Source organism: Haemaphysalis longicornis, unplaced genomic scaffold, assembly GCF_048455015.1.
Source record: "Haemaphysalis longicornis isolate Haplotype H1 unplaced genomic scaffold, Haemaphysalis longicornis Haplotype H1 scaffold_7, whole genome shotgun sequence".
In the NCBI taxonomy this organism is placed as follows: domain Eukaryota; kingdom Metazoa; phylum Arthropoda; class Arachnida; order Ixodida; family Ixodidae; genus Haemaphysalis; species Haemaphysalis longicornis.
In genome coordinates, this window is record NW_027526422.1 from 29,476,458 (window position 1) to 29,545,013 (window position 68,556).

General features: G+C 50.2%; 2 protein-coding genes across 2 annotated transcripts in view; both read right to left on the bottom strand.

Annotated features, from left to right (window-relative positions):
• The window catches only part of LOC144146216 (uncharacterized), a 25,708-nt gene extending 4,945 nt beyond the window's left edge, over positions 1-20,763 (bottom strand). The window contains exons 1-11 of the mRNA XM_077678180.1: positions 20,662-20,763; positions 20,292-20,547; positions 19,973-20,212; positions 9,880-9,970; positions 7,943-8,148; positions 6,208-6,231; positions 5,297-5,353; positions 5,105-5,191; positions 4,408-4,488; positions 2,206-2,367; positions 589-830 (exon numbers count right to left, since the gene is read on the bottom strand). Of these exons, the coding sequence (XP_077534306.1) occupies positions 589-830; positions 2,206-2,367; positions 4,408-4,488; positions 5,105-5,191; positions 5,297-5,353; positions 6,208-6,231; positions 7,943-8,148; positions 9,880-9,970; positions 19,973-20,212; positions 20,292-20,547; positions 20,662-20,763 (1,548 nt within the window). The remainder of the gene's footprint in view (positions 1-588; positions 831-2,205; positions 2,368-4,407; positions 4,489-5,104; positions 5,192-5,296; positions 5,354-6,207; positions 6,232-7,942; positions 8,149-9,879; positions 9,971-19,972; positions 20,213-20,291; positions 20,548-20,661) is intronic.
• Positions 20,764-33,297: 12,534 nt separating this feature from the next.
• Positions 33,298-58,748, bottom strand: LOC144146217 (uncharacterized). The gene is made up of 14 exons (XM_077678181.1): positions 58,641-58,748; positions 56,409-56,558; positions 54,360-54,845; positions 52,367-53,218; positions 49,824-50,211; positions 46,797-46,842; positions 45,712-45,831; positions 44,357-44,473; positions 39,641-39,721; positions 39,474-39,545; positions 39,145-39,322; positions 37,935-38,102; positions 35,709-35,843; positions 33,298-33,930 (listed from the first exon to the last, which is right to left on the bottom strand). Exons 1-14 carry the CDS (start codon positions 58,677-58,679, stop codon positions 33,781-33,783), a joined length of 2,982 nt encoding a protein of 993 aa, XP_077534307.1. The 5' UTR covers positions 58,680-58,748; the 3' UTR covers positions 33,298-33,780.
• Positions 58,749-68,556: the final 9,808 nt, after the last annotated feature.

The window sequence follows — 68,556 nt, forward strand, 5'->3', positions numbered from 1 at the left end:
TTGCCCAGCCCTCTATCAAGCAGCTTTCAGCGGCTCAGCTTCTTATTTTAAATGCAGAGCATTTCAGTAACTCACGATGTCACCCGCGTTGGCGTCCGTAGTCCGCACCGCACCCCTCCCTACTATATAAAAGAAGAATACTATCCGGCGCCACGTTTCGATCCCTCGACCCTACGGGCGGAACGCGAGGTACATGGTACTCTACCGACTGCGCCACAAAGCCGACACAGAATGCGACGCTACGGACGCGCCTTATATCGTTGACTCATTCAAATTACTGCTGACGAGCGCTTTCTTGTCAGCAGTTGCCACAAGTGCAACAACATTAACGTAAGGCAAACTACTTAACGTCGTGCGCCCCCGGAAATGCTCTGCATTTGATCGTGCCCCTCGCGAGGGGGATGTTTCTGTTGCAGACTGCTCGCAGCGGCCCAGGTGGCTCAGCTGTGTCGTAAACTTGTAACCTATAATAACGGCGTCGCATGTAAAAGAAGCTATCGTTGATTTGTTGTGCAGATATTCCGATTGATGCAAACAGCATCAAATAGATCTGGATTTGTCGAACAGGCGTTGAGCTGGTCCTTTCACCTTGAAGATGCTGAGGAAGTCCGGCCCGCTATCCGCGGAGACGGCCAGGTTGAGGAGCGCGAGTCCGTCGAGGCCCGTTCGCTGCAGCCAGCCGAGCGCGAGCGTGGCGGCCCGGGTCCCTCGCGACCAATCCGTGAAGAGGTCGCGGTACGTGTCGGTCACCCTGGCCTCCCACAGGGACACCAAGAAGCGGCTACCGCCATCTTCCAGCTCCCGACGCTGGTTGATGAACCGCTGGAGCACTGCGCGGCGCCCACGCACCAACAGTATCTAATTGCGCTCCATTAACAATGTCCGCAGTAAGGGTCGAAGAATGGAGCTATATTCCTGGAATTATCTGAAGTGGGAAAAAAAAATGTGCGTATTGCACGTCGAAGCTACACCTGCAATAGGAGGCGCACCATAGTCGAAAACTCCAAATTACTTCCGGCCCCGTGGAGTTTTTTAACGTGTGCTGAAATCTTTACACTGACTCTCTAGTCGAACTTTTTCGCGCTGCTATATCTTGTTTAGCCGAGTACTACCTTGCCATACAACGTATTCTTTTGCAACAGGCGATAGTTCTTTTACATTACATTTTCCTTTCTGGCTGTCCTCCAAACGACAATTTGATCGTCTTTTAGCCCCTATACGGCCTTGCAGTTTACTTTCTGTGTGCTAACTTTAAACCATAAGGCTTAGGCAGGGGACATATCTCCCTCATTGTGATGGATGCAGTCACAACAAAACGCGCCAAATCTCTTGTTTCATTTACGCTGATCACTGAAGTCCTACCATTTTTTATACAGGCTGTATTCACTGGCAAAGCATGCATGCAGGCAACCATGTGAGTGCGCCGTCACTGGTTACGTCGGACTCCGTGGGGTGGCGGTAGTTGTCCGTACTAAGCACATGATGTTTGTTGGACGTTCCAAGCTCTACCCCACCGAACGCAATTAATGCCTCGACTCCAATGTGAGTGCGACCAGTAACATCTCTGTTGACACTACCGTTGAGAATCGGGTTGAAACGGAGCAGATGACGCACGCCGGTGTTTTTTTTTTCTGCGGCGTGCAGGAGCAGGGGCACAAGCCGCGCCATGTCCGTGGCTATTCGGCCATGTCCGTGACTGTTTCCAGTGTTGCCAAGCGAAAAAAACTGGCGGCTAAACTTTTTAGCGAATACCACCTATATTTCCTAGCACAGGTATTCGTAAGCAAAAATAGCGCCATAAGTAAAAAACACTACATAGTAAATTGCTGCATGAATTTTTCTTTTTGGTAAGAAATTTCTCTTCCACGCACATCTCTAAAGACGTTTCCGATTTAAATTATTCCTCCCTTTATTCGTATCTCTCTGCTTTGCCTCTTGGTATTTTGACCGCATTTCCTCCTACCCTGTTCTCGGCATATTTCTTCGCTAGCGCTCCAGTCTTGTTTCGCCATGGTGCGTCCACGCTTTTCATAGAGTATACCTAGACAGTTTAGCTGTCAACTTACGTGCACCCACAGTTTCAAACATGTTGTCAATACATATGTTACTCTGAGCTTTACAAATTAAAGTTAATAGACAAAATGATTGCATCTTTCAGAGAGAGAGAGAGAGAGAGAGAGAGATTATGAGCGGGCGTGTGCTCACCAGCGCGCCCCTGCTCGGCTGAGTTCGGTCGGATGAGCTGCGCCTGCAGGTCGATTACGGCATTCATAAAAACCAGGTGGGTGCACAGCTGTGCGGGGAAGTCTCCCTCGAAGGAGTCAGCGAAGAGGCACATCAGGACACGGCCGCTGGTGTTGCGTCCCGCTGAGAAGGGGCACAAAACGAGTGAGTGAGTGAGTGAGTGAGTGAGTGAGTGAGTGAGTGAGTGAGTGAGTGAGTGAGTGAGTGAGTGAGTGAGTGAGTGAGTGAGTGAGTGAGTGAGTGAGTGAGTGAGTGAGTGAGTGAGTGAGTGAGTGAGTGAGTGAGTGAGTGAGTGAGTGAGTGTGTGAGTGAGTGAGTGAGTGAGTGAGTGAGTGAGTGACATGATGCCCCTTTATTTCGTGTAACCCTTCCGCGCTACTCGTAATAATGTCGACATTATAGGCGCTTCGCATGTGACTGCTAGCATGCACATTAACCCTGTCAGCCGTACTAACGTCAATTTAGAACTCTTGTTTCAAATAGATAAACCATAAATTTGTTAGCGCAAAAATTCAGAAGAAACATGGTTAACAGCACTCTTTTTTAAAATTGGGGTCAACTATTCGCAGCAAAATATAAAGACGATGGTGGGCACACAGCTCTCCAAATTGGACCAGCGGTTTAGAAGGAGCGTTCAAGGTGGATTAAGGGGGATGTCAAATCCAAGTGGGTGTCCAATTTTTGTTTACAGCCTTCAAAAAAATGTAAATATACCTCTTAATGCCAACTGCACTCAAAATTTCAACCTCCGGAAAACGTTGTTTCCGTATAGTCTGCCACATATACAGCGAGATACTAAAGCTATATCGGACCTCAATGGAGTCTGAAGAATCGACATCGTCGGCGGTCGCCACCTTGGCAGTAGCGAAAGGTGGCCACCCCCGTATACACACGTACAGCGCCAAACCTCGGAAACATTACTCGCAGCGCAAAACCACATGAAGCAGTCAGCACACTAAACTTTTTTACACCTTTTTAGCCAATAAGGGTGTAGCGTAAGTGGAAAATGGTGTTGGGAGGCCTTTAAACCCCTTTTCGTGAATCTCAACCCCTTTTTTTGTGTGAAAAAAAGGTGTTTATCAACTTGAACACCCTCGGCTTTTCTTAGGGTGTTGAAAGGTTGTGGAAAGGTGTTGAGCTGTTCATTGAATAAGGCCATGCTTGGATGCATAATAGCACTGTAAAGAACAAGACATCCCCTCATTTACTTCTCTACTCGCAAGAAATTTTCAAACGCAAAAAAAAAAATTCCTCCTATGCAATGATCGCTCGTTTCCATATGTGGTGCACCTCATGCCCCAAGTTTAGATTGAGCACGTGAAACCCCAATTTGAACCTTCAAAATTAAAAAGACTATAGTCGTGTGGCGAAAAGGGTGTTTACCCATTGCAACACGCTTGGCTTTCTGTAGGGGGTTGAAACGGCGTGAAATAGGTGTTCAGTTGCAAAAAAAGAACAGCGGAGCTGGGGGTGGACCTAGTTTCTCCCGGTTTTTTCTCCCGCCTTCCCGCCTTGTATTAACAGCCTCTAAAGTAAAGCGTACGCAGAAACCTTCCCCAAACGTACGCACAAACATTCTCCAAAACTGGTCGTTTACTCTCGTCCTCTGTGTATCCTGAGCAGCTACCCCACTCTCCATTGGAGCATACAGCTACCGCAGTGAATAGCGTGCCCCACCCCTCCAGGCGTTTCCTAGCAACGCTTTTATTGCTCGTGCGGCATTCTTTCTCTCTGTGAAGTTGACTGACAGACTTCCCACTCCGACGAAACGGCATACGTGAGTTTACGAGGTAGGGCACCTAGCGTTGTCGCGCTACTAACCATGTAAACATCACCATATCGATGAGCTCTGGCATGAGAGCGTGCTTTCCGTCCCCTTGCGGCCAATCGTGAACGCTGCACCTCCAATGCACTTGTTAACGAGATGTAGCTGAAATCCGTTGACACACAAATCACTCGGAGGAACAACACGCGCTGTGGTTGGGAGGAATTCATTGTCTGGAAGTCTTGCGTACTTATGTAAGTTTAAGTAATGTCAGGCGCGCTTTGCTATGGCCCCATTTTGGTCGGCTGGGGTGAAACAAGTTATCCGTAGCCTTTTTTTTTTTTTTGCGACTGTACAGAAAGCTTCATTCCAAATGAAGACTCTTTATGAGGTCGTACCTGATGAGGGTGAATGCGCAGTTTGGGAAGCGTCTCCCGCTCTGTTCACGGTGTCAGCGTCAGCTCCGAGGTCGGGGGTAGCTGCGGATATGACCACTGAGATCAAAGACGAATACGCTTGACAAGCTGCATCAATACGAATTTAAAAGAAGATACCGTGATATCAAAGACGGATTTCGTGAATTTGGTTTTATTGGATGTGTGCGCAGAGGCGGGTCAAAGCCGAGCGCTTAGAGCGGGCGTGTTATCGCCCCCTCAAACCCACCTTCAACTAGCAGTGTTGACATAAGCCCTCTGTAACGTGAGAAACCACAGTTTCCGGCCAATGCGTTAAGAAATCTGTCCCTCCATTCCACCCCAGCGCCCAGAAGGTGGCGGTTTGAATGGTGCCTTGTGTGGGAATATTCAGAAATTCGCATACGAATTCAACATAAAATTTTAGGTAGAGCGTCTCATATCTGCCAAAATAACTTGATATCCCGTGTTTTCAAACGCTGTAATCGATTACAGCTGAAAAATCAAGCTCGTTTTGCGAGACGAAAACTCTGAAGGCTCGTTATTCCTTCAAGAAGATTTAGTAACCGAGTCTTATGAGCGTTGTTGCCTGTAAGCATACCTTAACACGCCTACGCATTACGCAGAGCTCATGTCCGACCAGTGAATGGGCTTTAACTTGATTGAACAAATGGCCGCATACCCAAGGCCAGAGCGGAACCGCCACTTGCCATCGCCCTTCCCTGCATCCGTTCAAGCGCGCCAGGCCCGTCGTCGTAGTCCTCGGCCCCTGAAAGTCGGCGCCATATGTTCAGACCATGCCAACGTACAAGCCCGCCACTTTCGGGGTTGTAGTACATTACAACCTTAGATGAAGAGGAGTTATAGCACTCACCACTCCTCTCCGGTTGTTGTATGTCGGGCTTGTCGTAATACTTAACTTGTTCCAGGTCTGGAAGGGGAGTAACAAGTTAGAGAGAAGGCAAAAATATATGAGGAGTGTAGTAGCATATAATGTGTGAGGTAAAAAATACGGGAAGGGAAAACTTTTGTATGTGGCCACCTAGAGTAGGAAGAAAAAACCTGGAAACGCACATATTTTTCATTTGGGAGGAGGGGGGAGACTGTTATCGTGTGGGTCCTACTGCGGACACGTTGCACTGGTCCGTCCGTCCATCCGTCCGTCCGTCCGTCCGTCCGTCTGTCCGTCTGTCTGTCTGTCTGTCTGTCTGTCTGTCTGTCTGTCTGTCTGTCTGTCTGTCTGTCTGTCTGTCTGTCTGTCTGTCCGTCCGTCCGTCCGTCCGTCCGTCCGTCCGTCCGTCCGTCCGTCTGTCTGTCTGTCTGTCTGTCTGTCTGTCTGTCTGTCTGTCTGTCTGTCTGTCCGTCCGTCCGTCCGTCCGTCCGTGCGTCTGTCCGTCTGTCTGTCTGTCTGTCTGTCTGTCTGTCTGTCTGTCTGTCCGTCCGTCCGTCCGTCCGTGCGTCCGTCCGTCCGCCTGTCTGTCTGTCTGCCTGTCTGTGCGTGCGTGCGTGCGTGCGCGTTCGTGCACGTTTGCGTGGGTAGCGTAAGTTTCCTACATTTTCTGGCCTTAGCAATTCGTCGGCTGTAAGAACCTTCTGGGGAATTTAACTTAACTTTTTTTCAGGTAGCAAATTTCTTAGAACCACTGTTATTTGGTCATGAGTAATTTTATTAAGAACACTAGCACGTTATTAGCAACCGCGCCCTAATCTGCGTTTAGAAATTTATTGCGATAAATGCTTGGTGCCCTTGCTGTTATTTTTATCAGTTGTGCAGCCTGCACTTACCGTTATTATCACCTGAGGAGGAACCTGAAAAAAAAAAAAAAAGCAACACCATTGCCTCACTGATTGCGCGATGGCGGACGCGTAACAGGTTGGCATCACTCAGTGCTTGCTGTGGAGAACGAGATATGTTGACCGATATCAGGTGCCCGCTTTCAGCTCCAAAGGCAGAGAAATGTCAGATTAATGACCAACGTAGAACGTTGACGAGTTGGTAATATTTGGTAACTAAAGAAGTGCGGCCCAGATTGAGACAAACACGAAAAATGAACACCAAAGGCTCTGTGATTACTCTTTGACAAGTTTTCCTTACAGCACGCTTTAGTCTGCCAATTGTACACACACCCGATTTCTCACAATGGCCAATGGCAGGGTCGCGCATGAAGCTTTGATTTAAATCAGAGACATCTGCCCTAGTTTCATTTGACAGACCTACAATTTTCAAACAGTGTGCCAGATTCTTTTTCTCAATGATTTACTACAGAGTGTAGCCCCTTCAAGGAAGCCCGATTAACACACAAATCTCACATATACGAAGAGGGATTTACGAATGTAATGGCACAAACGGAGAATCCCCTTGCAACCTGAAACTTAGTCAACATGGTGGACATAGATAAACTAACAAGATGCAGAGGTCACAGCGTGGCACACGCATCCTGTAACTTGTGTGCTGCCCGGGCATATTATATAGAATTGGACAATAAAATAGGCCCACCGACAAGATGAAGAGACCTTACCCAGAATGATACTGAAGCTTCCACCCCCCCCCCTTACACACACACACACACACATACACGCACACTTTTCGTGTCCCTTGCCCAGAACGAGGCGTACGTCCTCTTATTTCATAATAAACCCATTACAGCATTTACCTACCCATAAAATTTGTTCGGTGTGGAGTGGAACTTCTTTTAAGATCCCTCTTCCACCCTGCCTTCTTTAAATGCTAACGTGATCAGATGCCGATGACCGTCCACCACTGAGCCGAATCACGTGTGTTGGGGAAAGCTGTTCCAATTACCAGTCTCGTGTTGCAATAAATCAAGCGCAATGCATGCCAACCTTTCTCGTTTGCTGTCTTCGCTCTCACGCGCTTATCCTGGCGTTCTGAAAGATGGAGTTTGAGCACGCGCGCACCCTATTAAACCCCGGGTTCTGGTAGGTGGTAACGCCTCGCAACGCAGAGCGGGAGAAGCGATGCGTCACAGGTGCGTACACGAGATGCATGTGTACGCAGACAGCAAAGTGAAAAGGCCACCTTAAACCATCACCCTGTAAAATTCCGTGTTCACCCTTTTCTAGAATATAAAAAAAAGGAAAAAAGAAAAATAATTTGGGAACATAACTCGCTACAGAAAAGCTATATCAGGTCTGAGGCCAACGGAATATAAACAAACGGGGCTAAAAGCCAAAACACTTTCGAAGAAAAGCCCATTTGAATAATATTAATAAAAAAACTCGCGTGCTGAAGAGCAGTAGAGAAAAATACACTAATACAAATATGTGTAGCATAACTGAGCAGGAAATGAACTAAAGAATTAAGCATCTAAGAGTCAGTTGGACGCAGAAGTTCGCCCTAAAGGAGCAGTTACACATCAGGAAATGTCTAAAAAAATTAGAAAAAAAAATATATAATTAACACTATCCACAGTTTAGTGTTGTAGTGTGCACATAATTTTTGTTTTAGTGAGAAGGTCAGCGAAGAGAGAAGCTCGTCGCCGTGAAACTGCTGGCGTACCGTCGAAGAGGCCGTACTTGTTGATGGCCGTGAGCGTGATGAGTATGAGCATTCCCTGGAAGACGGCCGCCGCGGCCACCACGGCCTGGGTGCTGCTGCACGGCCACGAGACGCGCCGCGCCCGCTGGACACCGACCACGCCCGGGTCACCTCTTTCCTCCGAGCTGGCCGACTGCAGCGTCGTCATCTGCACGCTCTCCGAGGCCCTGTTCGCCAAAGAGGCAACCGCGCCACCGTAGAACAGTTCATCGAATCGAATCACTTGGCTTCAGTATTCGCCGTGAAAATGGCCGCGTATCTGCTCGCTTCGATGCCAATGTCGCCGAAAGACGCTAGTCTTTGCCGCCCCTGTAACGAAAATGCTTCTCTTCTATTTCCCGTTTACCTCTCACGCTCTTTCCATCTTGTTTTGCTCCTCCAGTGATAAATACGGTGGAGGTTTCCTCGAGTCAATTGAATTTTGCCGCGTTCCACTGCTAGGGTCATGTACTGAAACCTGTTGTTCCTTTTCAACTTGAAAAACTGCAATCATGGGGCACGGTGAGCACTTTTTGTATTTTGAGGTCAAAATATTTTTTTCAGTCTGTAGTTTTTACTTGCCATAAAAAAGCAGCCACGTATTTTTACTTAAAAGCACAATGCAAATATTGCTTATGTATTGATGTATTGCCTTAAATATGCCCACAGTTTTTTTTGCTCAACAATGTTGACAAGTATGAACATTGCCACCCCATTGAGTAGTTCAGAAATAATTTGCCCTTCATAAACATCTGGTTCGAGAATTCTCTGAAATTTTGGCCGGGTGGCTGGGTCGAAAGACATACAGACAGTCAGACATAGATATCAAAACTCCCACGTTTAAGTTGCCAAAAAAAGACAATCGTCCTTAAATTTCAGGGGCCACAAAAACAAAATAGAAGTTTGTTTCATTCGATGCATTAGGTGTTTTATAGTGCCCCCTGAGCTTGTCCGGCAGCAAACGATGTTTTCTTCGCAAACAAAGTAAACATTTTGAGCCAAAATTTTAATTCTCCTGCTAAATCATATGTTTCGTGACGTCAGCGATGACGTATTCAGGAAAGATGCCTAAAACGCACGTTAATTATGTTGACTAAGGCTGCTGCGGACGGCGAAACGACGGCGAAACATCTTTTCGTCTGGTTTACCGTCTCCTTTCATAGATGGCGCAACAATGCCGCTTCCACCAGATTTGCGCCTGGCTCATCTTCGTTCCGATTGCTAGTAATCATTCGTGGAAATTGGAGTATTCTCTACAAGCAGGGTCACGTAAGACAATAGAGAGTTTTAGCTAACCATTTCCGACGGTCCACTCCGGTATCGGCGGCCCGCTCAGCGCAACCGGAGCCAATCCTGTACGCGGCCAAGAGCGCCACGCATGCGCAATGGGTCTCCCGCTTGCTATCACAGCGGAGCGGACCGTGAAAAACGGTCAGCTAAAACTCGCTAATGTCGCTCATTGGCCAGTGTCGTGTCAGCGAAACGCGCCCGATGGTTGTGAGCACCATCCGGCAGAGTGCGCGCTGTACGCATTAGGACGTGTATGTTTGCGTTTTTGTTCGTAACTTTCCTTCATTGTCACATCATTCTTACTGCTATAAGAAGAATATCACTAAGTTTAAACGCAAAAAGCTCGTTCTGAAAGCTTACAATCCCTGTTTATTTGCGTTGGATTTTGTCTTCCTCAGCCAATCGCAACGAGCTGCCCATAATGCGTCACGAGTTCATTGCAGAAAGGTGCCGCACGCCTATTCTTTGTTTTACTGATTATGTAGCTTGTTTTAGTGAAGTTTAAACCTTGTGTCAGTGTTATTCTTACGAGGCAATCATTCGAAAACAGCAAATTAGTTGACGCCCTTGGAGTGATGTCAAAAGACAAGAAGGAGCGAGGGTACGATACAAAACGGCACATCTCTCACAAGTTGCGGTCGCTGTCATCCAAGCCCAGGCTTATGATGCTGCTGGCTCCGTCGAAGACCCCAAATTCGGACGTGTTCTCTTCGGGCTCTCCTGTCGGCAGCAAGGACAGAAAGTGCGCGAGAACGTTGCTCGATGTCTTGTTTTTCATCACTTACGAAGTATTCCCCAGATATGACGGGGTTCGTATTAAGAAATCGAGAGCTGAACTTAGAAGACGTGCTCGTTACTCCAAAGTTCAAGAGATTCAAGCAAAGTAGAGATTCGCAAGAATTACAGCCAGCGGGAGCCAAAGAAAAATCATCGTATTTAGCGCACAATCCGATAACCGTCGCATGATTGACTAGACAAATAAGACGGGTAATTAAAGTCGTGCATGCCAGTAATATACACGGTGAGTTGCTTGGAGCTCATGTGCCCCCAGTTACTCGTTGCTTATCCTTCTATTCTTCGGAGACGCATTCTGGCCACCAATCTCATCTCTAGTGAGGGAATGCGACAGGAAGCGTATTCGCATCTTGTTCAAGACAGGAGCAAAAGTGAACGGACCGTGTACACTGCCTTGACTACCTGTGAAACAGACGGTTGCACAGGCGTGCCTTCTGTGTTGTGGCCACATTTCATGCCTACTGCAGTTGGCTCTTCACAGAGTATATGTCAGTGAACCATTATCATCATACTCATGTGTCATAGCACCGCTTCGCAAGGCGAAAATGCTTCTCCCAGACACTAACCTTCCTGTATCCCCTTAAGCATGTCGTCAAGCCGAGGAAAGGGTAATTTCCCTTGGTTAATGCGTGTGACGATAACCTACAGGGTACTGCAACAATAAATGAGCCTTTCGAAGACATTTTATACTGCAATGCTATTTCTTTTGCTCTCAAAATTTGTACTAAGATCGCATTTTTTTGTCTATTCTGGTTAACACCCAGCTCGGCTACGACGCTTCATTTTATTTCCTCCTTAGCCTTTTGCAGCCAAAAGTGGCAGATTCCAAATAAAGTATGGTGGCTTCTTCAAAGTACTAGCATTACGGTACTTGGATGGGGGTGGTACTGGACTGGAATGTCAGTACTCAACGATACAATGCCCACGTAGCATGCACACACAAAGGGAGAGATAGACGTGACACACCAAAGCATTGCTATGTTTCTCATATGATCGCGCAAGGTCTTGTCCATGTTATGCTCTTGCTCCAGCTGCGCTAGTTCTGTATCAGTTATAAACACGCTTATACGCCATCTTGGTATTCACTATGTTCTATTTCAATATGCCACACCCGTGCAGATTTCGCTAGGCTAAGTACAATTTAAATGCCTGTAATCACCGTTTTGAAAGCAACGCTTGTTTTCTGCCGTTTAACCAGTTAAGTAAGTTGAAGTCACTAGGATTCCAGAGCACGCTTGCGGAAAAGGCGATCACACCATGCGGGAAGGGCGTTTCACGGGGCCCATGCAAGTAGACGTATGGCGAGAACAAGGAGCCCAAATTTGAGCGTTATGCCTCACCGGTGCTTTCATCCGTTGTACTCGGGGACAAAGTCCGCTTCGGCATTTTACCGCGGTGCAACGACGACTCCAGAAGCGCGCTGCAATAAACCGAGCTTCGAAGCAGGGGCCGCTTCCTCTTCTTTGAGGGGCGATGGCGTTGCTGGTGATGATGATGATGATTGCGATGGCCCGTGCAGAATGGGGCATGCCCATGCACCCAGAGAGCTTTTGTTTGTTGATCGACTGTGCTTGAGGTTACAAGGGAGACACTTTTTAGCGAAGACAAACGAATGAAGCGGACAGCACGAGCGCAGTCTTCTTTAAAAAGTGTGTTCCTTGTAACCTAAAGCGCAGTCAATCAACATGAAAAACAACTAGCCCAATTTCTTACCTTACTGAAACTAAGAGGATCGGCCAAGATGGCTTTGGCTCAGAAGAGGCTGCGCCCTTCGCCTTTCCGAAATATTTCGATCAACGGGCGGGGGAGGGGGGGGGGGAGGGGAAACGAACGAGGCCACTAACTTTGCCTATTATCGAATAATGGCTGCTGATAATTAATTTTGTGGCGCGAGATACGCGCCAACCATATGCGGCTTCGATATATGCTATCACTATGACGATCAGCCATATTGGAATATCGCTTGGGAAATATAAATAGACAAAATAATCAGAGATTTATGTAGAGTGAGGCATCATCTCTATGTTTGTTGTTTTTTATTTGAACAAATTCGGCCTTTTTGCTTTTTTGTTTTATCTTACTTGCGTAACTTACTATCCCAAGCTACAAACATCCCACCTCCTACTCCCGCTTTCCCCTCTTAGCCTAACGTCTTCCTGATGCAATAAAGGCTATCTCTCTCCCTCTCGGTTTGTCCTTCGCCTTTTCTGCACATGTATTCTTTGCGTGGTACATGCCCAAATAAGGCGATTGTCCCAGTATAGACGCAGCAGTACTGCGGATTTTTAAATCTTTGTCTCTTTACGAAGGTGCCACTTCTAAAAATCTACTCTTCTAATATTTGATTACGGGGTAGGGGTTAATTGCTGTTTGCAATCAGTGGAAATAGAGCACTCAGAGAAGTTCGACAGCCTCAACTCGTACAACGAGCTTACAAATTACTACAAACACAGCAGGTGCGAATTCCCAGCCGCCCACCGCACACTCAACGCTGCACACGCCAAGGCATGGAGGCAACTTCAAACAAATACCTAATCGAACCCGTTGACCTATATTCACTTCCATCCAGAAATCTTCTCGGATAAGTGCAAACACTGCGGCCACCGCGCAGACGTCACGCACATTATGTGTAAATGCCAAAGAAAACCACGGAACAAACCCCCCCTACCCCCCATAGACATCAAACAGCTAGAGCACTGGGAAACCCTGCTGTGCAGCTCCGATCCCCTAGCGCAGCTACGCCTTGTCCAGATGGCCGAAGAAGCCGTCAGGGACCAAGATCTCTTGGCTGACTAACGCGGCAAAGAGAGCCCAAGCTCTCTACTTCTGGGGTAATAAAGTTCTTTCTCTCATTAGGACTCTGGTGCGAGCTAGTTAGTTCATGTTCATAAAAAAACCCAACAGCGCGAACGAAACAGGACCGAGGAGTAGAAAAACGTAGAACACAAACGGGCGCTGTCTACCAACTGTTTATGTTTTGAGCGTACAAGCAAATTTACACAAAAAACAGACTCCGTTATTAAGATACTGAGATAGTGGATAGCAAAAGAAAACACGCTCAACAAGTTTTTAATTACAAGAACCCGTCTAAGAATTGGATCTCTTTATCAAACATGTGACAACGATGGTGTGCTTATGCATTTGTCATTCGATTTTTTGATGTAATAGCCTTCTATTATCTCCCTCTCGGTTTTATCTGAAGCTCGCTTAGGGAACCTTGTTTCTTCGAATAGCGCCTGAAATCCGCATCTTTTACAATGGTCGCTCATGTGACAGCCTGAATTGCTGCGTACTACAAGTCTGTGTTCTCTTGCACGCTCATTAAAGCATCTGCACGTCTGTCCGATATAGACATGGCCGCAGTTCAGTGGTACCTCGTAAACCACGTTACTTATGCACACACTAAACTTTTTTACACCCTTTTAGCCAAAAAGGGCGTAGCATAGGTGGAAAAAGGGTGTTGGGAGGCCTTTACACCCTTTTTCTTGAGTCTCAACACCCTTTTTCTAGCTCTACGCCCTTTTTGTTTGAAAATAAGGGTGTTGATCAACTTCAACACCCTTGGTTTTTCTTGGGGTGTTGAAAGGGTGTGGAAAAGGTGTTCAGCTGTTCATTGAATAAGGCCATGTTCGGATGCATAATAGCACTGCAAAAAAGAAGACATCCCCTCATATACTCCTCTACTCGCAAGAAATTTCCCAACGCAACAAAAAAAATAATTGCTCTTATGCAATCATCGCTCGTTTCCTTATTGGGCGCACCTCATGCCCCAAGTTTAGCTTTGGCACGTGAAACACCAATTTGAATCTTCAAAATTAAGAAGACTGTAGTCGTGTGGCGAAAAGGATGTTTACGAACTGCAACACGCTTGGCTTTCTGCAGGTTGTTGAAACGGTGTGAAATAGGTGTTCAGTTGCAAAAAAAGAACAGCGGAGCTGGGGGTCGACCTAGTTTCTTCCGGTGTTGCTAGGTTTTGTTATGTTTGCTAAGGTTTACAATGTTCTTGCTAAGCCAGGATGACCACTCAGGGATGAGGCCAAATTTAACCAGATTTTACAAGACTGTTCCAGTGTGCCCGCCTCCCCCCCTCCCCATTTCCTGGAGATCCAAGAGGGAAACAAGGTAGGTCGGCCCCCAGCGTTGCTGTTTCTCCAGTCTTGCACCACTATTGCAAGCTGCCCGAATTTTTTTACCTTTTAGAATCCAAAAAAGACTAGTACCTTTGAAATGGTACAGTAAGAGGTGCGGATACGCATACATACGCCCCTTGTGCTCACACTCTAACAAGCTCGAAAGCCGACTTCACTGTCATAATACCCTATCTGCGGTGGTGCACCCTTTACAGGCGCCCCAGTTTTTTCTTTGTATGTTTTTGCTAATGTTGCCGAAACTACCTCCTGAAGCTTAAAGAGCTTCACTGGTAATAAATTATGCCAATTCATATTGCTGTAAACATCGTGAGGCACAACCCCCCCCCGCCCGCTTGTAGAGAATGTTCAGTCCACCCGTGTAAACAGGTACAAAATGCCTCCAAAATTGGAGGTCTCTCCACCTTTTTCTTCGTTGGCGGTCTTTTCTCACACCCTTTTTTTCTTTACGCCCTGTTTCTTAGTTTCGAACACCCTAATTTGTAGCTTTACACCCTTCTTGGAAAAAGGGTGTTGAAATAATGAACACCCTTTTTGAAGGGTGTTGAGGTGGCAGGGAAGATTTGTATGATATTTAATAAAATTCTTTAGGTTACGGATCAGAAAAACTACCGCGTAATTAAAACGTTTTTGCAAATCCACGTGTTGATTTGTATATTCTCGTAGTAAAATCCATACTTCCAAAATTAGCGCTAAAATGTCAGTTTTTTGCGACAAGACCACCGACTCCATCTGGGGGCTTTCCTCTGCTGGGTATAAAAGCAAGAACAGCACATGTATTGCTAAGTAAGTATGCACTCCCTGTACCGCTTGCATCCCGTGTTCCAACTGTACCTTGTACGTATTGGCTGTTTGTGTTGAATGCTGCGCGCTCCGCCGTTTGACATTGCCTCTGCGCATGCCATCACCTCAAAAAAAGGGTGTGAGACTCCACACCCTTTTTTAGGGTGTTGAGCATCCTCAACACCCTTTTTTAAAGGTGTTGAGCTCATCACCCTTTTTTCATCCATACACCCTTTTTTTGCCAAAACACCTTTTAAGGGTGTTAGCCATGGGACAAGATTTTTACACGCTTTTCGGCCCAAAAGGGTGTAAAAAAGTTTAGTGTGCAATCGGCGAAACAGGTTGGGTGGTTGGTTGGAGCCATAAAACAAATGTTTCTTTTTGCATTGTCCCCTGGCTTCTTTCTTTTCAAACATAGGGCTTATTTTTGACGACTTGCACGGGGCAGAAAACGGGACGTTCATCTCGTGGCCTGTTGCAACCTTCTCTCGCTCTCTCTTTTTTAATATTTGACACTTCTAATATTTCGCTAATAGTGTTTGCTTTTCTATTCGACTTGGAGTGCAGTTGTACCGTTCGAAGTATTCGAATGTTCAAAATTTACGAGCACTAGAGTCATAAAAGTTGGCTCTGCCGTATGACATAAAAGGCTGTTTCTAGAGCGCCATCTGACGGTACTATAGGCACTCCTCTATATCAAAGTCCGCCAACGTTTTGTAAAAAGAATGTCACGTCTGGCACTACATCTCTCTACGTAACGTAAAGCATGGTAACCTAATCTAGACTAACAAAAAACGACCTAACGAACAGAAAGCAGTCATTTAAAACACCAAAAAATAACTAAGCTATAAAAATTATAGCTTAATTAAAATGTGAAAAACAAAAGTAGCAAAAGCTGGTCTCGAACCACCTTCCTGCTGTTACGAATCAGCCCGCCGATGGGCTTTGTGCAACACTCCTCGGCTGTGTGGCGAGGGCTCCTACGCGCGCCTTTCAAGCAGGCCTCCCTGTCGGTGACTCAAGCTTGCAGCCGACAGAATCAAACGCGTCGCTACATGTCCGGATCGCGGGCGCCTCGCTATCGGCGTGGTTCAAACTTCGGTGGCGCCGACGCAACAGGCAGAGACTTGGCCGAAGGACGCGGAAGCTGGTGCGGAGACCTCCTCTCTCCCCTCTCTCGGACCGAGCGTGAGCCGCTACTACCGACCGCTCACGAACTCTGGAAAGAGTGTTGTGTGTGTCCGTGCGCTTCTTTGACTGTTAGCGCTTTGGGTATAAATAAGACCCCCCCCCCCCAAGCGATGTAGTTCATTCCTGCTTGAGCACTGAATCAATGCTGAATGAATGAATTTATTGTCAAGAAAAAGGAAAGGAAAGACCACCAGCAGGCGTAAATTCTCACAGCTAGGGGTGGACACCGGAACGCCTGCTGGTGTGGGGGTTGGGGCAGAGGATGACAGATTCATAGAGAGGAGAGACAGATGATAGAGGTGACATATTTACAGAACACAGGGGAGAGAGGGGCATATTTACAAGTTAACACACACTCACACACCCACACAAAGTCTGGAGCAGGGACAAAAAAAAAAACTCGTAAAAGTTCACACAGTCACTGTGCCGGAGAGTCAAGTGCCAGGCGGAGCCCTGAGGCATCCAGGTAGCCGCCCAGTGCCTCGTGGACGCTGTCCCTCTCCCTGGTGTTGCCCGGCGGCCATAGTAGCTCGTCTAGCGGCCGAGCCCTTCCTCCCAGGGCGGCCAGCAGTTCCGGCCTCCCTGCCGCATACTCGGGGCACTCGAAGAGCAGGTGCGGCAGGGACTGGACAGGTGCGCGGCAGTGCCGGCAGGCAGGGCTGTCGGCCAGCCCCAGGCGGTGCTTTCGCTCCGCCGTCCACACCGCCCCCACGCGGAGGCGCAGGATTGCCGAACGCTGCTGTCGGGGCAGCCGTGCAGCCCGCACCGGTGGTGGGGCCTCTCCAGCAGCCAGCCGTGGGTCCGGGTGCTGGGCCCGCACGTGCCGCTGTATAAGCAGGCGGGAGTCGTCCGCCGCTGCCTGGTCTCCGTGGCCGCGGGCGTCAGCTCGTGGGCCTCGGCGGCCAGCTCGTCCGCCCGCTCGTTGCCCTCGAGCTCGATGTGGCCGGGCACCCACTGCAGCCGCAGCCGGGCACCCCTGCCTGCCAGCCGCTCCGCCTTCTCGCGCACTCCTCGAACCAGAGGGGAGTGCGGGTCGCCCTCCCGGATGCGCAGCAGAGCCACCCGGGAGTCGCACAGCAGGGCGCAGCGCTCGGGTGCGGGCTCCAGCTCCAGCAGCAGGTCCAGGCCCAGCTGGACCCCCACAAGCTCTGCCGTGGCCGAGGATGCGGCGTAGTGCAGCCGGGCCTGCCGGGTGGCCTCCCCCAGCACGGCGGCCGCTGTAGCGGAGCCCTGCCGCTGCCGCACAGAGCCATCCGAGTACGCCAGGGTGTGGCCCTCCAGGTCTTTCCAGACGGCCAGCTGCAGCAACCCGCAGTGGGGCGTTCGTCGCTTGCTGCGCAGGCCCGGAATCTCCAGGTGCAGCTCGGCCGCCAGGTCCGGAGGGCGGCTGGAGGGCCCCAAGTCTGTGGCGCCCACCACCTGCTCGTACCGGGCCAGCATGCGCCCCATGCGCGAGTGCCGGTGGGTGCGCAGCCGCTGCAGCAGGGGGCCGCCCCCCTCGGCTCGGCGCAGCCGGTCAATGTGGCCCAGGGCCCTCTGCTCGGCCGTCATCTCCAGCGTCATCTCCTGCCTCAGCCAGCGTCCTGTCGCACTGCGAGTTTCGGGGCAGGCCCAGGCAGGCGCGGACGCCCTTTCGATGGTCGCCCTCCAGCTGCCGCCAGTTGGGTCTCCGCAGGGTGACCAGCGGCAGCGCGTACATCAGTAGCCCCACGGCCGAGGCGCTGTACAGGCGCAGGGCTGTCTGCTGGGAGCAGCCTTTATCTCGGGCGACCATCTTCCGCACAGCCGAGGTGGCCAGTTGTGCCCTGGCACGTAGCTCCTTGGCGGCCTGGCGGAAGTCCACCCTGTGGTCCAGGGTGAGCCCCAGGTAGCTCACCCTGGTCTTCCACTCGAGCTACTCGCCGTCTATGTGTAGTTTCCTCGTCCGTCCGCGGGCGGCAGCGCTCGGGTGCACAAGCATGGCCTCTGTCCTTGCAGCCGACAGCTGCAGGCCGACACCTTCAAGCTTGCACCGCACCGCATCAATAGCCGCCTGCAGCTGCTGCACGACCGCCCTGCCGTCTCCTTTCGGTCCAAGCACCCACAGGGCAATGTCGTCGGCGTACACCGACATGTGTACCCTGTGCCCCCCCCCCTTTGGGCAGGCAGCCTGGCAGGGCTGCCATCACCAGGTTGAAGAGGAAGGGGCTGATGACGGAGCCCTGTGGGGTGCCGATATCCACTGGCCGAGGTGCCGACAAGACGTTCCCCACCTGCACGTGCGCCGTCCGGCCCGTCAGGAACGCCTCGACGAAGCCCCGCAGCTTCCCCGCAATGCCGGCCTCCTCCATGGCCAAGGAGATGGCGGGGCGCTGCAGGTTGTCGAAAGCGCCCTTCACATCGAGCAGCACCAGGGCAGCCACCTGCCTGATGGCACGGGCGTGTTCCAGGGCCGCCACCACGTCAGTGATGGAGTCGGTCGCCGCACGGCGCTTCCGAAACCCCGTGAGCTGCTCCGGGATCGCCTCCTCCTCCACCACGATGGCCTCCATCCTGCGCAGCGCCACCCGCTCCAGCAGCTTGCACCCGCAGGAGGTGAGGGCCACGGGACGATATGCCGTGACCGCCCAAAGGCCCTTCCCCGGCTTGAGGATGGGCCTCAGGATGGCGAGCAGCCACTCGGGCGGCAGCTGCCCCGTCTCCCAGATGCGGTTGTAGGCCACCAGGAGCTTGCCGAACCCCACCTCGTCCAGGTTGCGGATCATCTGGTAGGTGAGGCCGTCTGCCCCTGGCGCCGACTTGCGCTTGCAGCTTCGGAGGGCACTGCGGAGTTCGCCCTCCGTGATTGGGGCGTCGTTGAGCGGGTGACGTCCCTCGGGCTCCTCCAGCGCAGCCGCGGGCCTTGGTTCCGTCCGGTGCTGTGGCAGGAAGTGATCCGCAAAGAGTTCGGCCAGCTCCCCAAAGCTTGCCTGCTTGCGGATGGCCAGGGCGGCCAGAGGGTTGCGGTTTATCCGGGGCTTCAAGATGGAGCGGAAGATGCCCCAGAGTCGACGGCAGCGCGGGTCTGCCTCTGAGCTGACACACAGCTCGGCCCACCGCGACCGGTTGAGGCGGTGGGCATGTCGTCGGCAGGCAGCATCCACGCGACGGTACTCCGTCCAGTCTGTCCTGTCCCCCGAGCGCTGCGCCCTCCGCTCCGCCCGGTTCCGTACCGCCCGCAGCTGTAGCAGCTTCAGGTCTGGCATGGTGGTGGTCCCCTCGGCGACGGTGCAGCTCCGCGTGGCTCGCATGGCGCAGCGAACCAAGCCCCGGAACATCTCTGCTTCCTCCCCCAGCTCCTCCTCAGCAAGGCAGCGCCGGAACTGGCCCCAGTGGGTGATGTGGTGCAGTGCGGGCCGTCTGGCCGGCTTCCCAGGTGGTGCAATGTGCAGCGGGTAATGGTCGGAGCCCCATGTGCTGGGCTCCCGCCTCCAGGTGGCCTCAACCCAGGCTGACACCAGGCTGAGGTCGATGGCAGTGGCAGTGCGACTGCCACGCCTAAAGGTGCATTCACCGGTGTTCAGCGCAGTGAGGTTGAGGCGCAGCATGGTGTCCCACAGCTGCTCTCCCCGCGTGTCGATCCTGCCATCTCCCCAAGCAGTGTGGTGGGCGTTGAAATCACCACAGAGGGGATGGCGGTCTGCGCATAGAGACACCAGCTGATCCAGGAGGCCCGAGTCCCAGCTCTGGCATGGACGCACATAGACACTGCACACAGTCATGTCACCACCCGTGCCTAGCCGTAATGTCACTGCCACGCACTCTTGCACAGTTGTTGTCACCCCACTGGTGTCCAGCACCGCGTGCTGCACGCAGTCGCGCACGAACACGGACGCGCGCGAGGGTCCTGGGGGATGGGCTGGCTGGCTGCACACCACCAACGAGCACTGCGCGTTGTCGCAGGCCGTGGGACTGTGGTAGCCCGTATATCCAGGCAGCCTCAGCTCCGAGCCTTCTCCCGCACGCACGTAGCTCTCCTGCGGTGCTACCACGTCGGGCCCGTGCTGCAGCAGATATGCGCTCAGTTCTGCGTGACGGGGGCGAAGCGCGTTCACGTTCCACTGCAGCACAGTGGGCACTTGAGGCTGCGTGCGGCGGCTCCTAGCCATGGCGGTGCTCGGGGTGCTGATGTCCCTGCGCAGCCTGGGCGCACAGGGGACGCAGGTGAGAGTCCGCAGGCAGCAACTCCCACAGGGTGCGAAGCACGAGCGTCAGGCCCTCCTGCTGCTGCCGTCGACTCCATCGTCCTCGTTTCGGCCGCGCAGATGCTGCCTGGATGCTGCCGGGAGCTGCCTGGACTTTGTTCTGCTGCTGGGCCACCACTCCACGTCGGCTGTTGCCGTCGCTGCTGTCCGGGTGCTGCTGCGTCGTAACCGCCGTGGCAGGGGCCAGCCCGGGGTGTGCCGCCGCTCGCAGTGCTGCGCGAACTGCGACGCGAGAGGCAGGCGCCTACGCCCGCGCTAGCGCTGCACATACGCGGCGCTCTTCCCGCCAGAGTGGGCACGAATGGTCCAGCACCGCGTGAGGACCCCCGCAATTTGAGCAGGAGGGCTTCTCAGCCCTGCAGGCTGCCCTCATATGGGGCCCCCCACATCGCCAGCACCTCCTATAAGGGGGAGCTCTTTAAATAAATGTTATTTCTCTCTCTCTCTCGCGATTGCAGCTCGCGGTGGCGTGATCGAGCCGCCCACATTTGCCACACTGCAGCGTCACTCTGCTCGAATCCTGTACTGTAACTTCGCCCGTCGGGGCATTGTTCTTGGGCTTCGGCTGATCTCTCGCCATGCAATAAACAAGTTAAGTTTGCCTTTGACTTCTGGTCTTCTTCAAGGCAGCAACATTGGCTGGCCGCTCGCTTCACCCCGCTACCACAAGCATGTCGGAGGCGACGGAGCTCGGCTCGGGTACGCCTTCCCGTATGCAGCAACGGGTTGTCAGCGGTGGGATGACAACATCGCAACACTGGGCATCAAGAAACTAAGACTGAACCCCTACACCACACGGACAGAAGGTTTGGGCAATGCTAAACTAGTCCCAAATATTCGAATGTCGTCAGACGGCACTCCAATTATGCCTTCCGCGTTGAGCTAGAGTGCCGTCGGACGGCACTCCAGACACTGCGGAAATAAAAACCTTCGAGCTTCATTTCAGGAGTAATCTTTTGGGTTGGCTTCTTTGCATGACGCAATGCTGTGCAAGAAAGCCTAACACGCGCAAGCCTTGCGGAATGTAAGTGTATTCTAACTCTGCTGATCTTAGCTGAACTAGGACGCTACTTGCGTAAAACTCGTTGACTTCGAAACGTGTCTTGTCCATGCAGCGGCATGAGCGAGGAATCGAGAGTAACTTGTTTTCTTGCAGTAAGGTCGGCCTCTCTTCAATGACTAAGCAAAGCAGTCAAATATGTACTCCCTGTATTCGCAGCACATCGAGGAATTCACGCTTATTAATAGAACTGTATGTCAAACATTGTTCCACTGCTTTGCTATCTTCTCCGAATCTTTCTTTTTAATACTTTGCACCATTTTGTTATGAAGCACCAGCACTACATGAACACTCAGATGTGTGAAGCACTGACTGACTAAGTTATGTTTTTTTGCGGTCCCTCTCACCCTCCCCAGCGATGCGAATTCACCAGCACAAGAAGGACCGACGCACCCGTCTAAAAGCCCTAACTCCAGCTGGCTACCTCAGCCGCCTACCTTTTATTCCCCGCTCAGGCGAAATTTTTATTAACAAATATAAATTCAGCCTACACACCCGAAACACTTCGCAAGTGGTATACCCCTTACCTGCCCCCTCGATGTCCTTACTGCCGTACCACCACTCCATCAGACCTCAAACACCTAGTTTGGTGGTGCCCAACTTTCGCCAGGCACCGTACATTCAAATCGCCCCAACCCCATCCCTATCCACAACAAACGGATGCATAACTATTATACGAAATAGCAGTTTATTCAATTAAAAGCGGTCTAGTTTGAGCGGGTCCTCCCCCGAACGAACTGGTGAACGTGCACAAACCCTATTGCGATCACCACGAACTGGCCCATGAATTGCAGGTTCCAAGAACTGGCCCAGTTATTGAGTCTACTGAGAACGACCAGCATTTGTTTGTTTTCTCTCACCCTCCCTCCCCATTCCTTTCGCCCATCGTGACCAGTGGTCATCCTTTTCTATTAAAGGTTGTCTCTCTCTCTTAGCTGTGTTTAGGAAGCTGTACTACAGCATATATAGGGAGATTGGCCGATATTGGCAAAAAAAAAAAAATGTCCAGCGTTCGCCGCGTGCCTCGAGCACATGTTCGTCAAGCCAGCATACCCACTTAAGAAGATTGACCAACATTGACCCAAGAAAAGCTCCAGCGTTCGGCGTATCATGGCAACCCTTGCTTGGAACGAGAAAAACACGTCATAGCATACACCCCTCGTTCGTTCGTGCTCGTGTCGTCGTGCGCATGCGCCCCGTACCGTAGAAGAGCCGCGAGTTGAATGTCGAAGCTGCTGTAGGTGATCAATGACTCCACATGGCCCGGCCGCGGATAGTTCGCACGGCCGAGGGGGAAGAGGCCGCTCTGCTTCGAGAAGTTCAGTGTGCAAACCATCCGCTAGCGACGATAAGTCGCGCTTGCAGAGTGGCGTACGAAAACGTCGACCAAAACTACCAGCTCACTCTGGCCTTGCTCTACATAAGGTCATTGAACTTCCATGCCGCCGACATCAACCACGACACCACAACAATACTAAAACTCAACTTTGTGTATGTGGGAGCGGCCCGCAACTGCAACCCCAACAACGTAGTTCCTCAGGACCAAAAAATAAAAGTTCTCTGCCTGCCTACCTGCCTGCCTGCCTGCCTGCCTGTGTCCGTAATGATCACCTACAATAGCGTCGCCATTCAAGTCTTGCGCGTAAGTGCAGCCTTCACTGAAATTTTTGTTCATCCATGTAATTTAACCTTGTTGCTTCAATACCGTTATGCTTTCCATTTAGAAAGTCTTAATGATATTGTCACAGGACATATAGGTTGGCAATACCCCACAAAATCATGGTGGCAAAAGACAGCGACGACGACGCCGAAGAGTGGGCTGGCCTACCTTTCGCTATCTATCTGATGGCCGCCATGTAATAGCAATTTTCCTTTGTTTTTTTTATCCTTTGAGATGAGGGAGGCAAACAACCACAGTACTTTCAAACCCGCACAGTCACTATGACGGCACTATGACGACACTCAGGCACTATGACGACACTATGACGTCATGCGGGGCAGGGGCCACTGCGGAGGGGATCTGTTTTGTGCCCCCCGCGGGGCACGAGACGCTGCCTATTTTTAACTCCACGTGAGATGAAAAGAGAGAAAAAAGTAATGGGAATAGATTGTTCGCCTTCTTCATGGTTCCTGTCATCTTCTCTGCCGCCACGTAACATTTGGTGCAGTGTGCGGGTACATAACATTAACCGACCAAATTTAGGGAAAATCCCCAAGGTGGAGTAATATTCTGCGAAGGAAAGTTTGACATCCACCTGAATGCATCCATACGGCTACAAAGGAAAGCTATACAGCTTTCTGAGAAACTTCGCAGTTGAAGAAAAAGTCGTCCTGGTCCAGGATTCGAGCCCGGGACTACCGCTTAACCGGAGCAGTCGCTCTACAAACTGAGCTAAGCAGGAGGCTAGTCGCTTGTAGCGCGAGAGCGAATAGATCAACAACTCGAAGTGAAGGACAGGTGTAATCGACCAAATTTAGGGGAAATCCCCGAGGTGGAATAAGATTGTGAAGGACAGGTGTAATCGACCAAATTTAGTGGAAATCCCCAAGGTGGAGTAAGATTCCACCTTACTCCACCTTGGGAATTTCCTCTAAATTTGGTCGATTACACCTGTCCTTCACTTCGAGTTGTTGATCAATTCGCTCTGGCGCTACAAGCGACTAGCCTCCTGGTTATCTCAGTTTGTAGAGCTACTGCTCCGGTTAAGCGGTGGTCCCGGGTTCGAATACTGGACCAGGACGAATTTTTCTTCGAACTGCAAAGTTTCTGAGAAAACTGTATAGCTTTCCTTTGTAGCCGAATGGCTGCATTCAGGTGGATGTCAAACTTTCCTTCGCATGACGTTATCCATCTTCTCATCCGGAACAAAAACTACCGGGCACACAGGCTCGGCGCGTTTCAGAAATTGGGATGCGTTCCGGAAAGCCTTCAACAGCATCCCATCTGACCCCACTCAGCCCTTCGAAGCATGGATAGATGACATCCTTCATGAGGCCAATGCCCAAACTCAAACCATAGCCCTAACAGATCAGACTCCAAGTTTTGACACGAAACTCCTCCATATATAGGAGGCATGCCACAGCTGAACCCGCAGGTGGAAACGACAGCGTCGCAATTGCAAGATCTGCAAAAAGATAGCCATTCTCACTCAACGGGCGGCAGAATACGCGCAGTTGCTAAGCAAGGAGAATTGGCTCCAGATATGTGACAGTTTGCAAGGGACATTAGCCACCCGCAAGACATGGCACTTTCTCCGTCACCTCATCGACCCCATCAAAAGCAAAGGGGAGTCGAACAAAAACATGGCCCGTACCCTTCACGCACATCCCAGCACATCAGAACAACTTATCCAGGACCTACAAAACAAGTATTTACAAACGGAAGTCCTTGCACCTCCCCCTCCCTACACAGGAAATCCCAAAGAGCACCTCGGCCATGACATTCAGTTATATGAACTCAAAGCAGCATTGCAGGGGTGTAAGAAACACAGCGCTTCTGTACCGGATCAGAGAACTTACAAAATACAAACCAACCTTCGGGATGGTGCACTGGCAACCCTGCTCACACACCTCAACGAGTTTTCGTCCACCGGCAGGATACCTACCCAGTGGAAGACGGCGGAGGTCCGATTCATTCCAAAACCAGGCAAATCCCCACACATAGAAAACCTACGACGTATTTCCCTCACCACATGTGTTGGGAAGATATTAGAACGAATTATGCTCAAAAGACTACAGCCGCACCTCGAAGATAACAACCAAATCCCGGACACGATGTTCGGCTTTCTCCGAAACCTGAGCACCCAAGATGTCTTCCTACAAATAAATGAAGAAATTATTGCGCCTGCCACGTGCTAGAGCAATACCACGGCCATCCTCGCGCAAGACTTAAAAAGGGGCGTTTGAGCACGTGACGCATGCAGTGATTCTCGGCAAGCTCAACTAAACTGGCCGTGGAAAACAGGCACAGGACTACATCGCCGACTTTCTCACGAGAAGACACGCAATACTCAAACTCGGCGACATCAAATCAAAACCAATCAAATTTGGCAGCAGGGGCACGCCTCAAGGGTTGGTGTTATCCCCTCTTCAACATCGTCTTCCTGGGTGTGGCAGAGAAGCTAGAGGAGATACCCAACCTATGGCATGCCTTATACGCAGCACAGGCACGGACAGATACAAACTTTCAGGAGACACTACAACTCGCCGACTTCAGGAGACACTACAACTCGCCGAAAAAAACAGGCAGCGAATATTCCCACGCAAGCACCCCAGAAGTCCGGACTGATAGTAATCATAAAGAGATCAAATCAACAAACTGAAGATATTTCGGTAACTATAGATAGCTATGCGGTTCACCCCAGCTCTGAACTGCCAATTCAGCTAATACCAAGAATGACGATACAATCCGCAATCGCCCTAAAGTCCCAGATCAAAGTTACCCAAATGATTCGCCGTATCACCAACAGGCATCGAGGCATGAAAGAACAGGACACAACGCGCTTAGCTCAAGCATTTGTTATATCCCGACTCACCTACGTCGCACCCTACCTCGTTTTAACCAAAGAAGACATCGACAAAATCAACCCTCATACGCAAAGCCCTCAAGCAGGCACTCGGTTTACCTGTAAGCATGTCCACAACAAAAAATACTTCAAATTGGGCTTCACAATGCCGTAGAACGTATTGAAGGACACCTCTCGAGTAAACGACTTCGTCTGGCGCAAACACAAGCTGGATGATCTACAGTACTTCGCCACATCACGTGGCCTCGCCGAGAACAGACTAATCTGGCCTCAATACCAGACGACTGGCGCCAGCCCAATTTAATTCGGCCTCATCAAAAAAAAAACATGCATCTGGACCTCCATCAAGGCCGACGGAAAGCCCGAAGCCAAACGCATGAACGAATTTATGGCAGCCGTTTCGACGTGGCATATACTGACGCAGCCTGCTACGACGACAACCGGACCATGAATCTGTTGCAACAAACAAAAATGCCTCGACAACCTGCACGTCACTGCGGACGTCCGTCGCGAGGGGAGCAGAACTGGCCATCCCCTATCCGTCACCCAGTGCTCTGCAACGACTGTAATGATAGACTCCCAAGCAGCTTGCCGGTGTTTCTCGTCGAGACGGGTGGCTCCCACGGCGCTCCGAGAGCTCCACAGACATTACCCAAAACACCCAGTACACGTCAACATTGTGTGGATCCCTGCCCATTCCTCATTGACGGGTAACAATTTCGCCCATCAACAGGCGCGAGATCTGGCCAAGCGAGCTCCTGAGTTTTCGACAGCCCTCCACCTCTCCTAACCTATCAAGAAATTACCCAGTATATTACAGGACAAGACAAACACTCACAAGCCCTCACACATCACTTATCAAACCTGAAGAAATTACTCTGGGACAAATTCAAGCAGGCAATTTCGTACACCCCGTAAGAATGCATTTATTGTTCCCGACACAGTACGCAGCCAAATGGAAATTCTGCAATAAATTAGGTACGTTCCGTAATATCATTGTAGGCTGCAAGGAAAACCCCGACCAATCAGACCTTCCAAATGGCCTTTCCCCTGAGCAGTGTGAGATAGTTACTAGCGGTCGTCTGGAGGACCAAGCACGTGCTCCTTGTGACCCGGGATACCACGGCATCTCTCCCCATCCTGGCACCCGCTTCGCACCTCAGCGGCTTTGTCGCAATCTTAGAGGGTCCGTGAACCGTGCTGGGCAGCCTCAGCCCCGCCGTGACTAGAACTCGCACTCGACGACGTCCTCCCACGTCCAAGACGAGAGCAGACAAGAGCAGACAAGATGTGACAAGTGGATGATGCGTGTCCCCCGCCCTGAGGTCCGACGTGGTTCCAAGCGTCGTTGCCTTGCGGACATCGCTTCTACGGGGCCAGGGCCTGTGTTCCCAAAACTCGCCTGTGGCGGTAAACGGTTATTTCTCGTGTCATCGCATTGCTAATCTGCATCACCACCCTCACCGTGCCGCACCTTCGACCCGGACCGTCGCCCTAGACCGGTGGGGGATGACAAATGATGAGCGACGACGACGATGGAAAGGCTGGCGCACCTTGTGGTGGCTATCAGATGGTCACTATGTAAATAATGGAAATAGAATTTTCGCCTTCTTTGTGGTTCATGTCATCTTCTCTGCCACCACGTAACAATATGATAGGAAAGGCTCAAAATGAGCTGCAAAATTCAAGCAATCTAAGTAGCCATTATTGAATGCACAGGAAACAACGTTTAGAGATGGTTCCCTGCTTAAATACATGTAACGCAGTGTGTAGAGTGCCGTTCGACGGCACTCTAGCTGATCGCTGCAGGCGTGGCTGGAGTGCCGTCCGACGACATTCGAATATTTAATACTAGGCTACCCCCGCCAAAGCGTCTGTTGTTGTAGTGTAGAGGATGCGTCTTAGCTTCTTGATCCCAAGGCCGGTGGTTCGAGACCGGCTTTTGCCTCACTTATTTCTTTTTAATCTATAAATGGAACTATTAATTTTTATGGCTTAGGTTACTTTGGGCGTTTTAAATTATTCCTTTGTGTGCGTTAGGTTGTGTTATGTTTAGGTTAGGTTATGTTAAGTTGCCTAGCTTTACGTTATCTAGAACGATATGGTGCCAGAAGCGGTAATGTTACAAAACGCCGGTGGACGTCGAGATAGTGGATGTCGTGTTGCGATCGCGTTATCAGCGCAGCGGTTGGCTAGCAGCGCGTGCGCAGCAGCGACGCTTTGTGTATAAATTGGCGCACCCGGCTTGGGTGCGCGTCCTTCAGTTGTGAGGCTGCCAGTGCGCGCCTCGGGAAATAAAGCAACGTTTTCCACGCTTGCCCGGATGCCGGTTACTACAAGTGGCGACGAGGATGGGATCCGCACCGAGCTTCTAAAATGACTGCGCCCGTTGTGCACAGCAAAACCGTCGGCACGTTGCCGGAGTTCCAGCCGGACAGCGGTAATTTCGAGGTGTACTTGGAACGCTTCGAATTGTTGGCTGCCGCCAATGACATCGCTGCAGAGAAGAAACTGCAAGTCTTCTTAACGGCCATAGGGGAAACCGCCTATGTCACGCTCCGGAGCTTACTGCTGCCCAAGACACCGGCCAAGGCATCGTACGTGGAAGTGGTGAGTGTGCTGAAGAAACATTACACTCCAAAACGTTCACTGGTCGCCGAACGCTATCGGTTCAACCAACGCCAACAAGCGCCACATGAAAGCGTGGCAGACTTCATAGTGGAATTGAAGAAGCTGGCTTCGACATGCGAGTTCGGCAATTTCCTGAACGACGCTCTGCGGGATCGGCTGGTGGCGGGATTGCGCACTGAAGCCGTACGCTGCAGGTTACTTGCCCTTCCGGACGAAGAAATCACGTGGGAGCATGCGTGCAAGGTCGCCATCGCCATGGAAGCAGCGAGCCAGGACACGAAAGAGATGCTGCAACCAAACAAGTCGGGAGCATCTTCTGACAGTACGGAAGTGTACTGGCAACGAGGGACGCAGAAATCTCCGCAAAAAGGAAAACCAAGCAAAGTGGGACGAAGAAAAACGAGCCCTGCTAAGAAGGCGTCGCAAGGGACTAAAACGAGCTGTCACCGGTGTGCAGGACACCACCCTCCTGTGAGTTGCCCTTTTTTGACTAGTGACTGTTTCAAATGTAAAAAAAAGGGTCACATTGCGAAAATGTGTAAAACGAAACTTGTGCATAGTGTAGAGCCGCAGGAGGCTAGAGATTTGCTTACTTTGTGTCACGTGAACCGTTCCGACACACCCCCATTTAGAGTAAACGTTACGATAAATGGGAAGGTAGTTCCTATGGAAATTGATACGGGTGCGGCCGTGTCGATTATTTCGGAAGTAGAGTGGGCGAGGCACTTTCCTAATGCCAGTTTCACGCAAGAGGATGTGAAATTAATGACGTACAACGGTACGCCTGTCGCGGTTGCTGGAGTAGCCGACGTAACAGTTGAGTATCAAGGACAGTGTTTCAAATTGCCTCTGGTGATTGCTAAAGAGTCTGAAGGCGCAAGGATGCCTACGCTGTTTGGCCGAAATTGGCTTTCAAAGATAAAACTCAACTGGCGTGAGGTTTTTTCCGTGCAGGCATTGGAAAGGGAAACGCCCCTCACTGAAAAGTACCGTGATGTATTTAATGCTGGTTTTGGTGCTATCAAGGGTTTCAAAGCAAGCATTGTACTTAAAGAGAACGCATGCCCAGTGTTCTGCAAAGCGCGATCAGTGCCATACGCCTTGCGCGAGCGAGTCGAGCAAGATTTCGCTAATCTCGAAAAAGCGGGGGTAGTGTATCGGGTAAGGCACAGCAAGTGGGCGACGCCTCTTGTGATTGTTCCAAAGAAAGACGGAACAGAACTTCGGCACTGTGGGGATTACAAAATCACAGTAAATCCTGCAATTGAAGTCGATCATTACCCCTTGCCGCTGCCCGAGGATATTTTTGCCACACTTGAAGGCGGAACCGTGTTTTCTGTCATTGATCTGTCGAAGGCGTACCTTCAGCTGGAACTGGATGAGCAAGCACAAGAATTGCTCACCATAAACACTCACATGGGCCTTTTTAGGTTCCGTCGCTTGCCTTATGGCGTAGCGTGTGCTCCAGCAATTTTCCAAGCTGTAATGGATCAAATCCTGCAAGGTATGCCTGGCACTGCCTGCTACTTGGATGACATTGTCATAGCCGGAGTAGACTACAAGCAGTGTTACGACAGAGTGGAGGAGGTGCTAAGGCGCCTGAGTGAACATGGTATCAAAGTAAATGCCAAGAAGTGTAGGCTCTTTCAGCAGCGCATAACGTATTTGGGGCATGACATTGACAAAAATGGCTTGCACCCTACGGCCGAAAAGGTCGTGGCCATCAAAGAGGCGCCGAAACCTACTAGCGTGACGCAGCTGAAGGCCTTTTTGGGCTTAGTAAATTTCTATGGAAAGTTTCTGCCAAATTTGGCTACGATTCTAGAACCGCTGCACGACTTGCTCCGCAAGGAGAGCAGATGGCATTGGTCGCGTAAGTGCGACGAGGCGTTCGCAACTTGCAAGAAAATGCTGTCCGACAAAAGCGTCTTGCAGCTCTACGATGTAAAAAAGCCACTGCAAATCACGTGTGACGCATCGGAATACGGGCTAGGGGCTGTGTTATCGCACGTTGAAAACATGAATGAAAAACCCATCGCTTTTGCTTCACGGTCGTTGTCCCCGTCCGAGCGTAACTATGCGCAAATAGAAAAAGAAGCCCTGAGCATAGTTTTCGCGGTGAAAAAATTTCACAAGTATCTTTACGGGCGAGATTTCAACGTGTTAACGGACCACCAACCCCTGACAACCCTGCTTGATCTTAAACGGCAGGGCAGCGCTGTTGCAACTGCAAGAGTGCATCGATGGGTCACATTTTTGGCGAACTATCGCTACAAGATAAAGCATAAGCCAGGGTCGGCTATCAGTCATGCGGACGCGTTGTCTCGCTTGCCGCTGCCGGACACGGACGACCACAGTGAAGATATTTTTTATTTTGCGCCACTGAATGAGTTGCCGCTGACAGCGAAAGATATTGAGCGCGAAACTGGACAGGACAAACTGTTGAGTGTCGTTCGTGACATGATATGGCACGGCTGGAAAAAAACTGTACCCGAGCAGTTAAAGCCATTCTGGTTGCGCCGGTTTGAACTCAGTGTAGATAACGGATGCATTGTGTGGCTGAATCGCGTAGTTGTGCCGCAGTCCTTGCACAGTGTTGTCTTGGGGTTGCTGCACGCACAGCACTTGGGGATAACCAAAATGAAAGCGGTAGCAAGGTCAATGCTATGGTGGCCAGGCATGGATAGCGCCCTGGAAGAAACTGTGCGGAAGTGCAAAATTTGTCAGTCTGTCCTTCCTGAAGCTCAACCTGTACCTTTGACACCATGGCAAGTGTGCCAAAACCCATGGGAAAGAGTACATCTTGATTTTGCAGAAGAAAAAGGAAAAATGTTTCTGCTAGCCATAGACTCCTACTCCAAATGGTTGGAAATTAAACCTATGGGTGTAACAACTGCCGCGAAGACGATTGAAGTTGTGCGATCTTGGTTTGCTGCGCATGGACTTCCTCTGGAAGTGGTAACTGACAATGGTCCGCAGTTTCGTGCACAAGAGTTCGAAGACTTTCTTTCATCGAATGGTGTTAGGCACACACTGACACCCCCCTATCATCCGCAGTCTAACGGAGCTGCGGAGCGCGCGGTGCAATCCACCAAGACAGCACTACTCAAACAGAATCTAGAAGATTCTGAAAAAGGCACTACGAGGTCTCTTCAACACAGACTAGACAACTTTTTGTTTTCTTACCGCACAACTCCTCACACTTTTACGGGAAGGACACCCGCGGAATTATTCCTGCGAAGGAAACTGCGGACCAGGTTGTCGTTGCTACGGCCAGACACTCGAAATGAAATGGTTGTGAGGAGGGAGAAAATGAAAACTCTGGCGGACAAGCGAAGAGGTCGGCCCCGAGTGTTTGCTATGGGTGACAGTGTGTTGGTGCGTTCTGTGCGCGGTGATGTGGTGAAATGGTGGCTTGGCAGAGTGACGCGTGTCAAGTCTCCGTCAACCTATTTGGTGTGCGTCGGAAACAAAGTGAGGTTCGTGCACGCTGACCATCTGCGACCATCCTGCGTTGAATCGACCAATCATCCAGACAACCACCCTGAATGCGAACTGCCTCATGCACCTGACGTGGTCCCTGCTGCACTTACAACGGAACGCCTTGCCGAGCCGGCTACACGTGCCACGGTAGCGTCGTCGGCCAGCAATGAAGAAGCGGTCCCTTTGCGGAGGAGCAACAGGGAACGACGACCACCGGACCGTTTGACCTACGATAGTTTTTAGAATTGTGCAGGGAGGGAGTGTCGTGTTGCGATCGCGTTATCAGCGCAGCGGTTGGCTAGCAGCGCGTGCGCAGCAGCGACGCTTTGTGTATAAATTGGCGCACCCGGCTTGGGTGCGCGTCCTTCAGTTGTGAGGCTGCCAGTGCGCGCCTCGGGAAATAAAGCAACGTTTTCCACGCTTGCCCGGATGCCGGTTACTACAGTGGACTGCTTATAATACCGCCGGATGGCACTCAACACAGCCTACATGTAAAGAAGTGGCATAGGATAGATAGGATAGCCCTTCACCCTCGCCAGTTGATCTGCTAGTGTTCTAGGATTTCATTCATGGTTTTTATTTCCCTGGCCTTTGCTCCAGTGCCTTCTGCCTCCTCTAACCCGGCTTGGCCACAAAACTATTTTGGTTATGTATTTTCGTAGACAAGTTTCATATTTACTCTCGTGTTTAGCCAGATATGGCGACACTCGGTCACTATGACGAAATTGTGACGTCATGCGGGGCAGAAGCCACTGCGGAGGGGATCTGCCTTGTGCACCACGCGTGGCACGAGACGCTGCCTATTTTTCACTCCACGTGAGATGAAAAGAGGAATTTACAAATTCTTCCCGGCTAAAATAACAATGTACAACCTTTCCTATTCCTTTATGCGGTTTTTAAATGACGAGTTAAAACCGATGGAGTTGTTCGGAAACGTATGGTAGTGTACATTTAGACCCGTTCAGCAGGGCTTATCCCCAGAAGTTCCAAAATGGCAAAGGAATTTGTTTTAAATGCACCCCCGCGCGCATTCCCTGCAATGCCGGGAATGTACAAATGGGCATGCAAACACAGCCAAGCGCGCACGGCAATACACGCACGCAGGAAAAACGTATCCCCCAGTTGACTGCTTTCGCTGAAAAAAAAAGAAAAAAAAAACATTCCATATCATCTATGGTGTAATGGTGTACCAATGAGTCTAAGAAAGTATATGCTTGCGTGCGTGCATAATTGTCGCACAGATATGAAAATAAGTCTGGGAATTGAACTTACGTGCTGCCTACATAGCCGACCTCCGTCCCAATAGTCTGCCGATGAAGATTTGTACCGAGCGGGATATATGCAAGCGCCAGGAGGCGAAATTATTAAGCGCTCCTGCTCCTCCCCAAAAAGTTTATTGTGGCTTCAAACCTTTTTTCGTAGTAAAGAAAAAAAGTGAATTCAGCAAAAACCACGTATGCACATCAGTTCCACGTAACATATAAAAAACAGGTGCCAGTTCCATGCCCCGTTCATTATTTACGATGTGAAATGTAAAAGGTGCAGTGTAATACAATGCATTCATATAAATGAATATAGCACGAATACACACATGCGCGCCGCTCGCGTGCGCCAGTGCTCGAAAGAACGAGTCACGAGCTTAATCCATGGCAGCGCAACCAGTTCCAAGAACGGCGTGTCCCTGCTCCTCCTAAGCTGTAACGCCATCAACGTTGGTCGTGTTTCCTAAACTTATGCCACCCTGTTTTTTGTCGGCGGTAAAGACAAGCGCGCCAATGGTGTTCATGGAGACGAAGATGACCATCACCGCGGCGCACTTCAAAAACAGGCCGTAGACAACCTGAAAAACAAAAACAAAACAATTGCCACGGTCAACCAAGTTTGTCGAGTGCTAGCTCGGTTTTAGCGCCGAGAACGCTCAGTGAAAGCGAACGCGAAGTGAATTGGAATTGCAGCCAGCGCCCCCTTGTATCATTTTGTCTCAGTTTGTCTCTTCCCTTGGAACGAACGAGTGACTAGATGCTTTCACTGCGCAACCGAACGAGGCGCTGTATCAACTTTGGCTGAACTTCAAGGTTAAGTCACCCGAAAGAGCTCTTCTTTTAAATGCAGAGCATTTCTTTAACTCACGATGTCACCCGTTCTAGGCGTCCGTAGTAGTCCGCATCGCTCGCCTCGACATGCCCGGCTCAGACGTTTCGCTATCGGCGTGATCAACATTCGATAGCGCGCCAAGGCACGTTTCAATGACACTCTCTCCCCTCTCTCGGACTCAACGTGCGCCGAGGCTGCCAATTTTACTGCTGACGAGCGCTCTCTCGTCAGCAGTTGCCACAAGTGCAACAACATTAACGTAACGCAAACTACTTAACCTCGTGCGCCCCCGGAAATTCTCTGCATTTGATCCTGCCCCTCGCGAGGGGGATGCATCACTGCGTCGCCATGCGAATAGTTTGCCACGCTTTAGTTTCCGTTCCGTATCTCCCCGCTGCGGCCGTGGAGAGAAGGCGGCCGGCCGCGACTCTCGCCACCGCGGCGCTGCGGTTGCGAGTTGCGCTAGGAAAGCGAGCGTCGTCTGCTAGCGGGGAGCGGACCGCGTTCCGCTCGGCATCTCCGGTCCTTAATGTCAATTTTTTTTGGTTTGAACCTGGAGTAGTAGAGCTTTCGATCTAAAATGGTGTAGCAACGTAGACTGATACATAAGGCTACAAAGCGAAGAACTTGGCGTCTAACAGCTGCCCCATAGATGAATGACGCTACTAAGGTGCGTCTGAGGTACGCGGTTACGATTTTCTGTGGGGTCTGAGCAGAATCATTTGAATTTCCCCACTTTTACACTTACGTTGCGAACACTTTACGTTACCATAAGCGGCGGATCAAAGTACCAGAAACTGTTGCTCAATGAATCTGGGGACACGTACCACAAACATACAAGAAAAGCAAACTGTGAAACCACTTAAAATGTCACAGCTGTAGATAAGGACTTGAGCGGCATTTACTAGGTGTTGGCAAAAGGGTTTTTCTTCAAAATATCGACTGTTTGTGAGTTTCGTAATCCTTCCCATGGCGTCTGTCATTTTTCTCCACTACGCCTGCCCCCTTTACTGATGGCCATGCTAGAGTAATTCTACGTTTGAAAATGAACGGAAGAAACTGTGTCACTCGCCTCCGGGAAGATAATTTCAAAGGCGCCGCTATTCAATCTGTATATACGTAGCACGCGATACATGCAAGAAATGACGGTGCACTCATTGAGATACACCCCAATTTTTTCCCCTTCCCTCTTTTTTTTTTTTTTTTGTTGCACGTCATTCTTTTGCGTTCGTCTTTTTATTTTAACATCGGTCGCTGCTGACAGCAGCGCCACCACATCGTTTATCACGTCATGTTGTGAAATAGCTCTACAAGGCATAATACGGAAACGATGCAGGGCCAGGACAAGTAAAGCGGCAAATTTACACAGGTGGCAAAACACGTTAGAAATGGGCACAGTTTTTTTCCCCGGGTGACTTTCGTCTGACAATGCCGGCCGTCCAGGTAACTTCTTTTGTTTGAGGACGCCTGAAAGTTTTCGGCGTGTTATTCCGAAGCGGAATGCTGGACGTGAAAAGTGCTCACCATCTGGAGGCACTTGACGTTCAAGTACTCGCGGAAGATGAGGATCGGCAGTGAGACGGGCATTATCACGTTTATGGAGGCCGCCATGCTCACAGGGACGACGAAGTGCGATATCGGCGCGTCGGTCACCACAGCCTGCGTATGCATGCACAGCTCGCTTGGTTGTCGAGGAGGTCGGAGGCGCGCTAGCGCCCATGGCAGAACAGTTACCAATGACGCATACGTAGCAAGGCCATGTACGGGCTTACTTGGAAACGCACAAGCTTATTGGCAATCCTAGCCAAACGTAACCAAACTTAACCTAACCTAACCAACGCAACTTAAACCAGCAAAATGTAATCTAACGGAACCTAATCTAATTTAACCTAACTTAACCTAATATCCTTGTCACACGGGCACTTCCAATCGCGATTGAGTCGATCCGGATCGAGCTCAATCCGGATCGGCCACTGCGACACGACAGTTTCAATCGCAATCGAGCCCGATCCCGCTCGAACTCAATCGTGGTCTCCCCAAGCACGATTGAGGTTTCCAAGAGCATTCGGGCGAAAGCGGCGATACTCTCGTCTCCGCTGACTAATGGCACAGAAGTTGACAACTTCAACTAACGCCGGAAATTGTATCAAATAACTTGACTCCAATAAGCGTGCGGTAACAATTATATAGTTACGTATACCTAAGACTGCGCAAAGTTACCAGACACAGGCCGCGAAGTACATTTTTGGCGCCGTCTGGCGTACGTCAGTGCAACGGGCGAAACTACTCAAACACGATTGAAACGTGCCGTGCAGCACCGGCGGTGCGTCGAGCGCGCTAGAAAAGTCAATCGCGCTTCGCTTCAATCCGAATTTAAAGTGCCCGTGTGACAGGGGTATAACCTAACCTTATCTAATTTAAAGCTATAATGTATTGTGCGATGGTATTTCATTTCTAACTCATGCGTAACTTAGAAGGTTAGTGCAGTGTTCACTGAGCAAACCCGTTCGCGACTCATTTCAAGAAGAAGAAGGGCAAGGCCACCTGATTGTCGTTTTCAATGCCCCCTGGAATTTCACCGATCAAACAGCCGGTGAGCGGCACAACTGTTGTCGGAAACGCCTTCAACCTGGGTCCTCTGCTATATTTCTATACACGACTTGTTCGCTGCTTCTACCTTCGCAGCTGAAGTTAGGTCATGACTTAGGCGAGAGACGAGCATACGTCTTGTGGTAAGCTTCACAGCTCGTGCTACGGTGACGCGTGCTTCCCAAATACAACAAACCCTGATTATAATAACAATCTAGGGTCAAAAAAGCTATTTTTCTTATATGCAATACCACGTTAAAAGCGGGTATCACCTTATCTATGTGCACTGCAGTGGAGACCAAGAAACACTTCAAAGTGTTTCAACTAAGCGAGCGGGCTAACGAGGGATACGGGCCTGTCTAACCTACAATTAGAACTTTAGGTTGCATTGGTACAATGGAATCAATAGAGGCCAGGGCGCTACGGCATAGAACCGGGCTGGTCGTCCCCTTTAAAGGGGCCACGAAAAGAAAATACAACTTTGCTGAGTTGCCAACCTTTGGTAACTTACTCAGCTCTATTCAAGCTACAAAAAACGCTCGATGCTCTTTACCAGAAAAAAACGTACGAAATGTTGAAAAACGTTCAAATTTCGCGCTATTGTGGCGTAATTAACGTATGAGTTACGTAATATGGGCCACCCCCAAAATACAGTTATCGGTATGTTAACCGCGTCCGATCAAACGGAAATAGAGGTCCCACTACAACGGCCCAGTCATGTTTCTTGGCCGTGGTTTACCTCGGCGGCCGCCAATCACATGGACAAGATTCTGTGACGTCATAGAAAAATCGCCAGAAAGGGGCTGAGGAGTCGCCACTTCTTCTTGTGTTTTCCTTAATATCTCCATCTTTTTTTGAAGTTTGCGATAAGATTGGTATCATTGTTAAGAGGACAAAGCAGTGTTTTCAAGAAACCGAAGTTGTATATTGTCTTAACGACCACTTTAAAATCAATTGTCTTAGCCCGGCATTGATTACTTCATGTGTGCACTGCAGCTCTGTAGCAGCCCTGAAGCCACAGCTTGCCGTTACCTAACTAGTCTCCCTATCTCGCCAACGGCTGCCCTGAAACCCAGTGAACTGAAAAGGACATGCATCACAATGTCATGCAGTCAACAAAGGTGGTCGTCTATAGTTGTCAAGGAGAAAACGGCCGCTCACCACACGTACCACCTCGGGCATCAAGATGTCGGCGAGCGTGTCACCCACGACCACTTCAGACAGTAGTGCTGCCAGGCTGACCAGAATGAACTGGTTGCCCTTGACCGAACGCCCAGCCCAGAAATCGTCGTCCAGCTTATGCAGGATCGTCTCAACCAGCCGAAATTGCTGCGAATCACCGACGGTCCGTTTTATCTTTACCCGCCCAAACTCGGGCAACCATTCAAATACACTCTGTATAAACCACTACAGATGTGTAGTCAGAAGTTACCAAGAAGCAAATTTTGCGTGAAAAAATGTACAGGCTTGCCTCGTCGTTCAACCTATCCAATTGCGAAGTATTTAAATGTTGGAAGCGTTTGATGGTTATAATTTTGTAAGGAGTGATAAATCGCCGGTGCCAGCATTTGTAAACGTCCGCTGAAAGGACGACATATAAGGAGAGTCTACGCAGTATTCTCTTGATAGGTACTACCCCGGTATCACTCTTGTGACCCCCTGATGTACACAAAAAGAAGCGTGTATGCAATTTAGGGCTACTGTACTAAGACATCGAATTAAGCGTTCTCGTCACGTGGCAGAAAATTCGTAAATGGCCGGAGTTTACACCAAGAATCAGCCCCGCTGCGCCTCTTTACACGGTTGGGTTACCGAAATGTTGTTTAAGCGAAGCCTTTTATGCCTCACTTGTGCCGTGGTTTCGACAAAACGTACCGGAGGAAAGTCAACTTGCACAATAGATTTCCACAAATTATTTTAAGCGAAGCTTTTTATTCCTCACTTGTGCAAAGGTTTCGACAAAACGCACTGCAGGAAAGTCAACTTACACAATATTTTTCCGCAAAAGCACATCAAGCGCCTCAGAAGAAAAATAAAATGCTTCCCATGGTCGGAATCGAACACGGGTCCCTCGCGTTATGAACACGACGTTTATCCGATCCCGCCATTCCGACACGGTTCGCGCAATTAGAATTCGGACTTTTACTGACTCAAGTTGCAAGCGAGAAAGCATCGCGTTTCATCCATCTTTACCTTAAAACAGGCGGTTAGATTTTTTTTGTTTCTGATCGCTTTGCGTAAACTTGTATTCCGATTACGTGGCCTTGGCTAGCACTAAACTTATTTCAATGTACATGAAATACATGTTCATACGTAAAACAATTGAATCCCAATGGCAAAGAGCGAAGTGCGGTGTAGAGGCGCTGCATACCTGGACGACCTTGGCGAGCGCCATTACGGAGCCCAGCATGAAGATGACGTTCCAAGGCATACGAACAGCGATGCAACGCCAACAGAGCATGCGCTGGCCCCAGCACTTGCGCAGCGTCGACGCGGGCATGATGCTCATCGCCACAACCAAGCCGCTCAAAAGGGGGCCCTGAAGGAACCTGCATTAGGAGTGGGTAGACCGGGCGGCGTTGTTGCGACTTGATTAAAACTTGGACGCGTGTCTGCGGCTTCGCTGCGAATGTCGTTGAAAGACGACCCTCTTCTACCGCCCCTCCCACGCAACTGCCTGCCCACCACAAGAAAGCTTGCCTTTTGGGGTGCAGAAGCAGGTAGGCGACCGGTATTGCGATGAGCCAGTAGATGAGCAGGGTCTCACTCAGCCTGTAAAATTTGAGGGGAAAACTGAACGCTTGTAGGAGAAAAGCTGGTGCTCGCTCTCGTTGAAAAAGAACACGTCGTGCAGTACTATCGCTTACGTGCGCCTCTTCATGTTGCGAAGGCGAGCCCGCGCGCACCTGGCCATGTCCTCGTGCGTCTGCTCTTCGATTTCTTCATCGCTGCGCACACACGGTTCAGAGATGTGCATCAAAACTTCGGAAGCTCCTACATCGACCCATTGAAGCTGTTCACGGGTACTTTTATTTCCCAGCTTTATAAACCGCTTCAACAGCGACGAGCTCGTGTACTGGTACTCAGCGCCACGCTGTGCGATAAACAATCGAACCGCATTGCCCACAGGAATGAGCGCCGTTTGGCTATTGGCTGCTGCGTGCATCACGCACGCGTCAAACAGCGGGCGAATAGCAGAAAACCGCGCCAGGGACGCTATTTCACAAAACCCGAGCTAGCTTGCTCTCGAGTTAACAGCTTCTAGAGTTAAAGAAGTGGTGACGGTAGAGAATCCGTAAACCTCGAGTGAAACCGGCGTAATCGCGAAGAGCACGCTTGACATTACCATCGCGCCCAGTTGAAGCCACTCACGTCGAAGAAGCGAATATTGTGCACAAATCCGCGTGCAGCGCCGTCTGCAGTCGGGGTGCAATATGCACTTCGTTGCGTAAAGCAAACACCTCGATATTTATTTTAAAACTCCTGCCTGGCCCCAGTCTTCTTTCGAAGCACCGCCCTTTAAAAGCGGCGCGGAGCGGCTCCGTTTTTCTCGGCGTTCTGTTATTCCACTGAATTGTGTTTGCTAACTGGTTTGAGGGTGGCTCCAGTGCAGCTCAGCGCAAGGCCCATCCAAGTAAGCGAAGAGTTCACTTTAGCGAAAGGAACGCTCACTTCTCCGGAGTCTGTCAATAGTGGCCGACTCCGTTTACGTGCGGACGGCGGACGAAGCATCAGCAATCGCCCCACTTCAGCGTGTGATGAGCGTGTTTGGACATTGACGAGTGCATTTTTGACGTTGAAGTCATGTCATCTGTCATCGATTGTGTTTTTATTGTGTATGACGACGGCTTCCATGGGAAAATTTTGTCGTCTTCGCCGTTCCCATCGTCCTTACCGAACGCTTCAGAGACTGGCAGAATTGACTGACGGTAGCCAGAAGACTTCGTTCGTTGATTGTTTTCCGCTAAGCTTTGTTACTGGTCTGATTTGACGGGTGTGTAAGCGACATGATGGTAACCGCCGTTAATTGCCAATATAACCTTAGTATTGGTGAACTTGAAGGGCACTGCCAGAGAGGGACTCTGGCCCTACTAAGCATAAAACTTCCTGTAACCACACAATTCTAGCCTGCTTGCCGCCATTATTTCCATGGATGGCTGTGTAAGCGAGGTTGCAAGTCGACGATATAGAGAAACAACTGGATACGGATACCACTTGATCGTTCATAGCTCCCGCTATTCTCAGCGCTATTCAAATGTCTTATGGAAGCCTATGTTGGGGGCGAAGCTTTTTGTATAGGCAAGGCATTACGAAGGCGGGTAGAGGCCTGTTTCAGAGATCTGCTGAACAGATGAGATTGAAAAAATGCCTGCATCCCGACTGTTGGTTTCTAGCGATTCCAAATTCGACCCGTTGGCTTCAACGTGTGAATGAACCGGAATCAATACGACCGCTAAAGAAGGCACCTAGAAGGCAATGCTACATGCTAGACCTTAAGAGAACAACGTCTTGAATGGTGGCGTCTATCAAGCGTCCCGACAACAAATAAAAAAGATGAAAATTAAAAGCCCACCCGTTTGGTGTTACTACACCGTCTCACGAAAGTACGAGACATAAACTTGAGGGGGCTTTACTGTTGTAGTTGTAATGGTCTGAAGGTTACCGCTATTACGGTGAAGCTGTGTATGGCTAGGTTGTGACCTAAACCCGCATCCGTCGACAGAGCCTCGCAGAAAAAAGCATTAGTCTCCTGAGCTAAGCAGTACACCGGGCCATTGCGGACAGCCATAACTCTCTGCCAACCACCCCCACTAACTATATATATATACGCCCCAACTCCTGCTAAGATACAACGATATCCTCTCTCACTACCGACTATCCCGCCAACAGTTTCCTCCCCAACATAAACAACTCACCAAAGAAGAAGGAGTTATACTTCGCCAGCTCCAAACTAACACCTTACCCCACAACACGCTCTGGCACAAAATATTCCCTACCCAATACTCCCCTAAGTGCATCTTCTTCCCCACATCAGGAACACTATACCACATAGTGTGGGCATGCCCGAACATCCCAGGCCTCCCTCCCAATCCCAACCCTATCCCTTCACATTAGGCGGCGGCGCTGACCAGCTCCCACCCCTGCTCTCAGATTCGGATGGTGAATATGGCATGGAAGGCCGGCTACAGCCAGGGAGTCCTGGACTGAGTACACCCCTCACTGGCCCGGAGTGAATGCACTCAACGGATGGGATAAATGAAGTTTTTCCTCCTCCTGAGCTGGTGTAAAATTCTTTGGAAAAAATTAAAGCCGTTGCACTGAAGCGAAAGCTGTCTGAAGTGCAGAGCAGTGATTCGCCATAATGGGCTCTTGCGCCGCTATCCGCTCACTCTTAACACCCATCCCGCTCTTCGCCGCCCTGTCTCATTCCTCTCCTGCTGAATTCAACGGAAGTTTGTCTAATGAATTTCAAATTTCGCGCCTTCGGAGTGCTCGCGCGCCCGCTGCCTAAAACTGCGCCAGTGGGAGTTCTCTTCTTTTTGTGCTTGCTTTTCCCCACGCGCGTGCCGCTGATGCACTGCCACTTTTTTCTCGCTTACTATCGCAAAAACCAGCCCAATGAGCATTCCTAACTAAATGAACGCGGGTGCTGCCGGTTAATTACGTATATGTGGCTCAAATGTACCTGCAGTTTTCTTTGCGCTACAAAACGGGGAGATGTATCACAAGCGGCAGCGGTTGGCGGGTTTCGAACACTTATGACTATATAAAACGCTTGGCTTTTGAAGCCACTGTGGGACGACAGAACGCTGTGTGGCTCTACTTGGGTCTAGTACCCGCCGCGGTGGCTCAGTGGCTAAGGCGTTGCGCTGCTGAGCACGAGGTCGCGGGTTCGATTCCCGGCCGCGGTGGCCGCTTTTCTGATGGAGGCGAAAAGCAAAAACGCCCGAGTGTGCGAGATTTCGGCGCACGTTAAAGATCCCCAGGTGCTCGAAATTAATCCGGAGCCCTCCACTACGGCGCGCCTCATCGCCTGCGTTGCGTCGGCGCGTTAAACACCACAATCAATCACTTGGGTCTAGCGAGCGAGCTACGACGACAAGGCGCGGCCCTAAAGTGCTCTGCACTTACAAAACGTACGTTGATGTAAACCGCACGCGTGCGCGTGCGCACGCAGCCATACGCGCACAAATGGGCGTTCCACCCGTCTGCGAAGAGCAGCTTTTCCCGTACAAGAGACTATAAGTACGAAAGACTAGAGAGCAATCAGGGAACTCGAACGTCTAGTGCCAAACGCCCCTAAAGTGCTCTGCACTTAAAAAGTATACTGCGATTGGTGGCTAAGACGGCTTTATCATTACGCCCAGTTCCATTCGCTTGCCATAATTAGTTCACAGCACGGTGTAAGAATAGTTGTTCACAGTGAAGTTGTATACGTTACAGCATTCCCACCTGCCTCCAATACATGGGCGTCTCCAGAGGGAGCATGGTTACAGAAAACGGCTGTCTCTCTTGTTTTATCGAAACCATCCCGAAACGAGCGGAAATTAGCCATTATACGACTTGACATTACGACGAACATCTATTTTTCGTGATAACGTCGTTCACTGCGAAGTGATAAATATTGTATTCCCATCAGCACCATTACAGCTTCACTGGCCTTCTATGTTCACAGTGGTGAAAGGGCTGAAATATATATAAAAAAAAAAAGCGAACGTTAGAGGGGCCGCGAACTAAAAATACGTTTTGTTCAATGTAAATACTGCCTTTTCCAGACAACAATGATACCAATATTACTGAAAACTTCAAGTAAATAATCTCGATATTCAAGAAGTGGTGATTCCACAGCCACTTTCTGGCTATTTTCTATGACGTCACACAATCTTGTTGGTGCGACTGGCGGCCGCCGGCCAAAGCCACCGCCGCGAAACATGACCAGTCGACTGTATCGGGTCTTCTAATTCTATTTCATCGTATCGCGGAAATGCTGACGGGCAGTTAGCATGCTAATGACTAATTACGTCACTCTTGCCGATGACGCTTCACGGTAGCAAAACATTTGAAGGTTTTCAAAATTTATTGCATTTTTCCTTTCGAAACAGCTTCCTTGTGGATGGAATAGACCTAGTTCCCCTGTCACACGGGCACTTTCAATCGCAATAGATTCGATCCGGATTGAGCTCAATCCGGATAGGGCACTGCTACACCCCAGTTTCAATCGCGATCGAGCCCGAACCCGCTCGAACTAAATCCTAGTTCCCAAGCGCGATTGAGGCTTCCAAGCGCGATCGGACGAAAGCGGTGATATACTCGTCCCTGCAAACTAACGGCACAGAAGGTGACAATTTAAACTACCGCCACAAATTGTATCAAAAAGCGACCCAAATAATCGTGCGCCGTGTAGTAGGAGCGGCGCGTCGAACGCGCTCGAAAAGTCAATCGCGCTTCGCTCAATCCGGATTTAAAGGCTAGTTTTTCCAGATCGAACAAAATTGTAGATTGTCGTCACGACCGCCTTTTAAAATGGCCGGAAAGTTACCCCGACTTCCCGTTCTCCGACCCCATAAAGGGACCCTCCTCACCAGCTGCCCAGGAAGGCGAAGTAGGCGTAGGCCCAGCAGACGAGGCAGCACGACAGGGACACGGGCAGCGCCACTACCAACCACTTCCACCAGTTCACCGGGCACTGGCCGCTGTTGCTGTGTTGGTACCAGACAAAAAAAAAAAAGAAATGCAGTTGGGTTATTTTTTGTGCATGGAAACACGAAATACAACTACTAAAGCAAGGTTCCCAAGTTCACGAGTGATACGCAAAAGGCCCTTCCCAACTATTTGCTCGATGGCGAAACAAGTATCGGCAAAGCGTGTGTGTTAATGGCCGAAAGCAAACCGATGTTCAGAAGCGAGGATTCGTTGTGCGCGGTCTCCTCTGAGACGACAACCCATTATGGCAGAAAACGAAATCGATATAGCGTGACTAAAACACAGCTACAGGTGGGAAGTGTCACTGTTTTGGCGTACACCGGCCCTTTCAGAAGTGTTGGATAAAGGTCAGAAATGCAGGAAAATAAGTTCGTTCTGACGGTATTGCGGCAGTTAAGTCCTCGGTAGTGGAAATCCGCTTAAAAACAGGCGACGCTTAAAACTTGTCGCACCTCACTAAGATAAGCTCTACTTAACCTAAAAACATGTTACTTTCAGAGTTGGAATTCTATAGTATCAATAAAATGCGCCAAAATGCTCGAAATGCATGATTTCACCTCGCCGCAGAAAACGAAACTAGAATTCTGCTCCATAAAGCATTACTGAAAACTGGCCCCCCTCTCCCCCCCCTCCCCCCCCCCCCCCAAAAAAAAAAAAAAACTGTGTGCGGTGAAAGTATACGCTTCACTTATATAATGAAAATGTGATCTTCCACCGCGGTGGCTCAGTGACTACGGCCTTGTGCTACTATGCCCAAGGACGCAGGTTCGATTGCTGGCCGCGGCGGCCGCTTTTCTGATGGAAACGAAAAGCGAAAACGGCCGCGTGTTCGCGGCTTTGTCACGCGTTAAAGATTCCTAACTGGTCAAAATTAATCCCGAAACCTCCACTACGGAGCGCCTCATCACCTGTGTAGCGTCGGCGCGTTAAACCTCACAATCAATCAATCAATCAATCAATCAATCAATCAATCAATCAATCAATCAATCAATCAATCAATCAATCAACTAATCAATAGATCGATCAATTGATAGATCGATCGATCAATCGATCATTAAATCGATCAATCAATCAATCATTAAATCTATCGCTCGATCAATCAATCATTAAATCAATCAATCAATCAATCAAAAGGTGTTCTTCACTTTCTCTTCACACCGCCAGTAGACTCCTTCCGAGAGCGCTAACTTTTCAAAGACAGCGACAACATGATGCAGCCACAGTTCGTGCTCACCAGTCTAGGCTGTGCAGGACTGCGCTGTGCGTAGGCACCGCAGTGAAGCTCAGCAGATTGCCAAATATGGCCGTATAACTGGTACCCGCGATGAACGCAGGCCGCAGCGCCAGGATCAGTCTGCAGACGCCAGCGCATGCGCAAGGTAAACACCCCAATCACATTGCCTTTTTCATACGAAATCTGTGAGTGCATCAAAACGCCTCCACGATCGGAAGGCAACGTCCTTCTACAAGAGCGATGAAAGTGTTGAGCAGTGCGGACAGTTTTTTAAGGGGAGTTGCTTGGGTGAGTTGGCATAACATGATGAATCTGGAAAGTGCGAACTAGCGACGGGGACAACGGGAAGAAGACCACGACAATAAGCGCTTCCCCCGTCGTTTGTCGAGCTTTCCAGCAACAGTTTTTCAGCCAGCATTTATTTTGATATCCACACCCCTGCAAAGCTTGAAAAACTCCGACATTACCATGGTCACTGGATAGAATTCAGAGTAATTCGAAGCGGCCATGGACTTGCTGAAATCGCGATGTAACGCAAAAGATAGCGCACCCGTGATATTTTATGTAGGTACGCGAACGTATTGTGAAGCCAATTCGTGGAGTAAGGAGGGCAGAATTACTTGCCGTAGTAAAAACCACGGCGGCAACAGTAGTTGCCGCCCTGTTGTTACCCTTGGCACCCTGTCTAAATGACATCGGCTCTTTTGGGAGTAACGAAGCCCTGTCTATTGCGTTTGGAGTAGCGTTGACGTGTTTAGTTGACCAAAAAAAAAAAAAAAGCCTGAGATTTACCTTGTACCGCTTCATCTACCACTAGTAATTTGATCAGAGACCACTTTGCTGCACTGCGGTGTTTCGTCACAAATTTTGTTAAGGCTACGCTGACCGTTGCTAGATCCCTCAGTGCACCGTTCCAAGCACCCAGTATGCACGCCTGCCATCGGGGACGTTGTTAAATGGGCACGCTCGTGAAAACAATAGCATTTATGTTTGTAGAGTGATTTTTATAGCCTGAGCAAGTATGTAATTTATGTGTGGGTGGTTAGAGGAGTGAAAAGGGGTATGCGATAAGCATTTATACTTACGCTCTCAAGCGAACTGACGACGACAGCTGTTCGTAGTCGAAGTTAACTGAAACAACAACAAAAACATCAGTGCCTTTCCTTCTACTCTGCGAAGAAGGATGACCAGTGAAGCTTTGCGCAATCCAAGCAGTGCACGACACAAAACGCGTTTCTTTGTTATTTTCGAGTGAGCATACCACCTAGCCAATTAGCCGAATGTAACATGGAAGGACTACAGCGAACATTATTCTGGCGGACAAACATGGGGCTAATAATGATGATAAAGTTCGAGCCCGACTGAGACAACAACAAGAGAAAGACGACGGGACAAGCGCTCACTCGCAACTGGGTTTTATTTGAAGCGCCGTCTTGTTAATATTCGTGTCTAAGCACTAGAAGCATGCCCGAAGGGGAAAAATGGAGAAAAAATGGAAGATGGCTACAGCCAAAGTGAATCTCCCAAGAAATGAAACTCACTGGCACGCAGAAGCACAGATGTGTCGCTGACGCAGTGGTCCCGATTTTCCGTAGTATAAAAGCTTCTAAGAGCTCTCTGGCGCCTACATTATCGCTCCTGCCGAGAATTTGAATCTGCTCGAAAAAAGGTCTACATTTGGTCAGCAAAGGTACGGAAGCTCTGCACAACTCACAATGCGCGGGTAAATGGGCGCGCGTGTTACTGTTTAGTGAAGAATTGTGCGCGCGAGCCGTGTCATTCACGCATCTGCCTGTCTGGCCGATATAGGCTTCCCCGCATGAAATATACTACTATGATGTTACAGGGCACAAAACGCTTGGCATGCTCCTTTCCGCACTTTTTTTCTTTTGAGCTTGCCAGAAATTTGCGCTGAAAGGCGGCCAAGATTTTGTGGAGGGGGAAAAACCACAGACACTTTGTATACCTTTCTTGCCCCGTCATCAGGTGTGCATAACCCTATGTATATAAAGTGTAGTATATATTAAGATAGTAATACAGTTGAACCTCATTACAACGAACACTTATATAGCGAATTAACGGCTATAGCGAAGCTAATACAATCTTTGGTTGGTCACGCTTGATTTCAATGACATTTCTTATTTTACTGGCCTCGAGGACATACCGTGGCGCCACCTACGAGTGACGTCACTTGTAGGACGCCAGGTCGTGTTGTCTGCTACAACACATTTCCTGTGCGTATGCGACCCCGCGTTTTTTTTTTTTTTTTTTTGTGGTCACCGTTTCTCCCCTCCTTGTGGATTTGACGCAAATTACCAAATAATGTGGTCAGCAGACCGAAAAATCCGGGAAAGCAATCAGCGACTAGCTTGTTCCCGGCGACATCGCTGCGTTGAGGTAGTTGCTACATCGCGACCTACAGCTCTCACGCAGCCAGCTAACGCAAAGGGCGATGCAACTGATGCCGAGAAAAGTACGCTGTTAATTCATTATGAAATACTTGTGACGGGACATGTACAAGATTGTGTTTGCACGGAAACACCTTGTAACAGCGACAGAAACACGTCGCTCACTTCTGTTCTCACCGCGCCTACTGCTCGCATTGCCTGGTAAATTAATTATTACGCGAGAGCGGTGATCGGATTGCTTCGCCGCATATGGTTCAAAGTACTGCTGTGATCTGAAGGTGAACTTAGCCGAAAATACCGATATTAATAATCTCCCCTCCCAAGAAACGGAGACGAAACAAGAAGTCCCAGAAAAGATCGACTACGAGGAACAACGAAAATCTGTTCGACTCGGATAATGTGGCGGAGTTTGTTAAAGTGCAGTTCAATATTAAGAAAAACTTCTGTTTTCCAGTAAATGAACTCTTCAACAAAGGGAACACGAATGCTGGCAGGCGTCTGTTAAGAAAGAATGATGGAGCAGCTGCCAGCGCCTTTCCTCTCCTGAACCTCCTTTGGAGGTCGCTAAGCCCTTCAGTTTCGCTGTTTAGGTTGGAGTAATGATTGCTTCAATGCTCGTTGAAGCAATCATTGCAGAGGGCGAGAGAGAGACCCCGATAACATTATTTCGAGGGCAAGGGCCCCTAGTTTATGACTGTAGCCTTGCTGCCGGTTAGGCCGGGTCCTCCGGTTAGCTCTGGTCATCCAGGCTAGGCCTCTCAATTTCGTCGGCTTCATGCGTTCGTACACCCGCCCAATTTTTTACCAATATCATGGGAGCGTCCACCGTTCCGTCGGTCAGCGCCGTATGATGGAGTGGTACGACAAACTCAGCGAGAGTAACCGCATGCGCATTAAGCGAAGGCCGCTGCTGTCGTCTTCTGCAAGGCTGTTTTAAGAACAGACAGCCACCCCCGTTTTTTTATTCGCTTGTCACACTGCCCTCCAACCCGCCGTTAACGGGGCGAAAGGGCAAGTGAAAGCCAGTGGTAACAGCAGTACGGGGTGCACTGTCTGCTATTGGAGCAGCCTAGCAGACGACGGCAGCAGCGGCCTTCGCTTAGTGCGCATGCGGTTACTCTCGCCGAGTTTGTCGTATTGCTCCATCATACGGCGCTGATCGACAGAACGGTCGATGCTCCCGTGATATTGGTAAAAAATTGGGCTGGTGTACATCCGTTTGGACATCGGCTCTCAGATTAAGGTGTAACGAAAACAGACGGGATGACATCTTTTCTCACCTCTTTGACCCTCTCTTTGAAACCAATGTATCCCTGCTATCCCCGCATTCGTATATTGATCCCGAGCTCGCTCCCAGTATTTGCTGCATTTAAAGCGTCCCGGCTGAAGACACACAAGTGTGTCCATGGGTTTCCCTCACGGCACTCGCCATGGGTGCTGTTTTGGAAACCAGCAGATCGCTTCCCACACCTAGAGCAAATCTTCGATATAACTAAGTCCCTTGGGGAAGAAACTGTCTTCGTCATAAGCGATACTTCGTTGAAAGCGAGGGTGAATTTCCCTCTATGCAGTGTTGTGAGGACGATAAAACACTCCAGATTAAGCGAGATTTCGAATAATCGGCATCGTCATAGCGACGGTTTATTGTTAATTAGGCTGCGACTCGGCACAACGCTTCATTACTCAAGCATGGGGCGTGCTCACAGAGGCTGGAGGCTCCTTCTCCGGCCGGCGTGTCGGAGAAGACGGGCTGAAGGCCGAGGACGGTGCGGCGGCCAGCGGCTGCGTGATCCGGGCGCCCCGTGTTCCCATCTTCGTCCCTGCCGGGGGCGCCTGACAGATGCGGGCCACTAGGGGTACTCGCGGGCAACTCGTCGTCGTCGTCCATCGAGCTGGGAGAGCACCGTGTGCTGTCGTGCCAGCTCAGCGTGGCGTTCAGCTGGAGCGAGACGTTCCTCCGAGAAGCCTTGAGTACTCCGCGCACCTCCGCAGACCCCGGCGGCGAGATCTCCGGGACGGAAGGCCCGGAGGCCCGTCTCATCCTCAGTTCGTGCAGGTCCTCTATGCTCCTGTCGTGCACCCGTTGAAGCACCTGACCCAGGAAAAAAAAGCCTATTTTTTACGAGAAAAAAAAAACTGGCAAAGCTTGCACTTTGTCGCGCAAAGCTTGAACCACATCAAAGCTGCAGGATTTCTTTATACGTGAACACTGAAGCACACAACACCACGAATTTGTACAAGCTTGAAATTGTTTATTTACATGTTCCGTCCTTCCTATCCGCTGTGCTAGAAGTTGCCATCGCCATATGCATCGATATCGTCGTGTTCCTCATGCCAAGCATCACATGCGCAGTGGCGGTTGACGACAGCTGCGACGCAGCACCGGTGCGTGCGCATGCGCGGCATTCCTGGAGTCGCATCGGGAATCCGTGGAGCAGGTGCCGCGCCAGCTGTGGCGTGTTGGTTGCTAGGCAACGCAAGGCGCCCCTGGGAGCTCTGGCCTTTTTTAAACGCGGAGCGTTTCTTAGTCGCACGATGTCCCTCGACCGTCGGAGGCGGCGTCCACACGCTCACTGCGCATGCGCGTCGCGGCGAGGCACAGGTGCGCGTCTCTCCCCCATACCCTCCTCGCTCTCAACAACAGGTGCAGCGTTGTTGTCCGTCTGCACCCCTCCCCCTACACTATATAAAAAAATAATAGTTATCGGCGCCTGGTTTCGATCCCACGACCCTGTGGGCGGAACGCGAGGTACATGGTGCTCTTCCCACTGCGCCACAAAACCGACACAGAATCAAAGGCTACGAACGCGCCTTATATCCTTGACTCATTCAAACTACGCCAAGAAGCTGCTGATACAACGCATTCACTACCACCAACTCCCCAAACACTAAACATTAACTTACAACAACCTACTCCTTGCCTTCACTTCTAGCGTCCCAAAAAAAAAAGAAAAATTGGGCCCATCTCACCACGAGGGGGGACTCGAGTCGCAAAATCACGAAAGTAATAATATACGAAAGAAATAATAATAATTAATAGTAATAAGCAATAATAGTTAACACATTCACTACCACCCCACCACCACCCCCCAAACACTAACGTTAACGCAATACACCCACCCCCTACGCGACGCATTTACTCGAGTCCCCCCTCGTGGGGAGATGGGCCCAATTTTTTTTTTTTTCGATAAAGCCACAGCGTAAGCCTGGGACGATCGGCGGCCTCCGCGAGGCCCGCGCTCACGAGTGCTCTGCATTTTCTTGGTATTTTTAACGTGTTACGCGTCGCACATTACGGCCAGCTATAACACCTCCGCTCTTAAAAGATGGTTACGACACGAAACCTCTGACCGTGTCGGAACAGCGCAATCGGAGAGGCGTCGGCTTAATAACGCGAGGGGCACAGGTTGAATTCAGACGTGTGGAAGCCTTTATTTTTCTTTTGAGACGCTTGATTTGCTTTTTGCTTATCACCATCACCTTCGTTTCGCGAAGCTCATTGTGGGAAGTTGGCTTTCCTGCAGTGAAATTTGGCACGACATTAAACGTCATCCGTGAGACTTAGAAAGCCTCGCTACAAAAAGATGAGCAGTCACTACTAAACACGGGATCGGAACTCCAGCGAATGCTGTTAGCGGACCGCTCGGGGAAACGACTTCTGAGGGACGTTCACCTGGGCAACTCTGCGGGGTTGGCTTACCCTAATTCTCCGCGAAAAACGTCGGATGGTTTCCTATTTTCGGTACGCTTTAAACAAAGGCCTCATGACTAAATCACAGATACATTCCCATAAGCAGACGTCTACACGACGAATGAGAATGTCCTCAACTGAGTTTTAAACCAAGGAAATGCGAACAATAAATACGTTACATTTCCGATGTTTATTTTTGTACCTTAAGCCGGCTTGGCATTTCTGAAGCATAACAGATGCATAAGCCTTGTCCTGCATAGTGGCCACATTAAACGCTTCAGCAGTTGGTTTCTTTTCGAGAACAACTGCAACGAACGGTGTTAACACTCCACTGCATGCATGAACGCACGCTGCTTAAACCGTGCCAGTTGAGCGATTCACGGAACGTTTTAACAGCGGAGATTCATTCGCACGCCTTCAGGCGTCGGCAAAAGTAAACTGGTGCTAGGCTTACTGGGCCTGCGCTTAAAACTGGGTGTTTTCACACGTTAAATCGCAAGTTGCTTGTCTCAAGCCCTGCGCACTGCGCGGATTAATGTCTGCGCGTAGACGTTACCTCGATCACGTTATGGCCGGATTCCTCCGCTTCACAGAGGGACTCGACGCTGTGATCGACGGCGTCCGATTTGCCCTTGCTACCGACTTCGGACAAGGTGTGGGAAGGTTCTGCGTCAGCAGCAGCGCTCTTCGTGGACCGGACCGACATCGGCGGCCCGCCGTCTATCAGCAGTCCCCGAAAGGCGCCACCCATCACTTGCGAAGCCCACGTGGCGTATTCTCCTGCATTGCGCGCGTCGCCTCGGCTTTGAGCGGAGTGGTAAGCTTCCGATCTGAGTGACTTTTGCGGCGTCCCGCTGTGAGAAGACGGCGTGAAGGGGGACGTGGCTGGTGTTAGCAAAGAGGACGCAGTATCGAGAGAGTGCGCAGGCTCCGGCCCCTCGTCGGTTGCAGCTTCATAGCGCGAGTCATCTCTTCGTTCCACGTACCGTTTAGCGCCCGGTTTTTCCGGGGCTTCGGTCACTTCCAGCAATGGCTGCATCGCAGACGGGGTCGAAGCACTGCGTGCCCTAACTTTAGTGGGCTTTCCAGCAGCCTTAGTTTCCTCCCGCTTGGTCCGCACTCTGTTCGTGCGGGTGATGGCGCCTTCGTCAGCTTTTCCCGTTGACGTGACGGTCGGTGAAGTTGGCGTAGCGGAAAAGTTGTCCGCGGCATCGCCGTCTTTGGGTTTTGTCCCGACCGTTGGTTCTCCTAGCGCAGACCTGGAGCTCGACTTGAGGATGGATGAGGGCTGCTTTGGGCCAGTGGCCGAGCGTATCGTTCTGCAAGGCAGCCTGCAAGCCCACACCCTGCCTGTGGAAGTCCTGTCGAAAGGGTCGAAGAAAGTCTTCCGTGAATGCCTCCTTGAGACCTGCGCAGCAAAGTATGTTGACGAACGTGAGTCTCCGCCCGCCGCGTGCTAAAATTGCCTGCTGATGGCATATCAGCTGTCTATCGGGCATGCTCGCCATAGTTGTGAGCAGCCGTTGCGTCTTTGTAGTCTCCTGAGTGATTTTATATCCGAAGCATACGGGAGCATGCAGCCACGGTGTGGCGTCGTCCATTTTTAATTCCGGGGGGGGGGGGGGGGGAGGGGGGGCTTTTATATCCTTCCCGTGTATACCAGTACTGAGCTGGAACGATAACTGAAGTCAGATATGCCAGCTGGGAGCACTCTGTCAGCCGCGTCTTATTCTTGTACGCAGTGACCTAGGCAGTGACTATGCCATAGTACTGCTACCTATTTATTCCCAAGACTGCTCTCGCGCCTACATTAAGAGCACGCCCCTTAAAGGACCATGCAGTCAAAACATAGGTTTGGTTCATTCGAATAATTGCCTCATTAAAATCGTACTCACATCACTTTTAACGTAAACTCCGCTGAAATAAGCTATATATTTAGGAAAAAAGGGAATGGCCATGCGACTCACTAGCCTATTTCCCGCACTATAACATAGACGTCATATGCAAAGTCGAGCGGTTGGCTGAGTCCGGTTACGCAGGTCTTAGAAAGCATGCAGTGTGATGCATATTCATTGTATATCAGTACAAATGGCGGGGTAAAAATGGTAGTTACGAAAGTACACGTAAACGTATAAGTACTGCCAGGGCGTACTGCTGTTGGTACTGCGCGCACTATGCTTGTTATATTTACACAGCAGTGCGGGGCTTTGTGGTTGTCTAACACGACACTGGCCGGTACGTGGAACCCAAGTCATGTCACCACTGTTAAAGACCAAATAATTTTTAGACAACGGAGACATACGAGCACAGGCGTTATACGTCTTTGGTCGATGTGTTTAGCGCCTGTCCTTGTCGGTCACGTTGTCTCAATATACTTTGCTCCAAACGGTGTTTGCTCATAGAATGCCACTTGTGCCTGAAAATATTTTGCACTGAATGGTGGACGATCATTTAGTACGAACTTGCCCGGGCCCAATCGCTATCAAGGTGTGCAGCCATATTAGCCTCGCTCTAAGAAAGGCAGGAGCACAAAGTGGCTTAGTGCATACCAGCTTCGCCCTGTCCAAGCGGTGGTCCTCCTGCCACTCCGGGTGAAGCTTGTAGTGGCGCACGATCGAGCTGCAGCCGGACCCCGCGCTGACCACCGTCGTGTCGCTGGCCACGGAGACGCTGCGGGCTCGCCTTTCGACGACCTTGGCGGCGATTTGCGGCCAGCGTGGTCGCTGCAGGTTCTCGATCATGTTCTGCGACGACGTGGTGGGCGGCGCGCGGATGCCACTCCGCTGGTCGGCGCCGATGATCTCCTTGCCGGTGGTGACGACAAAGCGCTCGATGAGCACGATGCCGAAGACCACGATGAACGAGCTGGGAAGGAAGAGGCTGAAAACCAGCACCGCCAGCTGGACGAAGAGGAAGAGCGGCTGCATGTGCAGCGCGCAACGGTGCAGCGCGTGCAGGCACATCCTCCAGAACAGCGTCGTCTCGTCGCCCACGATGGCGACGGCGAAGAGCAGCCATGCTTCCAGCACGCGCGGCTGCGGGACCAGAACATAGGCCTCGTCGGACGGCAGGAAAGCGCGACTAAGCATGCAGCCCATTAATGTTGAAACGAAACAATGGCTCAGGTTTAGCACTTCTAAGCCTAGTTATCACAAGCAAAAGCGCAGGCTAATACAGAGAGTTTGTTTCGTGCAAGTTTGCCGTTATTTTTGACTTCACAGCCTCTCGTCTAGGTGTATCTACTGGATAATTGGATTCAGCCTCTCGCTTGCGCTGAGGGGCAGGCGCAGGCAGCCCGGTGAGCGCGCCACCGATGGCGAGACTGAGGGCTCAAGCAACATCAAAGCAGGCGTTAAACCCTCGCCTAATCACGTGGTTGGCTTGCGTAGAAGCGCTCGCATAGATGGCACAGCCGGCGCTGAGCGATCTAGCGCAGGCAAAGTAGCCCTTTCACCATTGCCTAGTCACGTGGTGCCGCAGCAGGGAGGTTCCGAGCGAACAAAGCGGTAAGGAAAGCGGAGCTTGGAGGCCGGCGGCTGACGGTCAGTTGCGACGCGAAGAATTACCTTTACAAATGTGGCGTGGTGTAGCTTTCGCTCCAAAATGAGCCATTTGTCCCATTAGGAACTATGATCGTCCCAAAATAAGAGTGAATAACTATGCAAGACAATTACGCCAACCTCTTCCACATACTGTCGTCCACTATGCTTCCTGTACAGCTACCGCCCTATTCATTGGAAAACGCAGTAGCCGCTGTGTTAAGGAATATGCCCCGGCATAGTGCATATTTCGGCGTGCTCTACACGTCTTGACAATACGCTGTCAGCGGGGCAGTCTCTTTCTGTGTGGCGATTCACATTCGCGCAGAATGACAGACAAAGATTCACGAGGTGTGGCACTTAGCGCCCTCGTGCTAAAATGTTTCTCAAAATAAGATAATATCCAAAAAGAACCGTCTAGAAAATTTAAATGTGACAGATGTAACAGCAAATACGTAACAGCAAACTATAACACCACATAGAAAACTTCCATTGAGTCTCCTACAGAGAGCAGTGTATATGGCTGTCATGTCTTCCCCCAAAAGGCATCCAACTGGCCACAGGCACGGGTGCTCTCACCTCCAGGTCAAATATGTTCAACAGTAGCCCGCGATGTATCGAACTCTAAGCAGCCAATATTGGAAACAAGCAATAAGGAGAATAAGTGCTCGTAACTGGTTCTGAAAGTTTCGTTAGGAAAGTAAATGGAGGTGTAAACTGACCAAAATCCATTTCTTAGTATTAACACGAAAATTATACATAGTTGGGCGCGTGAAACCATGCAGTAACGAGAGCAATTTTGAAGCCACATTTTCTGGTATAGCTCGAGCTCCCTTCCCCCACCTCCCGCCGTGATACTGCAAGCCACGTTCTCTCATCGACAATCATCAAACCCTGGAAGCGGCTCACCAACTGTGAACAAAAAAGGGAGCACGTGGTTTATTTGGCTAGGGTCAATGCAAGTGTAACAGCGGAACTTTGTGCGCCTGTGCACAAGTCAAACTTCTTTGCTCATTGGTTCAGGTTACCCCTGGTACACAGGCTACAGCGCATACGTACGCCGAGATATTCTGCGGCCATCGTGTCCGTTGTGCAAATCCCCGTTAGCGGCACCAGCAGGATGGGAAGCATCGCTGCAACCGCGGGCGGTATCAAGGCCCCCATGAGACACACCAGGGTCACCAGGACGCAGTAGATGCCCACGCCCTCCTGCGGCCCCCAAAAAGAACTGTATACTGCAATTGCGGCAGCGGAGGGACACCTTTCCTGGAAACAAGTGCTGGAGTGAGTTGCAAGCGTTCGCCAGCCACAACAATATTTCGGAAGAAGCATAAACAAGTTCAAGTACATTCAAGTGCAAGCATACAAGTTCAAGCGGGTGAGTCTACGACCAGTTTGGCGACTTGAGTTCCATTAAAACCGTGGCCAAACTTCGCCCCCACAACAGCCCGCAATCCTCCGCAAAACGTGAAATCACTCTTCCGTCTGACATCTTCGCGGTGGCTTTTTCGTCAGTGCTGCACGTTCGCGAGTTCAAGAGCGATTACCCGAGAAACGCCGTCCTGGTGTATATCAGTTGTCCACGGGTGCCGCCGGCTTCATCGAGCAAAGTGCAAACCTCACAAGCTGATCCACCCGCTGAATAAATTGTTCTTAGACTGACTTGCGCAGATACTGATGCTTCACTAAATGATGAAAAGAGGCTCATCCGAGCCTCTTTTCAGCCAACCGACGAACAAGGCCTTCTGGTGTCCTACACCTCGTTAGAAGAAACCACGCCAACAGCGCACGGAATCCGTGCCAGCCGAGGATTCCCCGGCGTCATCAGTCTCAAGTACGTGAAAACAAGGCACCTTACTAAGTGAGCCTCTGCCCTCACTAGTAACCTCCACCGCCTACCGTCTTGGCAGCCCCAGTGGCAGCTTCTCCGCCTGGCCTCCTCGTCCCAGTGCAGCTCCGACCTGCTGAGAGAACATGGTAGCACGACAGGGACCACCATTGTATCCTCGCTCTCATTAGTCCGTGCGGGCGGTGACAACACCATTAGCAAAGAAAACGTTCGACTAGCGAAACTGGCCTCATCTCAACACGACGACCCTGGTTACAGACGACCCAACCGCTCCACATTACCCCTCCTTATCGCACCCCATCTATTTGATGAACCAACCTTCACGCCTCTTCAAGTCTTCAAGCATCACACTTCGTGCGCAGCCTCACGAAAACTCACAATAAGTCCGCCTGCGATGTTAGACGACCGGAAACACGCCGAAACAAAAGCAGTAGTCATTGGCTATGCATGTCCCCAACTGAAACTACCACTTCCCACGCGCAGTCCCTTCCCGATTTCTTTATACGTTTCCCAGGCACCGGACACGTACACAAGTTCCGCTCACGCTACCTGAAAGCTTGTTTTCTTGCTGCTGAAGTCAATCCAAGAAAGGCCGCATGCTGGATACAATTTACCACAGCATTCTGATGAGCCGTTCTACAATAACGACACTGTGCATTACTCCAGCAACACTCCAGCTACCGTCGTTGTGTACATTTAGCGTTGCGTCTTTCGCACAGCTGTCTATCTTGACGTTGAAACTCGCGCCAGAACTTTCAACGAGTTTTCAAGAACAACGAATTTCAACAACAAAATAGAAGTTTTGTTCATTAGAAAGACTACCTTATCCACATGACAACGACACCAATTTTATCGCAAGCTCCAAACAAATAGTCGAGATATTAAAGAAAACACGTGAAGCAGTGGTGATAAGGAAATAGCCATTTCCTGGGTATATCATTACGACATCATCGAATGTTGTTTGTGCGATAGGAGGCCGCTGACTTAAGCCACCACGAAGAAACATGACTAGGCGATTGTAGTGGAGTTTCTATTTCCAAGTGACTGTATCATTTGCATGCTAAGTTGCAGTTAACATAACGAAAAATATGTTTTAGTGCTGGTCCCCAATACGTCACAGCTGCCCACATGACATCATTGCAGCACGAAATTTCAAAGTTTTTGAATACTTTTTGCATTTTTTTATTAAAATCACATTGCAAGGCAGGAATGGAGCTGAGTGAGTTACCAAAGGCTAGTGCCCTTAAATTAAAAAAAAATCTATTTTGCCCTAATGGCCCTTCTAATGGCACCCACACGGCTATGTACGTACATCTACCTATTCAAAATACGTTTACTGCTTCTCTACATTGCGATAAAGAACCCAGCGTGATTTTTGTGACCCGAGTAAATTTGCGGGAGGCTGGTGAATGCAAAGTTGATCTTAGCGTCAGCCACAGTACCGTATTCCCGAAGACGAAAGGCAGCAGGTAGATGGGCATCAGGAATTGAAGGCATTCGGTGAAACCGCGTTCCCGGCGTGGTTGCTCGGGCTCTTGCGTGCTGGTGGCCGCTTTATTACCAAGTCCGCCTGCGGTGGTCAAAACACGCGGAAGGTTTCCTTGCAACAGCCACGCTATGCTGATGTGACAGCTACGGACGCCAAGAGGGGAGCAAGAACGGACAAGAACGGGCAAGAACAAGGGGTAAGGGCATTTTATCCCGCGTGTTGTTCGTGGTTGTGCATTACCGTCCTCGGGTACGGGACGTCGAATGAGGAAAATTACAGCAGATCATAGAACTGCTAACCATCTTAACTTTGAGAAACCATCTTATTTTTTCATGCACAGCATTTTGTGCCCGTAAAACTTGTGCATGCTCGTGCCTGATTACCCAATTAACCTTCGGATAATGTAATTATACTACAGTTATAAGTAATCCGATCATGAACCTCGTGTGCATAATAACCGCGACGATCTACTAGCGCATTTAGGCTTGTATCGGCCATGCTGAGCACAGCCGACACGAAGTAATGCCCATTTGGGGTCTAGGTGATGGTCTAGGTGATGCGTTGGTAGACCATCAATCATTAGCAACGCGGCACAACCTTGTCTGCCTCGTGAGCTTGAGCTTCGGCCGGACGCGGACGCCTTGCTGTCGCTTCAAAATCCTACAAATCTGATTTTGTCGCACGCCGTTTCCAAGCAGAATCTGCGCACCGTGCCAATCCCGCCTTTGTGCTGTTCCGCAGTCTCGGTTGTCGTCTTTGCGCCCTGGCTGGCGGCATTGGGTGCTTGCTGCTCCTTCCATCGATAACATTGTCTTTGTTACCGCCTACTCGACCCTGCAGTCTCTCCAAACTCCGCACTGCGAATAAACACTGCCAAATGGCGCCAAGACGCCCAAACATGCTCGTACTCTGTCGCCGGTTCCACCTCGAGGTGGAACCGGCTGCCGATAAACTTCTGCTACCGATAAACTAAGCAGCAGAAGAGCAAACGCAGCGCAACTGCAGCCAATGTCGCTGCCGGCTGGACTTGACGACACTCCTTTCGTCCAACGCTATGTCTTTCTGTATCCTTAAGTCACTCTCTGACCGCGGATTGACGGGGGAATTTTTTGGTGACATGCTTCATTTGTTGCTAACAATATTAAGAAAATTAGTACCCTTGCACTAGTGTGAAAATGGCACACCAACGCAGTTTTGTCGGTGGATGGATGATATTGAGTTATATGTTCTGACAAAGACACACGCAGAAATTCTTTAAAATTGTATTTAAATTACATCATTCTCATTACACTTGTTTCGGGAAAGATTCGCTAAATCAATCGTTATAGCCGTTTTCTGTAACCATGCTCCCTCCGTAGAAGGCAGCTATTGACAGCAGACGGGAATTCAGTAACGTTTACAACTTCACTGTGGAGCAATTATGACACAAATGAAACTGAAAGTAATAATAGAGTAGTCTTAACGGCCAATTTCAGTATGATTATTTTATTTAGTTAAACTCATGTCCACCTTAAAGGCCCGAGGGCGTTAGATGAGTGGGGGCCCGGGGGGGGGGGGGGGGGGGGAGCACACAAACTTGTATTACGTTGCTTCAAGGAAACTGAAAAAAAAAAAAAAAACGAACGCCAGAACAAAGGAGGCAAGTGGCAAAGGTACAAGTATAAGGGGTATTACGGCAACAAAACTGCAGTTGAAAGAGCATACAGTCAAAAAGTAGAAATGGCAGAACAGCATAAAAAGGCAACAACACATTTGCAGTGCACGTACAGCAGAATATCGGTGGTTAATTTGTCACTGAAAAGCCTGCAGTCAGCGCATGAGGCTATGGTACTTGAGGAATGAATGAGTTCTCTATTGAAGTGTTGCTGTGAAGCTGTGCTATGCTGTGGCTGTGGCTGATACAAGACGAGGTACGGTGCGGCGGTTTTACGAGAGGTTCTCCGGTCTTCGGGTGATATTAAAAGTGATCAAGAAGGCAGGGGCGTGATACGGTCCGGCGTGGCAAGAGTGAATGGAGGTTTAAAGATCGTATTAGTGCGGCGACTCTCATGTTGGGGAATTACTGTGGGGGGTGTGGCTATTCTGCCGGCTGCCGGGAAAAATACGTTTTCGAAATTCTCCCGGCAGTCGAATCTCATTGGCTGATGAAGTGACGTCAAAAGTGCCGGGAAAATTAAACTTTTCGTATTCTACCTGCAGCCGGGAGAAAAACGTTTTCGAAAAACGCAATAAAACCTAACCTAACCTAACCTAACCTAACCTAACCTAACCTAACCTAACCTAACCTAACCTAACCTAACCTAACCACTCGTTTTCTTGCTGCCTCGATGGTCCGAGCTTCGCGTCTCCAAAGCTGCACAAAGCTGCGTTTCCAAAGCTACTCTGTACCTGGACATGCTTTCATCCAACTGCGCGAACGTTGCGAACTTCTCACCGACAGCGCGGGGTCGGCTAGCAGAAATTTCCGTGGCAGCATTGCTCGTCTCTTGCAGTGGTGACGATCGCGTAGCTCCCGATCCAGGGAGCGACTCAGAGCTAATTTCATCCATGGCTAAAACTACTAACACTGTCTCAAACAATCTTCGCCCCAATTTGATGAGCCATGTGTCCCGCCGACCATGCCAATGAGAACTTGTTGCCCGTGTGGAGTGCGCCAAAATTACGCGCGACGTCACGCGTTTGTCCCGTGACTCCCACAGCCAATGAGATTCGACTGCCGGGAGAATTTCGAAAACGTATTTCTCCCGGCTCCCGGCAGACTAGGCACTCCCTATTGTGAGCAGATGAAGGGGACGACACGATTCTGTATGGGTTCTGATCCGCCAAATTGATGAGGGATGCCGAACTGATGGTGCGTATTCGAGCTTAGGTCTCACAAATGTTACGTAGGCTAGTTTCTTGATGCCCGGAGATGCAAGTTTCAGATTCCGACGCAGGTAGCCGAGCGTGCGCGCCGCATCTGAGCGGATGGTTCGTATGTGTAATGTCCGTGATAGGATACCTACATTAGATTAAGAATTACAGAGAATTCTTCTCTAGCTCTGAAGCGAGCGAGGGCGATTGGTTGTCGACGCGACCGGATAGCCGCATGCAATGGTCAGAAGCTAGCGCAGCTTCGCTGTAAGAGGGACTCACCCACATAGTGGGGCTCGCTGCTCTGAGCCCGCACCAGCGACGGGGGAGCGGCAGACGTCGTCATCATCGACCCCGGATGGGTGGTCGAGCGACTGATGCAGCAGCCGTTCTCTTGCAGAGACGACAGATGAGGTTGCGGCCAGCCAGGGGGATCGGGGGGTGGTGCCGCATGCAGTAATGGCTGCCAAATGGGACCAAGCGAAGGCGCGTGCCCAATGCTATTCTTTCTCATCGCCTACGGCGCATGCAGCTTGTCAGTCACGCTCAGATATCACAGATACTACTGTGAAACAATCAGTAATTTATTCCCTGCTTCCAGAGAAACCTTAGCTAGGAGCTCCAGTCATTTTAAAAGTTTGGCGTGGTTCAGGTTAGTTTGTTGGTTTATGTCTCTTTTGTGTAAGAAAAAACCAAACAAGTGGCTGATAGTGCACGTTCCATGCTTGCAGGGGGATTGACGCCGGTGTATGATACTAGCTAGTTCGTTCGTGACATTTTGCGCAAAAAGAAACCTGTGCTGCAGTAGAGGCTTCTCAGCAGCCTTTAGTGTTTCTTGCTCATGACACTCCGTATGGAAGCACGACGGTAGCGGTCATTTATGACGTCGATGCGTCTGTCCCCGAGAAGGACTTGCCAATACTAATCAAACCTGCACAAGAATTATTTTCATCAGACAAGTGAGCTGCATTGGTACGTCCAGGTGCCTGAAGATAGTTTTCAACGGCGACAGCCTTCCTGTCCATGTTAAGGTGGGCCATTTCAATCAACCTGTCCGACCCTATGTGCCAAAACCCTTCCAGTGCCGCAAGTGCCTGAAGATTGGCCATGTCGCTGCAGTCTGCAATAGCGCCACTGTATGAGCGACTGCAGTGAAGGTACGCTCAAGTGCGCCAACTCAGAGGGACCTCATGATGATTTATCGAAGAAATGCCCCCGTATGAAGAGGAAGGTAGCAGATGGTGAAAGATCACTCCACGCACAAGGAGGCTGCTGCGACGGTACGACAGCGGCGGTGCCAACGATCTCAACGCCGGAGGTCTTCAAAGAATCCTGAGCGTTTTCCAACCAATACCTCTACACAGGCGGATCCTCGACCTGTGCAACAACTACTCCCCACTCCCGCTACACCCCCCCCCCCCCCCCCCGGCCGCCGCTTCCGCTGCCTCCGCTTCCCCCGACCCAGCAGGAGTCGCCGAACAGACATCGGAAGGAGTTACAACCCTCGTCTGTTGACGGGTGGCTTCCACTGCCACCGATTGTGCTTCAGAACTTGCTCCTCATGCGGGAACTGAGAACAATCCCGCTTTTTTATTGAAGGTGTTACGAATCAGCGCGCAGTACTTCGCCGTTGCCCTGTGCGCGCGAGATACGCCGGTCACAGCTGTCGTTTGGGCATTGCGGGAAAGTTTCATGTTCGGCGTTGAAGCCAGGAACTTTCATCTTGGGACAAGCTGGAGCCAGGCTGCCGCGCGGTCTCTCGAGGGCATGTTGCACCCGTTGCCTGAACCGGTACAAACTGGCTCCAGCAAAGGCGTGTTCGAGCAAGCCTTCTTTTTCGGACGTCCGGTGGACCCCACCTTTTCCACCTTCTCTTCGGCACAGCACGCACCGGTTGTAATGGTAAAACATTTCAAGTAAGAGGTTCGCGCTAGTAAGCGGGAGAAACTCTCCGTCCCCTGTGGCGGCTGCGGTCCTGCGTGCCCGATCTACCGTGCCCGATCTACCAACTGTCGCTGGTCCTCAGGGTCCGAACTGCACAGCGCGGCCTCACACTGCTCGAGGATAGGGGTGCGAATAATGGGGGCTGCTGCTGTGTTTTGGCAAGCCCACGTGGTGTGGTACAGTGTTGGATGTTCGCTGCAGCGTGGGTATGTTGGTGGATATACTGTGTGGTGTAAGATATGCAGGAAGCTAAGGTGGGAGCACTATGGTCCCTAGAAATATTTTGGTCCATAAAAATACAGGCACGTTCCACTTGTCCTTGGCATGGCTCACGAACAGGCTGAAAAGTCGCCTCTGGCTGCGAAAAAGCAACAATATTACTGCGAATAGTTCATCGAATTTGTTTTATCATTCTAAAATTAAAGCTCCAGAATAATGTATTTTTTTAAAAGCTTCATGCAAGCTGAATAAAAAAACAATGTTACCCGTTTTTGTTGATTTTGGCTTCAAGACGAGAAAGAAGCCATGTGGCTAGCCAAACCAAGGAGGCGAGGAACGTCGCTAGCTGCAATGGCGCCGCCCACGGCGGCCCGCGAATGCAGCGCCAGATTTACCTCTAGTATTATAGTATGAAACTCTATGCCTCCAGGACAAGGTACCCTACGGGGGCTTTCCCGCGTTTCTTTACGTTACCTGAACCTAGATGGCACCACCATACCGTGGTAAGCCTTTGGTTTGTTTTTAACCGTATTTAAACCTGGCTTGTTTTTGTTCTGGGAGCAAATAATCGTTCCCTGAAACAGTGCTCGCTCGACAAATATGGTCACGTAAGACACTGTTGCTTGCGTCAATCGGCCAGTGTCGTCTGAGACAACCTCAAAGCCCCGCAGTGCTGTGCAGCTAAACCAAGCATTTCGCGCAGTACCAACCGTACCAACAGCAGTACGCATCGCTAGTTCTAAGTGTACGTGTGCTTTCGTAACTTCCACTGTTTGTCCCACCATTCTTATTGCTTTGTAAAGAATGTGCCCTAAATTTAAGCGCAAATCGCTCGTTCGGCCAGCTTCTAAGTTCTACATAATTTGCGTCTGCTTGTGCCGGTCTCCGCCGATCGCTGAGCTGGCTTGTATAGGTTCTGTTGCGGGAAATGAGCTGGTGGGTCGCATGGCCATTCCCTTTTTTTCCTAATTATGTAGCTTATTTGAGCGAAGTTTACGTTAAAAGTGGTGTCAGCATGATTCTAAAGAGGCAATCTTTTGAATGAACCAAACTTGCGTTTTCTCTTCATGGCACCTTTAATGCGAGCACCCGTTTCTTATAGTGACGGTTTACTCCACTGCAATTGCGCTCTCTAGTACTTGACTGATACCGGCCTTCCATGGATTTCCCTAGCGTTCAACCTTCGTCCTCATTAGACGGATGGGTGCATTTCCTGTCTAAATTTGCACGTCCATGCACCCCTCTACAAATCCAAACTGCTTCGACCGTTTTGGAATGGCGCAATCGGGTAGACGTCGGCTTCGTAACGCGAGGGACGCAGGTTCGGTTCCGACCACATGAGGCGTTTTACTCTTCTTCACTTCACCCACAATCATCATCATCATCATCGTCAGATAAAGTTGGCTTTCTTGCAGTGCGTTTTTGGTGGACTACAGACGACATCAGTGAGAGGCTGCAAGCTTCGCTTTAATAAACAAGGAGGATAGTAGGAAAAAGACGGGATGAGCGCAGGACTTCCACTGTTATTAACTTAGCCGTGCTGTGGGAGAACCTGCTGACCAGCGTAGATCTGGACGTCCATATTGTTTTGACCTGCAGATCGAAGGTTTCCTGGACTCCTGGATTCCTGGACTTGGGAACCCCTCGCACTTCACCGGCTCAATAAAACGTTTTCTTTTTTAAGTTTTATTACTGCCACTGATGTATAGTAGTCGGCTCTATGGGGCCGTGTGCCGTATGTGCCAAAAGACCTCAAATCTTTCGCTTTTAAAGGGACCCTGCAACACTCTGTGAGCAGCGCAAGTAAACCTGCGCGACGTTTAGATTACACTACCAGGAATACCTGAGCCAAATATTACACGCGCACGTGAAGCGGTGAGCGCGCAAATCGCTGTGAAAGACGCGAAAAACCAACCACGCTCCTTTGAATTTTCCTCGTTATGCACCCCTGGCATGGCCTAAACGACGTCATTGAGGCCATGGCTGCCTATTGGCTGTCGCTGGTGAGCTTCGCGGCTTATTTCTCGCATTTCCTGTGACGATCCGCCATTGTCGGCGCTTTGTACCAACCTCTTCTATGCCTGAGCCTGTACGCACAGTTTTGACGTTTCTTTTGTGTTGTGAGTGCGCGTGGAGTTTGAGTGACGAACTTAATACTCCCCTCTCAGCCGGATCACATGACAACAAACGTTTATTGCTTCAAAAACGCCCTACCAGCCTGAGCACGCGCTTACGACTCGCGAGCAGGCAGCCTTGCCTGCTTTTTTGTGGCGCCAAACCGGAAACAGACCCCTCCACGTTTCGGAGAAAAGGGGAAAACACCCCTGCCTGTCACATATCGAAGGCCGCCGGAGAAGACGCCGCGAGCTGCCCTTTTCTCCGGGACAGAGTTGAGAGTTGTCCGCAGTCGAGTTGAGAGGGAACAATTATGCGTGATTTCTCATCGCGCGTAGTTTCGGTGATAGTGAAGGATTTTCATAATTCTTGCGGGAGGAGACTGCTTGGACAATAGACTTAACCTTAAAATACATTCCGAGTAGTCGATGGTAAGTGTTACAGTGCCCCTTTAAAGGCTATAGCCTTTCTGAGGCACTTAAACCCAAAATTTTGGTCTGTCTGATGATGATGATGATGATGATGATGATGATTTGATGGCCCTCCCTCTGTATTGGGACGTCGGTTGTTACCAACCGACTTGCCTGTGTTATTCTACTTGTTTGTCCTACCTTTAACTAAACTAATGGGTCAGTTTAGTTAAGGGTAATCGCCGTCGTCACAGTGGGCGTCTGTCTGTCCCGCGATTCAGCCTCCTGGCCAAGAGTCGTCTGAACGAGTTTTTATAAGCAAAACCTTTCCAAACCGCTAAAACATCAATACGTAACTTACACGCCCCGTCTTCTTTTAATTGAAACTCGACGTGGACTTGATTTGTGCAATAGCCAATTGAAAAATACGCGTTTGAAACAACTTCTCACCGAAAATACAAAAAGCGCACGCGGCCGACCCTAAACCTTGTGGCGGCATTACAAGGGCATGAGTACAGAAAGGTTGCAACAGATGGCACGCAATAAGTGAAACGCCGGAAAACTGAGTAAACCTTCCCAGTATTTATCGGGGTAAGAGCGAGACGGGTGGAGTAGAGCCTGAGATGTGGGCGGGGCCAAGAATCGAGGCATCGACGTGGCGGGGGCGGCAGACGACTATCGTATTTCAACGACATTTGCAGCGAAGTGGGCAGATACGCGGCCAATATTTTTACTTTGCATACATCGCCTCATTTCAGCTTCTTGTTACTTCGTTGCTTTTCCTCGGGCAATCCGCGAGTACGATAATTTATCGACGTATATTTTGCCATGCTCGGTTTAAAAGCCTTAACTGCAGCAAGTTTTCTTTTTTGTCGCGAATTAAATTCCCGCAGCTGTAACGCCTCTATTGCAAGTATTCTTGTAAAGGAAAACAAATAAATAAACAAGGCTGCCGTTGGAGGCTGAGAAGAACGACGACGAGCGAAGCGCGCGACGCTGCTCGTTCTGCCATTCGTAAGCGCCATTTTTATGGTCCACCGCCATCACCACCCCCACCACTGCCAGAAAAGCTGTTATGGCGATCAACATATTCGGCGCCCTGACACTCATCTTCTACTACATCGCCGTCGTCACCGTGGGCGTCTGGTCGGGACGCAAGATGCACATCGAGCACATGAATTCGCTATTACATCGGTATGTCCCTATGCCACAATTGTAGTCTAGAGCACTGCACGGACCCGGGCCGATAAGAGCACTGCGCGAGCCGGGCCTTCCCGCCCGAAATCTGTTCACGGCGGGCCCTGGCTGGGCTTGGGATCGACGCCGTGGACCCGGGCCGGGCTGGGGCTTGAATTCATCGGCCCAGCCGTTAATATTTCCGACGTGAAATGTAGTAAAGAGCGTTAAAATTAATGTTCTGAGTTTATTATTTATTTTTATTATTATTATTATTTATTTTAATGACATTTAATGTGCGGCATCAAGATTTTATATTGGGGTATAACATACCGAAGATATGATTACAAGGAATGCCCTAGCGGGGAAGACAACCTGGGGCTCTGCACTAATGTCTAATTACACGTGTGTTTAAGATGTCGCGCCCATCGCATTGCGGCTGCGGTGATTGGAAACAAACTTGCGGGCAAAAGAAACACCACCGCTCAGCAACCATTATCATCATCATCATCATCATCACCAGCCTATCTACGCCCACTGCAGGGCAAAGGCCTCTTCCATTATTCTCCAATTACCTCGGTCCTGTGCCAACTGTGACCAATTTATCCCCATTACTCAGCAACCATTGCAGGTTAAATGTTTCAATGCACGTGCATACTCGTGCATTCAAACGCGTAGCAAAAAATTTCAGCAATACCGAATTGTGCCCGAGACAACAACCTGAAGTTGCCAAGAATCTGTTCATCAAAGGTGACGGTGTACGTGTTACAGTACCAGCTGTTATTACATCGATATGAAGTGGACTTCACATGGTAGCTAAAGTACGTGCACTTTGCAACCCTAATTTTTCGCCTTTCAGTTGATGACGTGCTTGTACAGACCAGATGCTCCGTCTGATTGCCCACAAGGAAGACACTCAACGAAATCTAATAAACAAATTTTCTTCGGCGTCTAAGTCCGGGTCTGGCCACACACACGCGGGCCCGCCCAGGCTTAAAAATAAATGACCGGGCACGGGCCGGACCTGGACTTAAGACGACGGGCCCGGGCCACTTATGGATGCCCAGGTCCGTGCCGGGCCTGGGCTCGGTGTTAAGGGCTCGGGTCGAGCTCAGGCTTCCCAAAGCGGGCTCGGGCCGGGGCCAGGCCTTA

Bases quoted from the DNA above. Each gene is read 5' to 3' on its own strand.
- LOC144146217 (XM_077678181.1), bottom strand. From the start codon at position 58,679: ATGCCCATCTACCTGCTGCCTTTCGTCTTCGGGAATACG. The intron at 39,546-39,640 runs GTAAGCGATAGT...CAAATTTTACAG, and splicing joins CGCAACATGAAGAGGCGCAC to GCTGAGTGAGACCCTGCTCA. The intron at 39,323-39,473 runs GCAAGCTTTCTT...CTCCTAATGCAG, and splicing joins CTGCTTCTGCACCCCAAAAG to GTTCCTTCAGGGCCCCCTTT.